The 62,186-nt window shown below is 35.4% G+C and overlaps 6 protein-coding genes, 1 long non-coding RNA gene and 1 pseudogene across 7 annotated transcripts; 4 read left to right on the plus strand and 4 right to left on the minus strand.

Moving 5' to 3' along the window:
• Nucleotides 1-14,353: 14,353 nt before the first annotated feature.
• LOC104790629 (patatin-like protein 2) lies at nt 14,354-16,337 on the minus strand. The gene is made up of 6 exons (XM_087455539.1): nt 16,119-16,337; nt 15,667-16,035; nt 15,411-15,572; nt 14,953-15,255; nt 14,696-14,868; nt 14,354-14,613 (listed from the first exon to the last, which is right to left on the minus strand). The coding sequence occupies exons 1-6, from the start codon at nt 16,260-16,262 to the stop codon at nt 14,535-14,537; spliced, it is 1,230 nt and encodes a 409-aa protein (XP_087311665.1). The 5' UTR covers nt 16,263-16,337; the 3' UTR covers nt 14,354-14,534.
• Nucleotides 16,338-23,755: 7,418 nt separating this feature from the next.
• Nucleotides 23,756-29,259, plus strand: LOC104790630 (kinesin-like protein KIN-7B). Its single transcript, XM_087452893.1, has 15 exons — nt 23,756-24,101; nt 24,412-24,658; nt 24,745-24,834; nt 24,945-25,045; nt 25,132-25,245; nt 25,333-25,414; nt 25,577-25,644; nt 25,791-25,850; nt 25,917-26,041; nt 26,258-26,456; nt 26,871-27,008; nt 27,142-27,228; nt 27,347-28,231; nt 28,352-28,659; nt 28,743-29,259. Exons 2-15 carry the CDS (start codon nt 24,424-24,426, stop codon nt 29,071-29,073), a joined length of 2,823 nt encoding a protein of 940 aa, XP_087309019.1. The 5' UTR covers nt 23,756-24,101; nt 24,412-24,423; the 3' UTR covers nt 29,074-29,259.
• Nucleotides 29,260-29,352: 93 nt separating this feature from the next.
• On the minus strand, nt 29,353-36,092 carry LOC104790632 (phosphoinositide phosphatase SAC3). The gene is made up of 16 exons (XM_010516414.3): nt 35,443-36,092; nt 35,093-35,294; nt 34,834-34,999; nt 34,403-34,625; nt 34,035-34,111; nt 33,446-33,633; nt 33,270-33,367; nt 33,042-33,175; nt 32,809-32,940; nt 32,127-32,487; nt 31,727-31,848; nt 31,518-31,628; nt 30,853-31,041; nt 30,343-30,519; nt 29,949-30,054; nt 29,353-29,772 (listed from the first exon to the last, which is right to left on the minus strand). The coding sequence occupies exons 1-16, from the start codon at nt 35,536-35,538 to the stop codon at nt 29,683-29,685; spliced, it is 2,472 nt and encodes an 823-aa protein (XP_010514716.2). The 5' UTR covers nt 35,539-36,092; the 3' UTR covers nt 29,353-29,682.
• Nucleotides 36,093-39,813: 3,721 nt separating this feature from the next.
• Nucleotides 39,814-40,508, minus strand: LOC147942441 (uncharacterized; annotated as a pseudogene).
• Nucleotides 40,509-43,080: 2,572 nt separating this feature from the next.
• On the plus strand, nt 43,081-45,158 carry LOC104790633 (uncharacterized). The gene is made up of 3 exons (XR_768719.3): nt 43,081-43,332; nt 43,508-43,573; nt 44,846-45,158. It is a non-coding gene; the product is annotated as an uncharacterized LOC104790633 (long non-coding RNA).
• Nucleotides 45,159-47,131: 1,973 nt separating this feature from the next.
• Nucleotides 47,132-49,498, plus strand: LOC104790634 (uncharacterized). Its single transcript, XM_087452896.1, has 5 exons — nt 47,132-47,334; nt 47,534-48,358; nt 48,477-48,677; nt 48,773-48,968; nt 49,136-49,498. The coding sequence occupies exons 2-5, from the start codon at nt 47,537-47,539 to the stop codon at nt 49,318-49,320; spliced, it is 1,404 nt and encodes a 467-aa protein (XP_087309022.1). The 5' UTR covers nt 47,132-47,334; nt 47,534-47,536; the 3' UTR covers nt 49,321-49,498.
• A 229-nt stretch (nt 49,499-49,727) lies between these two features.
• On the minus strand, nt 49,728-55,872 carry LOC104790635 (AT-rich interactive domain-containing protein 4). The gene is made up of 16 exons (XM_087452895.1): nt 54,249-55,872; nt 53,808-53,999; nt 53,484-53,537; nt 53,154-53,242; nt 52,744-53,020; nt 52,579-52,635; nt 52,456-52,487; nt 52,213-52,348; nt 51,950-52,123; nt 51,320-51,559; nt 50,835-51,137; nt 50,590-50,727; nt 50,409-50,507; nt 50,220-50,320; nt 50,052-50,142; nt 49,728-49,976 (listed from the first exon to the last, which is right to left on the minus strand). The coding sequence occupies exons 1-16, from the start codon at nt 54,402-54,404 to the stop codon at nt 49,869-49,871; spliced, it is 2,247 nt and encodes a 748-aa protein (XP_087309021.1). The 5' UTR covers nt 54,405-55,872; the 3' UTR covers nt 49,728-49,868.
• LOC147942442 (uncharacterized) lies at nt 55,506-55,961 on the plus strand. The gene has a single exon (XM_087456055.1). The coding sequence runs from the start codon at nt 55,506-55,508 to the stop codon at nt 55,959-55,961; it is 456 nt and encodes a 151-aa protein (XP_087312181.1).
• The last annotated feature ends 6,225 nt before the right edge of the window (nt 55,962-62,186 follow it).

The raw sequence follows: 62,186 nt of genomic DNA on the forward strand, positions 1-62,186 counted from the left end.
AAGAGGAAGAGAAAGCTTTGAAAGAAGAGGTTGTGATTGAGAAACAAGAAGAAGTGATGGCCATACAAGAGATCATCATTGCTTACCAAGAAGAAGAGAGAGGACCTGCCTTGGAACAGTATGATCCATATCCTCTCTATAAGGATTTTTTGCTTGATTTATCAAAGAAGAAGGCTCAAGCTCAAGATGAGAAGGATCTTGAAGACCTTGGAGGAGTTATCATCCCAATTAAGCTTAAAGATCCAGGTCCATTCTATCTGCCTTGCACACTTAGCTATCTTCACTACAACCAGTGTTTATGTGACTTGGGAGCATCTATCAGTGTGATGCCCTATTCTATAGCACAAAAGCTTGGGCACACTGACTTCAAGTCCACTAACCTTCACATTTTCCTAGCTGATGGTTCAAACAGAGATGTGGTTGGCAAGTTGGAGAATATTCCAGTCAAGATAGGAAGAGCAAGGGTTCATACAGATTTTGTGGTATTGGAGATGGACAAGGAACCTGAAGATCCTATCATCCTTGGGAGGCCATTATTAGCCACAGTTGGAGCTGTTCTTGATGTTAAGGAAGGTCTTGTGACCTTGAATATTTCTGAGGGTATAGCTATGAAGTTTAACATCTATAACCCAACCAACCTTCCTACCATTGATGATCAACCTTTTACTATCAAGGACAAAGGTGGTCATGAAGGTTTAAGTGAAGTGGCAACTCCAAAGGACAATCTCTCTCTTCAAGAAGATTATGTGGAAAAGCTTAAGAGGTCAGTTCAAGAGTTGACTGGTATGGTTGAAGATCTCCAAGTCAAGCTAAACAAGAGGTCTTTGAGGAAAGCAAGACCAAAGCTCAAAATCAAGAAGAAATATGGTTTGTGTGTTAAGGGTGAGGTGATCAAGGATCAGACTCACAGTGATCAAGAAGTGCCAGGGAGGATTTCATCACCTCCTTGGTATCTAAACAAAGCCTAAGAAGGCAACCAAAGTCAAGCTTAGTGACTCTAAACAAGCTCACTAGGGAGGAAGTCCCTAAGGTATCCTTTGTAAATATGCTTTATTTTCTTAGTAGTTTTGATGTGTTTTCTTTTATGTTTGTGTTGGACAGGCCTTTCAATGAAAGTGTAGATGGGTATGGAGAGATTTGGACTTGGGGAAGGAGATTCGCAAGCCCACTCGACCAGCCCACGAGAGGTACTCGACCGAGTTGGCAAAGAAGTAAGGCCCACTTGATTCTCATTTTTCTAGAATGCTCGAGTGGAGGAAAGAAAAAGAAGAAAAATTTTGAAATTTCAAACTTTGGTCAAGGAGCTCGACCACGTGCTGGTCGAGTGTGGGATCGAGTGGCAGCAAAAAGCAGGTCAAAGATTCCCATTTCAAATTTGAATGGTATGGACGCTCCACCCTTGTCTCCTTGTCCCCTTAGCTTCTTTAAATAGAGCCTTACACGATCCTATATCTCTCACACTCTCTCATTTGCTCAAAACAACTAAAATCAAGTTTTAAAATCTCTCTCAAAGTTCATCATTTGCTCAAGCTTAGCTCTTTTAAGTTTTTGGGTCACTAACCTATTAACCTTAAGCTTTGAGTCTATTCCCTTCAGTTCTATTCGAAAATGTCTTCAAGGATTACTAGGAAGTCTCACCAAGCGGCTGCAAGCTCCATGGAACGTTGTGATGATCGCCTACAGTCAAGAAGAGAAGCTGGAAGAACCACTCGACGCCCCACTCGAGCATGCACTCGACCGAGTGGTGGTCCGAGTGGTCGATCGAGTCAGATGCCATGTTCAAGAACTCAGTCAGTTGAGGAAGATCCTGAGAGAACCGAAAGTGAAGAAGAAAGGGAGCCAACTCTTAGTGAGTTCATGAGGAGAAACAAGGCCAAGGGGAAGAGGCCAGCAGTTGAGATTGAACAAGAGGAGATTGAAAGTGAAAGTGAGGAAGAAAGTGAAGAAGAAGAGTTAGAGGATGATGGAGAGGCGGAATCTTGTGGATTGACAAAGAGGCAACTTTATGAAGCCTTCATGAGAATGGAGTTCCTGGGAACTAGGTATCCACACAAGGAAACCATGGAGAAGCTAGCCATTGATGAAGATGTGGAGTATCTTTTTGAGAAAAGCAACCTAACCAAGTTCATGGGGCTTTGCATGGAGGGGTATAAAGAAGAAAGTTGTTAGTTTCTAGCCACAGTCAAGCTGCACACATATGCAAGAAAGGATGATGAGTTTGGAGCTGGTCATATTGCTTTCAAAATCAAGGGGAAGAACTATGAGCTTTCATTGAAGAAGATAGCAAATGTGTTTGGTTTTGAAGTTGGTAGTAATAGGAGCTTGATGATACCAAGAGAGGAGCTCTATGCCATTTGGGAAACCATTGGAGACAACATCACCTATTCATCCTCCAAGACCAAGAGTTCAAAGATAAGAAGCCCAGTCCTAAGGTACTTCCACAAGGCCTTAGCAAATACATTCTTTGCTAGGAAGGAGACTGGAAATCTCAATGAGGGTGAGCTCAAGATAATTGACATGGCTCTCAATGGAATCATCCTTGAGGCAAGAAATGGAACCATCATTCTTGGGACCACTGTGGAGACTGACCTTGCAATGGTGCTCATTGACCACATGATATATTTGAGTAGTTGGGTAGGCAAGCTACAAAACAAAGGGTCAAGAGGAGCCTTAGCCATTGGAGGCATCATCACTCCAATACTACAAGCTGCCAAGGTCCCACTTAGATGAGAGAAGGTTTTGCCAAGATGGATTGACTCAAGCTACCTCACCTCTACTCTCATATTGGCCAAGGAAATGCATCAAGGAAATCACATCTTCAACTTTGAGCTTCCAACAGTTGGGAAAAAACAGTTGATCTTACCTAACCAAGAGCTCACCACCATTCAAGAAGGAGCAAACATTGACTTTTGGCCAGCTGATGAGTTCTTGTTTGATGGGATAGTTCAACCTAGAGTTGATGAAACTGGAGATGTACAAATGGCTGATGGGGAGGAGCAATTTTACTTTGAAGATTATGAGCACAACCCAAGGGATAATAGAGGAGTGAGAGAGACTAGCAAGAGGTTGACTCTCCTACAAAAGTGGAGCAAGTGGCATGGGAAGAGGTTTGATAAGCTTAAGAAGAAGGTGACCAATATGGCTAAGTCCATCAAGGGCCTAAAAAAGGAGATTGCTGAGCTGAAGAGTGCAAACTCATCTCCAAGCCATTCAAGCCCTTTGAGGAGGAGTAGCTCAACTAGAGCACTCTCAAGAGTTGCAAACCCTGTGGAACCAGCTAGAGCTTCAATGTACGAGCTAAATCAGAGGAAGAGGAGTTCAAGTAGCCGAGAACAAAAAATTTCGAGGCACTCGACCGGGTCACTCGAGCACCCACTCGACCGAGCACCCCAGATGCACTCGGCCGAGTTCCAGCCCAGATCACCTTACGGTTTCCCACCTCCAGCTGCTTATCCAGGATATCCAGGTTACCCTCCCATCCCACCACAGTACTTCATGGATCCAGCACTCTACCAGCAGTTCTACCAGCAGCAAGGACAGAATTTTGACACTCGCGATCCAGCTCGACCCCCCCACTCGAGCACGTACTCGACCGAGTTCGGGTCGATTCCCATCGTCGAGCTGCCCCAATCTCCACCTCCAAGTCATCAACAAGACCCCAACTACACTTTTGACAGCATGCAAGAGGATGTGGACAGTTTCTTCTCCAATCCTTGAGGTACCACCATCACCTTCCCTTGTTTTTGATCTTGAATCCTCTTACAAATTTCTTTCACACAGAGGACTGTGTGATTTAAGTTTGGGGGAGGGTTTGAGATAGCATTTGATATTGTGTTTTGTTTTCTTATTTCAAATTTTTAGCATCATCATGTTAGTATTTGCATAGCATCTAAGGCATAGAAAAAACCCTAAAAATTTGAAATTTTTTGCAAAAATCTTTATAAAAAAAAGAGTGTTCATGTAGTTTGGATTGCATAATAGCATCTTGTTTAGAATGTTTCATGTAGGATTGTATAATATTTGATTTAGGGATCTATGATGAGTTTTGCCTTGTTAGCTTGTTTTATTCACTAGACTAGGATCAATACCCAAGTTAATAGTACTTTGATGCTAGTTGAGTGGTTAGAAGCATAAGATTGAACCAAGCCTTGAATTCCTGCATTGCATTTGGTCTAAATTGAAGCATGTTGTGATTTGATGTCATTTCCTACTTATAAGAACTTAATATTGACTGTTAAATATCAATGTGTGCATTGCTTTAAACTCATGGATATCATATACATATTTGGATCATCTTTCTCCTTTTTACCACTCTTGTTGATCCAAGTAGCTGACTGAATCATTAAAATCAGTTTCCAAAACCCTTAACCAACCCTTCTTTCAAGCCATGTTTATTCTTGAGTGTGTGAGGCCTTTTTGGGATTGAGCTTGGTAGAAAGTGTTAGTTTTGAACTGACAAGAATAATGCCTTGTGTAGTTCTAGTTTGCATTTTCCAAACTAGATAGGACTAGGTGATTTCATTGTTGGGTTTGGGATTTGGTTGTTTGAAAAAGAAAGAAAAGAAAAGAGGAAAAGAGAAAGAAAAGGTTAGAGTCTTTAGGAGGGGAATGTGTTTAAGTAAAATCAAATTCTAGTGAAAGAATGGGAAGTATGATATTGTTTAAAGATGATTTCAGTCAAAGAAAAGAAAGAAAGAAAAAGAAGAGTATAGCAAAATGCTTTTATGTCTTAAGAATAAGAAGTAAAGAAAACCATAGCAAATAAGTAAGAATCTCCCATTCCACAAGAAAGATCAAATAAGAAACCTCTCCTAAGACTTTAAAATCAAAAGAAAAAAAGGTGAAAGAGAAGAGAAGAAGTTAAAGGGTAGCACTAGGATCAATTGGGTTTAGATTGATAGGATAAACACTTTGGGTGCCTTTGGGTAGACAAGGTTTTGTTCTTGTATGTGTCTAAGTGTTCTTACCTTTAGCATTCTTCTAAAGCTCAATCCATTTTTATGAGAGAACCTTGATATTGATAAGCCCCACTCTAAAGAGAGACCATCATTGTCTCTAAACCTTTTACTACCAAGCCAAATGAGTTTAAGCATGGCATAGAATTGATTCATGTTATTGATTAATGAATGTTAAAGGAAATGGTTGATTTGAATGAATGTGGACATCTAAGGCTCAAATCAGTAAAGGTTGTGATATGCTTGTCTAAAATCTTTAAGTACAGCTCATTCAACTTGCATCATAGTACTAGTAACTTGGGCATTGATCCTAGTCTAGTGAATAAAACAAGCTAACAAGGCAAAACTCATCATAGATCCCTAATGCAAATATTATACAATCCTACATGAAACATGCTAAACAAGATGCTATTATGCAATGCAAACTACATGAACACTCTTTTTTTATAAAGATTTTTGCAAAAAATTTCAAATTTTTAGGGTTTTTTCTATGCCTTAGATGCTATGCAAATACTAACATGATGATGCTAAAAATTTGAAATAAGAAAACAAAACACAATATCAAATGCTATCTCAAACCGACCTCTTCTCCACAGCCAAAGCGAGCGACGCATACGAAACGACGGCGTTTGTTAAATCTCTGTTTAGTCTTAACTTATCGCACCACTTCACAAAAACACCATCCGAACACGAGGGTTGAGAAGCTAAGAGGTAAGATGAGATTCTTGAAGAGCATAGGGTTCGAACACGACGAAGCAGCTAGAGTTTGTGGGAGAATCCCCGCGATATTTGGATACAGCGTTGAAGATAACTTGAGACCCAAGTAACTTTGTAGCTCTTGAAATTGCTTAACTGTTTTTTCTTTGTAGGGGATTAGAAAATTAAGAAAATTTTGGATTTAAGTCGTGCTAATGGTTTGCGATTTTAACAACCTTTGAGGTTTGATGTTTGAGATTTTACATACATTTAAATGTTCAGAGATTCTAGCCTTTAGAGGTTTTGTATTCTTTTCTTTTGTTTTGGTTGTTTCTTGGTAGGTGATTCATTAACTCCTTTCTTCCTCTTCTTGTCTACCTTTTCATCGTCCGGCCTTGGTGATGGATACACACTCTCACCTCCAGTGCAAAGCCAATAACGTGGACCTCTTTGTGGAACAATCCCTTCAGTGTAATTCTCCTTCCACTTAAACGTTCGGAACCATTCACAAGCACATTAAGCGTCGCAGAGGGAGGGATATTGTTAGCCGGAAAAGGATTCCTCCCTTGCAAGGAAACTTCCGTGGTGAGATTCGCGTATCTCCTAATGGCAACTCTTTCGTAAGTATCGATCTGTTGGAAACGGTAGACATGACTGTGTTCTTATGTTTCTCATGTCTATGACACTGTTCCTATCTAATAATATACGCCATTAACTAGCTCCAAGATTCTAGCTGTGATGCATTGATTTACCAAGAACAAGAAAAATGGTAACTACACATTCTTACGTACCTTCAAAATATCATCCTCCAACTTTTGTATCAGTCTTTGTTGTTCATTAACCTTAGCTGTCAGTTCTTCTCCCTTGGCTTCAGCCTTTTCAAGCAAGGAAGTTTTCTCAGAAAGTTGACAGCAAGAAAGGACAAAGTTGTCCATGAAATGGTTAAGCTCAGCTGTATACAGTTCTGGGTTACTCCGGAAATGATCTACAAATCAGTTTTTCAAATTTTTAAAGAACAATACCTTTTCACTCACCACAAAACCGTTTTCAACAAGACTTGTCTAGTTGGTGTGTAGATAATGTCGACTGTGATAAGTTCTCCTCTTGGAGGACTTGGCAAAGCATTCGACTAAAGGAGGAGGAGAAAAATTGGGCACCTTTAGTTTGGTTCAAAGGTGCAACACCATGTCACGCTTTCAACATGTGGGTCGTCTAGCACTAGGATCAATTGGGTTCAGATTGATAGGATAAACACTTTGGGTGCCTTTGGGTAGACAAGGTTTTGTTCTTGTATGTGACTAAGTGTTCTTACCTTTAGCATTATTCTAAAACTCAATCCATTTTTATGAGTGAACCTTGATATTGATAAGCCCCACTCTAAAGAGAGACCATCATTGTCTCTAAACCTTTTACTACCAAGCCAAATGAGTTTAAGCATTGCATAGAATTGATTCATGTTCTTGATTAATGAATGTTAAAGGAAATGGTTGATTTGAATGCATGTGGACATCTAAGGCTCAAATCAGTAAAAGTTGCGATATGCTTGTCTAAAATCTTTAAGTACAGCTCATTCAACTTGCATCATAGTACTAGTAACCTGGACATTGATTCTAGATGGTCTATTTGCAAGCTTTAGGAGTTGAGATCCCACTTTCAAACCTCACCTACCTTCTTATGTCTTGTTCATTTGCTTTAGGGCAAGCAAAGACTAAGTTTGGGGGTGTTGATGTTCATATATTTTACCCTGTTTTCCCTTAATATATTCACATCTTTTGCATCTTTTGCTATCCATTTTGACCATTATTGCATAGCTTTAGGATTGTTCTTGCATTAGAGTTTAGTTGCATTGCATTTGCATATTCTCATGCATAAACAAGTGATTTTGGAGCTTAAGTAGCATGGAGGCAATGCTGAGGAGAAGTGAAGCAATCATGAGGAGAAAGCAAGAGAGCTAAGGCTGAAGAACCAAGGTCCGGAGTCCAACTCGACTGCCCACTCGACCAGACACTCGACCGTGTGCTGAGAGGGACTCGACCGAGTGGGAGGAGCACAAGAGGAGCCAACTCGACCGGTCACTCGACCGAGCACCAGGTCGAGTTGGTCGAGCCGCCTGGCTATTTTGTCTTTTAGCGTTTTTAGGGCTTCCACTACTTTTTCTATATAAGGGCTTGTACCTGCAGCCACCAAAGAACCCAGCTTTTTAGAGAGTCAAAAACCTAGTTTTTACCTTTTTTGGGAATTATTCCTTTTGCACTTTTATTTTCTTAAGATCTTGTACTTCTTTTAAAAGGAGAAAAAAGACTAAATTCTTCAATATTGTTGGTTTCATAACTTTCAGAATATTGAGAATTTGAGTTTGATTCTTTCTTCAATATTGTAGATCTTTGCTTTATCTATCTAATCATGCAAGTTTCATCATTTTCTGGGTTTATGATTTTGATGTTCATCGTGTATGCTTGTGAGTAGTTGCTTAGGATCTTGAGGATAGGTTAGGTTGGGTTGTGTTTGAGGTTTGTTTGATTTGGTCAAGCTTGATTGTTGTAGATCTCTTCTAGGCTAGATGTTCTTAATGCTGATCCTATATCTGAGAGGGTAGGATCTGATTTCAAGCCTCTTAGCATCACACCCATGTCTAAGGAGCATAGATAAGGCTAGATCTAGAGACTATCATTAGGCTTGCTAAGAGATTAGAAGTCTTGTTTGATTTTTGACATATTGCTTAATGCCTGCTTGTGTAGATTCTTTACTTTGTGAGAACAAGTCTAGAGATGCATGAGTTTGATTGTTTCTTGCCATGAGAGTGGATTAAACATGTCTTAGAAATATATGTCTAGAGATTAGCTCAAGTTGTTTGAGATTTGTTGACCAAGTTAGATGACCTCAATCATTAGTCCAGCCCATGAATCCCTCCTCAAGACCTTTCTTGTTTATTGATTTCTTAGCTTAAATCCTGTTGTTTGATTCGTTTTGGTATTGCTCTGTTTTTCTTGTGTTGCTCTGTTTTGCGTATTTGTCCAGCTCGACCCTGCACTCGATCTACACTCGATCGAGTGCTTGCTCGTGTTCCAACCCAGAACTTGTGTTTATGATTTATGTTTGTCCTGTTTCACTCTAGTTGCATTTCTGTTGCATTCATTTAGTATCATGTTCATTACTTACCTTGCATTAGTTCAATACTTGCATTATCATAGTTTCTATTTCTGTTTTAGCTTCATAATTGTCATAATCATTATGTTCCATTTGCATTTAGCTCCTAGTTCTTGTAGTTTTACTTTCTGCACTTTACATTTCATCATAGGATTGTTAGTGACAAACAACCTTTACATCTGGCTTGACTTAGACTCATATGCACATCTTGATTGTTCACAAACACTAAGTTTGGATTGACACCTCTTATACTACAACTGCATAAGGGGAATTGAAACACCCTGTCATCCATTCATTCATAAGTCATCATTCCATACATCATTCATCACCACCACAAAAAATATCTGTTTCACAAAGCGGCGAGAAGAAAGAGTAATAGAGTTTTCAATTAGGGTTACAATTTAAGGATTAGGTATATTCTTTATATATATAATAGGTGAAGTTTTTAGGTATACTAATAAATAGTTTAAGAGGGAAACTCCAAAAATTAGTAAATATTTCGGAAATCTTTAGGCGCTTAAAATTCTAATTATTAATAAAAATAAAATCTTTTCCAAAAATTAAAAATCTAGTATATGGTATCTTAAACTACTTTGTTAAATTTAATTAAAATATAATATAATTATTTAATCATAAATTCAAACTGCTTTAAAATAACAACTTTTTGTCATAAATTAATCTGTAACCGTAATATTATATGACCAAACAATTATGAACTTGTTACAATTTTTTTCTTCTCAATAAAGTATCTAAAAGGTCACAAATGTGTGACAAATAATTTTGTCTCAAATGAACGTCACTATTTGTGACTACATAATTGTAGTGAAACCGTCATACTTGTTACGATTAATAATATTGACACCATTTAGTAACTAATAGTGACAATTTTCAGTGACGACTTAATTCGTAATAATATTGTGACGAAATAATTACGAATTTATGACTAAGAAAACATATGACAACATAGTATCTAAAAAGTCACAAATTTATGACAAAAACAATTCGTCTCAATCTAACGTCACAATGTCCCATTTTTCTTGTAGTGGTGGGACACAAATGGGTTTTGTAAGGAAGAGAAATGAGAATAATTAAATTGTGAGATGTAAGGCACGGCTTGTGGAGACATACTCCCCTGTGATGGATGCAACGACTTTTAGATTTTTAATAAGTCTGGCTATAAGAGAAAAACTTGATTTGCGGCTAATGGATGTAGTGACCGCATATTTATATGGTCCACTGGATAATGAAATTTATATGAGATTACCAGAGGGTATTGAGCTCAAAGATAAGAAAGGTTCTCGAGAACAATACTGCATAAGGCTAAACAAATCCCTTTATGGACTGAAACAAAGTGGGCGAATGTGGTACAATAGACTAAGTGAGTACCTAGCTAAAGAAGGCTATAAGAATAATCCCATCAGTCCATGTATTTTTATAAAGAAGTTTGCAAACAAAGGGTTTGTAATCATAGCAGTATATGTGGATGATTTGAATATCCTAGGAACCTGTGGGGAAATCGCCCAAACAGTTGAATATCTAAAGAAAGAGTTTGAAATGAAAGACCTAGGTAAAACTAAGTTCTGTTTGGGATTGCAGCTTGAGTACATAGATAATGGAATCCTTGTGCATCAAATGGCATATACTGAAAATGTACTCAAGAGGTTTAATATGGACCAAGCTCACCCATTGCCTAGCCCAATGGTTGTGAGAAGTTTAAATTTGGATAGTGATCCATTTGGTCCAAAGAAGGACGATGAAGAGATTCTCGGTCCTGAAGTGTCATACCTCAGTGTTATAGGAGCGTTAATGTTCTTGGCTAGCCACACTAGACCAGACATTTGTTTTGCCATGAACCTCCTAGCAAGATTTAGTTCTTGTCCGACCCAAAGGCATTGGAACGTTGGTTTTGCTGATGCAGGTTATTTATCGGATCCACATAATGCTAGATCTCAAACCGGTTATGTGTTTATGCACAATGGTACAGCAATTTCATGGCGTTCTATGAAGCAGACCAATGCGGCCACTTCATTTAATCATGCAGAGATTTTGGCTATGCATGAAGCCATTCGTGAGTGTGTTTGGTTGAGATCGATGATTCAACATATCAGGACAGATTGTGGCATGCCCGACGACAAGGAACCGACCATCCTGTATGAGGACAATACAGCTTGCATCGCACAGCTCAAGGAAGGACATATCAAGGGAGATCGGACGAAGCACATTTTACCGAAGTTCTTCTTCACACATGAACTACAAAAGGCAGGAGAAGTTCAAGTGGTACAAGTTCCGTCTTGCGACCATTCAGCCGGTCTCTTCACCAAGTCATTACCGACATCAACATTCAAGAAGCTCATGCACCAGATTGGGATGCGGAGACTTTAGGACTTTTAGTGATGCTTGGAACAGGGGGAGTAATATGTGATGCACTCTTTTTCCTTCACCATGGTTTTGTCTCAATGGGTTTTCCTGGTAAGGTTTTAATGAGGCAGCGTCCCCAAGGGGGAGTGTTGTAAATCACTTAGGATGGATCTCCATAACCATCCCATATATTATCTAAGTCCATAAGGCTCATCGGCCATCTTCTCTTAGTCTTAGTTGGTTTTGTACTTAGGGTTATCTATCCCTATATATATATAACACTTTCGATTGAATCAATAATAAGAAGAAGATAATACAAACACTAGTTTCTCTACTTTCACAACAAATTCAACTTTTAACAGAAAAATGATCATACTTCAAATTTTTGAATTTATTAATTAATTTTAGAATGAATGTAAAACATAGATTTCAAAATAATATGTCATAATTGTAGAATACAAATAGTATAAACTGTAATACAATTTAAATTTCAATAAAACAAACATCAATAATATAATAGTATTTAAACTAGTAAAGGGTTTTAAAATTGTTCATAATTTAGAAAAGGATAAGCTGATCATTTAAAATTAACTTTATGGTTAATAAATATAAATAAAATAATTCCTAATTCCTAATGATTTTTAACCAAAAATGTAATATCCGCAAACCAAATAATGTGATTTGGGGGTGGGTGTCGATCGACACCAGGGGGAGTGTCGATCGACACCAGCAATTTTGGGTTCGACCATATTGTTTTAAATCGTCGATTTGGTTTGGGTTGGTTCAATTAAGTCCCTAACCGACATATTAAAAGGAGAGGGTCGACTTGAGGGTTTAGAAAACTTGTTTTGTCGCCGTTTGAGAGTGGAAAAGAGAGAAAAGAGAGAGCTTGTGAGTTTGGAGGTTTTTGGGGTTTTTCTTGACTGTTTTGGTAAGATCTGCTGTCGGGGAAGGGAGTATTGTTGCTGGGAACGAAGGAGAAGCTTCTTAAGGTATTAGATTCATCGTTTTTGAGCGAGATCTTCCTGCAAAAGAGGTGAGTGCATGACCATGGCTGATCTAAGCCTGAGATCTCTTTTGTTTTCCTTGTTCTATGTTGTTTGTGGTGTTTTTCTTGCTTGGGTTGGTTGTTTTATGGTTTTCATAGGTTCCTGAAGCTTTTGAGTGAGTTTAGGACGGATTGGAGATGGTTAGAAACGGAGGTTCGACGTTTGGTTTCGAGCAGATCGCGTCTGTGGAGTCAGTGTCAATTGACACCAATATGGCATCGGTCGACACCAAGGAGTAGCGTCGATCGACACCAATATGGCATCGGTCGACACCATTAGTCAGTGTCGGTCGACACCATCAGTTAGTGTCGGTCGACACCAGTTTTATCCGACACTTGTTTTCCTGGTTTGATGTGCATGTTTGTGTTGTTTTTGTGGCTTAACATTGAAATCTCAGTTGCTTGTGTGTATAACCCAGTAGATGGGAGGATCGTCTTACTGAGTGTTTATGACAATACTCATGCATCTCAATTTATGTTTGTGGTGCAGGTAAAGGCAAAGTGTGATCGTGGAATCAAGACGATTGCCTCACTGACAGTTGGGCGATTGCCGGTATGACCTAGAGTTAAAATTCTGGTTCAACTCTAGGACGTGACTGTCATATTCTTATTGAGCCTAATTACCATGTTTTTGTTCTCAGTTTAAGTTTAAACTTTCCTCAAAATTTATTTTCTACTTTATAATGCACTAGTTATAAAAACACTATTTTATTTTTTAATATAATTTAACATTACATTCAAAACAAAAAAATGATGAGGTCAGCAGCATCAAACATTGATATAAGTTGTCCTGGTAAGAATTCACTCGGACCATTTCACATAAAAGTATAAGGAGAATGGTTGAGCCAAACTATGATTTAAAAATGGTCAATAGAGTTTAGCCATACTCGAAATCAAACCACCAAAATTACTCCTAGGAGAGAATTCTGCGTAAATTTAACTTGGGTTTCGAAACTGACCAAAACAATCCATCACATTAAGGAAAGTGATCAAGAGAAATTAATCTTATTTCGGACAGAAATAAGAAATGATGTAGAACCACTCATATGGCCCAACCATAAGAAGAGATATATAAGCCTTTCCAAACGAGATCAATTCCAGAACCGACTTGTTTCGTAACCTTGATCCATCAAGAAATCCAACCCAATGGAGAGCCACCTATCGATGGATCCGACCTGACCTCAACTTCACTCATATTCTCGTAAATTATATCAGAGCCATTTAAGAATACAAGTTAGGCGGGTATCAAAGCAATATATGAAGTTGTTTTTTGATATGGATGTCATAAATATCGTCAAGAATGAAGTCTTTTTGGTGTTACTACTGTTTGATGACTGGTCTAAGAAATTCATGGCCATATTGCATCTAACAAACACTACAGCAATTGGACGTAGCCTGCGTAAGGAGAATCTCCTAATTAATTTCATGAATAGCCACATTGATATTAATTAATAATCGAATTTTACTAAACTTTTTGATCGTACGTCCTCGTGCATGATCGATCTATAATACAAGCAATTTTTGTTTACTATCAAGCAGTTTTTACATTTTTAAATATTTTTCAAGACTTCATGTATACATGTATTTAACAAGAATACGCAAAAGTTTTTATAATTATAATTAAGATTTCTAAGATCACGACAGTGGGATATACGGTATGATAAATTCTTCACATAATTTTTATTATGTCTTAAAGATATGGAAACTTTTGTTTTGTTAGTCCGTGGAAACGAAGATAGATTAATTGTATGTCATTTCTCATTAATACTATTATCTAATTTTTTTTTCTAAAAAACCACACTTGAATAATTTTTGAATAATTTTTCAAAGCATATTACTAAAATATATTATTTTTTTCAAAAATACCACAAATTGGACTAAAATTTAATATTAAAATATAATTTCTAAATCCTAAACACTAAACTCTACCCTTAAAAACTATATCCGAAAGCAAAATTTGTCAATCCAAACCTCAAAATAACAAATACGTTATCCTTAAAAATCAATTTTTGTGTTTGTGGAAAAAAACTTTTGTGATATTTTTAGGAAAAATAAAAATAAAGAGTGATAAAATGAAAACTAAAATATTGGTATTTTGAAGAATTCCTCTTAATAGTATCCTTTAGGTAGCTAAAAAAGAAAAAAAAATGGATAACTGATGTTTATCTGAAATATTATTCTAACTGATGTTGGAGGAAGACCAAAATTTTTTGCAATTCCCATTTGTCATAATGAGACTCAAAGTTTTATTAATTAATATGTAAATCAAATGTATATTAGTGAAAGAATACAAATCATCAACAATAGATATACATTAGATATAATTTTTTTTATTTCAAATTTGGTATTTTCCCCTGAGGTGATCGCATGTCTCGGATCTTCTTTTCTTTTGAAAGTATTCCTGCTAACCTTCATGAGCAAAAAAAAATATATATTTATATACATACGAGTGGATATATAAAGCTAACAAATGCAATAATGATGAACGTACTTTATAAGAGCCTTTTCATTGGTCATTTGATAAGCATTTTCGTTACAACCCGAGTCTAGATTGACTCTTGAAACAGGTTTCTTTAGTAGTTCATCTCCTATCTTGGCGAGATTGTCCAAATTCTCGATGGTTGCGATATCAACAGAAGCAGCATCCCCAGTTAATGTGTCATCCTATATATAATTGAAACGCATAACTATATCTTAGAAGTTATATGACGACAGAAAGAAAAAAGTTTAGTGAGTTGATTTTGATACCAGGATGCGAATATAGTTGGCTCCAGAATGAAGAGCTCGAAAAACACAAGAGAGATGAAAATCAACCATATCAGAGCTAGCGTGCGTGAAAACATCAATGAGAGGTGTAGAGTTGTCGTGTGTTAACCAACTCAGCATTCCCCAACCAGCTGCTTCTTTTGCATTGAATTTTTCTTCGGCTTTACGGTTTCCGGTTCCAAGCGAAAGCACAAGAAACCTTCCGTAATCATTTGGCCTTAATGGGAAAAAATCACTGCTCCCTCTTGTAATCTCCTTTGTTACCTCCCCAATGGCCACCAAAGCCTATATACGTACGTACGTAACAAATAACAATTATGTGATATATTATTCGAGGCCCCCTCTATATTTTATGTTGATATATATCAAATACTAATTGATAAAAAAAACCCTACTACGACTGTGCAACAATAATATATAATCTATGGTACGTATATTACCGGGTTATTAGCTGCAACTCCGCCATCAATAAGATTGTATTCTTTAATGTTTCCGGTTGAATCCTGAGTTGTGAAGAAATGGGCTGGCAAGTATGTAGGGGCTGCTGAAGTTGAGATGGCAATGTCGGCAAGGGTTGCGTTCTTGAGTGGATTGGTTTTCACCTATGAGATACATATATAGTTACGTATATTATAACAAAGTTTTGTAAATTTGGTATACCATAACTTCACAAAAAACAAAAGAACCTAAACAAACCTCGTAACTACTGAATATAGTAGGTTGAAGATGTTTGATATCGAACGTTGGAATGACGACGTTGGTAAGTGTTTGGTGCAACCTTGTATCACCCAACTTCGCATGGATAAGCTGATGAAGGTATTCACCGTCATATTTAGGACCACTCAAGGACTTGACGAGGTTTTTGGCGGCCGATAATGGGAAATGATCTTGAGGGAAGATCTTTGGACAGTTCTCAAGATAGAATTCTTTAATTTCAAAGGCTGCAAACAAGGGTCGGCCTTCCTTGTTAGGAGCGGTGAGCATGGCTGTCACTAGACCACCTGTGCTTGTTCCTGCCATTACATCAAAGTAGTCTGCAAGCCTGGCTTCTTGTCCATCCAATTTCTGTGCATCCAAATATGTTAAAAATTTACACACAAAAAATAATATTATATAGATATGATACATAGTTAGGTAGCAGTTAGCACATGTATATATATCTGAAGTTCGGACTCGAGAAAACCAAGGATAACGGCAGGGATGATCCCTCGAATTCCACCACCGTCGATGCTGAGGATTGTGACTAAGTTTCCATACGTCGGGGGTTGAATAGGTGACTTCGGACTCTCCATTTATGTATATCTTATAGAAAAAGAAAGCAACGTATCGTTGCTTGACGGGATACGACTTTGATTGTGAGATATTATGAGGTTTTAGTAAACTCTTATGTATTTATAGACATAGTGGCTGCTATTTCAAAGTTTAAGTTCTTAGGATATGCATTCGTCAAATTAACTTTGTAGCTTCATCCCTCTGTGTTGTAACTCCAATCTTATTGGTTCTTGATTTCTTGCTTTGTCGACAATAATATGGACTTTCGTAAGCCTCTTTTCTTCCTCCACCTTAGTTATGACCACGTCAACCATTTGATAATCAAACTTCTTTTCTTCTTTTTTAATTAATTAAAGAGAATAAATAAGTGACATGTGTAAGATGAAATTTGTTTACCAAGAGCTCATGCATGAGTTATTATATAAGAATTTTTCTCATATTTTGTTCTTTTTATTATTATTATTTTAACGGTATGTTTAATTTCTATAGTTGAAAAATGGAAATGATCTTATATTAGTGTTTTCGTTATTCCGTATCACTTGAATACACTTGTCATATAAAATATGTTGTTTACACAGTGCAATGGTTGGTGGCTGCAACTCTCCACGCGCTAATCCAATATACAATATGTCTCAAATTCTATGTCAAAAATACTAAAGCTTCCTTAAAACCTACGTTAGGAGCTAAATCCAGCATTTTAAACGTGTCAAAAACTCAGGAGTCAGCAATAAACATCATCAAAATGCAATATAGTGGATCTGTGGATGGGATAGTGGAGCGTACGTGTATGCTCGACGAAACTCTTGTAGTTACTTTTTAGACTATGTATGTATACCTTGATTTCTACTACTTTTTCTTTTGTTTTCTTGATTTCTATTACATGATGTAAATATAATGTTCTGTAACGATTCAGGATCTACGTACCAAGCTAAATATAATTTGTACAAGGTTTGGAGTGACATGTATTTCTCATGCTGTATTATGCATACTAAGTGTAATTTTTGATATATACATTTACTAGGGAATGAAGACGGCTGAGTCACGAAAGTTTCGATAAGATCAACGAAGCGACAATTAGAAGACTACAAGATATATCTTTGTATGGTAATACGGTAATACTAGAAGTCTTTAAGGTTTTAGCAGCCAGTCAACAATACATTCTCATTTTTCCAACTTTCCTACATATTGACCCAATGAACTAGATATACTGCATCTTACATGACTACTTGTATGTATATACGATAATAATATCGTAAAAGAAGGAAAAAGCTCATGAAAAGAAAAACACAAGGAAGTTTCTTTTAAGAATGATGTATGAATTTGTTAAAAAAAGTCAGATAAAGAAGCACCAACATATTAAAAATATGGGAAAATATGATCGGTAAAATAATATTTGTTGAATTCACCACCGTTATAGTGTCTCAACTCTCAACTAAAATATGACCCATGAATACCGTTGAAATTTCTTTTATATATTTTGTAATTTTTATTTGAAACATCTCGTGATTATTTTATTTATTTTTAAAGTTTTTTTGGATGGAACACTATGCCATGAAATATATGTTGAATAAGAATTATAAAAATAACATCTATTTTATTTTGTAAAATATATTCTAATAGATCTAGATTTTTAATCATGGTATACCGCAAATTAAGTTGTGTGATAAAAAAATAATTTTTATTTATTAGTTTTATTTGATTTGTTTAGTGTTTAAAATTATAGATTATATTTTGATTGTTAATTCTATGACTTAAACCATAGTATACCGCATATTAATTTTAGGACTAAATATGTAGCGTATGTTTGTCAAAATCATCTTGACCGAGAGAACCTACCAAACAACATTATTCCAAACTTTAATTTAATCCAAAAAAATATATTTCTTGAAATTTCAACCTTTGCTCTAGCAAAAAGTCATATTTCTTGGAATTCTTTCATATTATAGTGACATATTATTTATATGTGCTATAACAAATCAAATTAGAGTGTTCATAAATTTTAACTTTTTGATCTATCATATATTTATGATATTTTTTAAAATATCAAATTAAACTATTTTAAAATATTTCAAATTAAATTATTTTAAAAGTTTAGTATAGTATATAAAATTATACAATTTAACAAAAGAAATATATGAAATTAAATTTAAATATTCAAATTTTGACCCGTTACTCTGTCAAAATTTTAGTTGAATGGATATTTTTTAAAGAATAATATTACTAAAGCTTGAATATTTTATAGATTGAAAAACTTTTTTTTGGGTATGAATATGGTGTATTTCAGTGAATGGAAATGTCAATGATTTATACTAAAATTTTGGAAGGCTATTAGCTAAGATCTTATTTTGTTTGCTTAATCAGAAATCACGCTTAAGAGTGATTAATTTCCAAGATTTTATTATATTTCTTTTCTTTAATTGCGTAACAGTATATATGGCATATGAGTATATGATTGTTAAAAATTTTATTTCTTTAAGTTGTATTATTCTTTGGGATATTCTCTTTAAGTGTATCTGGGTATAACTAAGGAAGCTAATCTATATAACCTATTTTGTAACCTACTAATGAATCAAATAATAAATATAACTTTATAATCTATAACTATTATATAGTCTACCAAAAATAAGTTGTGTACTTCCAAAATATTAAATAGGGGATGGATTAGATGACTTAATTAGCTACAAATAAAGTAATTACGCTTGGTCTCGCTGAAATTTCACCAATCATAATAAAATAGAAAATACAATTATTACTATTCTTTTTTCTTACATCAAAATTTTTACTATTCTCATTTTGGTCCAAAATTTAAGGAAAAGAAGTTCATATTTAATTTACAAATAATAAGAATAAATAGTTACCATAGATACTCTTTTCAGCTCTTTAAAAAAAAAACAAATCCATTCCTTTACTTTAATTTATATCAATCATATTTATGGTGCTTTTTTTTGTAGTGTATGCGTGTATAAGTCATATATATCAGGTTTACCTTTGTATACAGAATTGTACATATTGTATATTCTTACACAATTCACTAAATCTCTTTTGGTTCCATTCTATATTTTAAGTATCCCGTTCATTTCGAAAATATTATTTTTTTAATTTTTTGATATTTCTTTTGTATATAATAAACCATCTTTTTACTATATTATTAAATCAGCATAATTATTTTATTTAATCAATAATATATAACTATATTTATTGCGACATTGTATCGTGATTGAATATCTTTTCTATAGTAATTTTCACTTGTTATATAGTATTTCCAATTTTATAGTACATATGATGTAATGCACCACATTATTGTATATTTATAATTGGTGGTCTGTCATCTTAATATTAATTTACTAGTTTTTTTGTATATTTCATCGAACGGAAAGTAAGTACAAATTGTAAAATATCAGACCAAACAATTGACCAAGTGAATACATAACCCTGGGTTAGCTAACAATATTCAATAAATAAAAAAATTTCTTCCCCTCATCAGTGAAGAAAATGAGAATATTAAACATGAGTAATTTGCTTTGAACAATGTAAAGAAGAAGGAAAAAATGTCCAATGGATCAATTCTTTAACTATTCTTTACGGACATTAATTCACTAAAGTTTTATGTTAAATACTCGAACAAAATTTTCAAAAATTCAACGTTAAATTAAAAAGAAATAAAAAAAATGTATAAGTTCTTAATTTCTTTAGATTTTATGGTATACTAGAATTTGTACCCGCGCACGCATGAGATTTTACTTTAAAATATTTTCTATCAATATAAATTCTTGAGCTCAAATATAATCATTCAAACTTTTGAGTATAAATCTATATAAACACTAATCTTACTTTACTAAATGATATACAACATATTTTGACCTAATTATAAATATCATTTAAATATATCGATATCACACATTAAATGCAAATATACAAAGTTTCATGAACAGGTTTAGTGTTATGTCGCCACAACAGGGTTGTCCAAGTGTATGACCTGCCATAATAAAATTTCCGACCAAGTCAAGAATGCTTATATGGTGAAACGGTTAAACCCGCCAATAAATATCATTCACTAACCCAATTTAAATATTTTTCTAAAACCTCATATGTTATTTTCAGATGTTAATTTTGTGATGCAACCTCAACTTCGTCTTCTCATAAAAACATAGTATACTTTAAATGTATGTTCTTTTAGCCAATGTTTTGCATTAAAAATATTTGATAATATTGATGAAATTTCAAGGTTGTTTTATATTTTATTTTTTTTATCATGTTATAGAATTGTAGCTCCAATTGATAATATGTCTTCTGAAATATGATACACAAATCACATGTCACTTTTTGTAATGGCATACATATCATTTTTTAATATATTTTGTGACCATTGATTTTAGATTAAAACTTTTACCTTGAGTTGAGTAATTAATCTTTAATTTTCTAAGTGAAATTTAATAATAAATCTTTGTAGTATATGTTTCTTAGAAACTAATATTTCACTTCAATTTTATTTTATGTTTATATTTTTAGAAATAAAATTACATAAATTGTTTTTTTTTACTCCACCATGAATTAAAATCTTACTTTCATTCTAAACTCATTAACCCATTCTAATTTTGGGATATGATCATTTTTTTGGTTAAACTTTGAATAATAACATTATTACTAAAACAAATTCATAGTATTATTTTTATTATTTACAATTTATTATTTATTTTACTTAATTCATTTCTATATAGTTATTTTTTATTATTTACTAAAACAAATTTCTATTATTGTTTTTACTTGAAAAAACAATTAATTTTACTTAATTTTTTTATTATTTATTTTTATTATTATTAATTATAAGTAGTAAATATGCAAAGAATGAATATTTAAAATAGTATTTTTTATGCAAAAAAATAGATAATATTACTTAGGTGGATGATTATGTGGAGAAAGGAGAAAAGAGAAAAGTTAACTTTATATATATAGATTTGAAAGACTAGAAATGATAGACTATTTCAGGATGTGAATTCTAACGAGGTTTTAAGGGTGGTGGAGGCAGAGGCCAATGCCTGGCAGCAGGCCTAACTAGAGGTGGATAAAGGAGAAAACGGCTAAAATCAACCCCAACTATTTGTGAAACGTTTATTTATACCTGAATTTTAGTATCCGGCATAAATCAACCTAAATCATCCAAAAATTTAAAAGATTTGGTCAAATTCAGTATATAGTTAACAATGTTAATTAGCCAGTTAACGGCGTTTGAGTCAGACGACACCGTGGCATACATGTGGCAAGACATTTCAATACGGCGTCTTGCAAAATAATGAAAAACTGTTGTAAGCAAGACTCAAACCTGCAGAGCAAAGACTACCAAAATGAATCCCAAACCACTCAGCCATATTGATTTATTATCCTGTAATGCAAAATGGTTTTATATATTCTATTTTATTTTATCTGTTCTTTTTATCTTTCCCTATTTTGTTTCCCATGGGAACGGAGACGACTTGGGAAAAAAAACTATAAAATCCAAAAATCAAATCGGAAAAGAAAACAAAGTTGAACATATCGATTTGATTTGTGTTTTGCCATTAAAGGTATTCGTATCAATTTGAATCATAAATTGGCAAATCATAATCCAAATTAAAAAAAGTCTTCTCTGAATTTGAAGAAGACATGAGGTCCATTGCTTCGACGGAGAGAAACCAACGCTTCTCGTCAGAGTCCACAGAACCCGAGGTTCATCGACGTAGTAAAAGACAGAACATTGTTGGTTAAAGATTGGGAGATCTGCCGAGAGGAGAGACAGAGATGACAAGTCTAAATTTTCGCTTTATAGCTAGATATATTTAATATGTTATCTAATAAAACAATATAAGTTGATGTGTCCGAGTGGTTAGAGTGAAAAAATGAAATAGTTGTCCATCCGAGTTCAAACACTACTAATAGTGATGTTTTCATTATTTTGTACGACTGACTCAGCGTCGTTAACTGGCTAATAAACATTGTTTAAATAGATGTTGAAATTGGCCCAATTTTACATAGTTCAGGTATAAAATTTGAATTTTTAGATGACTTAGATTGATAAAACAAAATAAGTCGATGTGTCTGAGTGGCTAGAGTGAAAAAAACTAAATAGCGGTCCACCCGAGTTCAAAATCTATTAGTAGTGATTTTTTCATTATTTTGCAAACAATATGACATCGTATTGATCTGTCTTGCCACGTGTACGTCATGGTGTAGTCTGACTCAGCACCATTAACTGGCTAATTAACACCGTTTAAATAGATGTCGAAATTTGCCTAATTTTACATAGTTCAGGTATAGAATTTGAATTTTTGGATGATTTAGGTTGATTTATGTCGGGTATTAAAATTCAGGTATAAATAAGCGTTTCACAACTAGTTAGGGTTGATTTTCGCCGTTTATGACCATTATTGTGCTGTGACTAGTGATTTTCAGCTAGGTTAGAGCGGTGGGCTTGATGAACTCGACGGGGCAATCACTAACTGTTTTGTGGATGGCTCATGGAAAGATGGGGACAGATTCTCCATGTTAGGCTGGTATTGTTCCCGAGTGACAAAAAGACTTCAATGGGCGCTACTAATCGTCGGCAAAGTTTGTCTCCCCTTCACGCATAGGTGGAAGTTTTAGTATGGGTTATGCAATAGATGATTGGAGTTGATATTGTTGACGTTGCCTTTCTCACATATTGCTTTGACTTGGTGAAGATGGTATATTTCCTTTTTGAGTGGTCGGCTTTCATTAACTACATGAACGATATTGCGAGTGATAAGGAGGAGTTTGATTCTTTTTCTATTATTTTTGTTTCTTGGCGTGTAAATGTTAAAGTGGATTTCCTGGTACGAAAATTTGGTGTGGAACCTCTTAGTATCACATTTGTAGACAATCTCTCTTTCAGTTCGATAATTTGAGCTGATGTAGTTTTTTTTTTTTTTACCTCAGCTGATGTAGTTAAAGTTGTTGAAAATAAAAAAAAATAAATAAATGTATAAGTTAACGATGAATTAATGTGTGCATGCATGCCCACAATAATTGTATTAATCGATGAAATCAAAGAATAAGTATACTTAATTAATTCTTTTTAAAAAATAAAGTAGTGGTGGTGATAATAATGTTATGGTATGATTCTATTTACATATTAATTATGAGTATATTATTAATATAGAATTTTGGGTAAAACTAGAAATAATACATATAATACAACAATGTCATAATCGTCTTATGGTAAAAATAGCTAGTTATTAATATAGAATAGGGTTAAACTGGAAATAATACATATAATACAACAATATTGCAACCTTTTTCATCTTTAATTTCATCTATATATATATATTAAAATAGAGCTAAATTTTCATGACGTAGTTTACAATATCATAGTCTTATTTTTTGTAACTTTTTCATCTATTTTATAGCAATGAAAATTACATATGAAAAAAGGTAACGACTAAAACAATTCTCCTTCCAATGTAAAAACCACGTCGTTTTAAGGTGAGAAGTACTATTCCGATGTGAAAATTACAGTCGTACACGTGAGACATTTAGAACCCTCGATCTTCGGCCGTTTAAATGTTCAAAATATTTCTTTCAGGTGTGCGAAGAAAAAAAAAAAAAAAAAAAAAATTTAAAAAAGAAAGTAAAAGAGGGAGAAAGCTTTGAAAGCATCAGCAAGAAAGGAGATAAGTTTCCGTTCCACATTCATTATCTTGGTTTCTCGATTTCGCCTCTGCGAAAGCCTAATCATCATCTTCCCAATCTCCCCGTCGATTTGAATTTTGATTCTGTCCGGCTCAAAGATTTACGCCGTCCGTCGCCGACCGCCGCGTTTTCATCCTCCGACGGCGTTTCCCGCTGTTCAACCCCTTCTCGTCTCTGTAAGTGATTCTTTCTAATTTCTTTCTTCTTTCCTATTCTGGATTTGATTTCAGGTGACTATTATGTTGGATTTCTCAAGTATGCGCGTTGTTCCAGTTTCCATAGATGGATTCTGAATAATCTAACAGTTACGATTACTGATTTTTTGAAAGAAGATCTTGGGCTCGGTGATTAGGCTTACTGGATTGTGTGTTCGTTCATATGGAGTATTACGATCTATAGTTAGGTTTAATCTTGTGATCACTGTATATAGTTAGGTTTTGTAACATTTAAAGGCCTAGCTAATTCAGTTTCTAATTTTGGTTTCAGTTTTAGAAGAAGATGATGGGACCTCCGAGAACACCGTTAAGTAAGATTGACAGGGTTAATAATAATCCTTATACTCCTGGTGGTTCCAAAGTTACAGAGGAGAAGATTCTTGTCACTATCCGGATGAGACCACTAAATTCGAGGGAACAAGCCAAATATGATCTCATTGCATTGGAATGTCCCGATGATCAGACCATCGTCTTTAAGAATCCCAACCCTGAGAGGCCTGCAACGAAATACTCGTTTGGTATTCTCATTTGCTTATCTGTCTTTTTCTTCTTTCCATTTTTTTTTTTTGTTATATTAGCTCATTTGCCTTCTTTGTACTTGTAGATAAAGTTTTTGAGCCAACCTGTGCAACACAAGAGGTCTATGAAGGTGGTTCTAGGGACGTTGCACTATCTGCATTAGCAGGAACCAACGGTAAATTGAACAGATATCTCTCAAAATCCCATCATCTAAAGATATCTTTCGTTTTTATTAAGCTTTAGCTATCATCTGGATACGTGAACTCTTGTCTTTATTCGTTGCAGCAACTATTTTTGCTTATGGTCAGACCAGCAGTGGCAAGACGTTTACAATGAGGGGGGTTACTGAAAGTGTTGTTAAGGATATATACGAGCATATAAGAAACGTGAGTGACCAAATTTTGATGGTTCCTAGTTATTGTTTAAGTTACGAGGTGATATGTTATATATGGATCTATTGAAATCTATGCAGACTCAAGAAAGGAGGTTCGTCTTGAAAGTATCTGCCTTGGAGATCTATAACGAGAACGTGGTTGACCTTTTAAATCGTGATTCTGGGTACCTTCGGCTGTTAGATGATCCAGAGGTATGTAAAGGGTCAGAAACGCTAAGTCAAACGCTCAAAGAGGCATATACTGTCTCGGCTAGTATAAGAATGTTGTCTATATTGCAGAAAGGAACCATTGTGGAAAATCTGGTGGAGAAAGTGGTAGAAAGCAGGCAACATTTACAGCATTTAATTCGCACTTGTGAAGGTAATTCTTCCTGTCACCTGTTCAGATGCTCTGTATCTTTTTATGCATTTGATGATGATAGTACTCTAGGTAGATATGTTGAGCAAAGCCTCAGAATTATGTAGACATATCTAAAATATGTCTGATTAATGATATTATGTGATTTTCTATTTGCTGTTACAGATCATCGGCAAGTAGGTGAAACTGCTTTGAACGACCAAAGTTCAAGATCGCATCAGATTATCCGGCTGGTATGATCTATGCTAATGTGATATGCTGCATGATTGAATTAATACTCTAGTTCTCTAATTTCTTAAACACAGACAAGTGGTACCTATTAGACAGTGAAAGTAACCACGTTCCACAATTTCTCATGTTCTGTGCTTTTGATATTCAGACCATCCAGAGCAGTCTCAGGGAAATAGCAGGCTGTGTGCAGTCTTTCATGGCAACTCTGGTAAGTCAATTTTTTATCTTTGGGCTGAAGCTTCACTTGGTATTTAAGACAATTTCATTGGTGCAGAATCTTGTTGATCTTGCTGGAAGCGAACGTGCTTGTCAAACAAACGCAGATGGTCTAAGATTGAAGGAAGGAAGCCATATTAACCGTAGTTTATTGACACTTACTACAGTGATCAGAAAACTGAGGTCAGAAAGCACAATACTTTGAACACTATGGTTGTCTTTGGGCATGTCTAAATTACCTTTTAGCTTGATGAACATTTATACCGGTACGGCATTTTAAGATATTAGCAAAACATTAATACTTTATATTGCTTAAAACCTTGCTTTCCAGTGGCAGCATAGATTGGAAATGCAAAAGTTAAGGTTCTGTATTATTTAATTTTGTTATTTTGGTTGTAGTTCTGGTCGAAGAAGTGATCATGTGCCTTATAGAGACTCAAAGCTGACAAGGATTTTGCAAAATTCACTTGGCGGGAATGCTAGAACAGCAATTATATGTACGATTAGCCCAGCACTGAGCCACGTTGAACAGACCAAAAAGACACTCTCTTTTGCCATGAGTGCGAAGGAAGTCACCAACTGCGCTAAAGTCAACATGGTATGCCACTTAGTTAGATACTTATAGGGGTCTTTCGTTTTGTAGAAACAGGATGATTAAATAAAACTTTGCGTTTGTCAACCTATAGCTTTTCTTTGGCCTTTCATTGCAAACATAGTTTCGTTCGTGTGTAGCAATCATCATCTTATAGAGAACATATGCAATTATCTACAATTAGATTGAAAGAATTCTAGAAACTGAGCAATCTTTGAAGGTTAATCTGACTGTACAGAAAATCTTCTCTTTCCATGAATTAAGATACATATATTTTCAAAGCCTTCTTTTGTCGCTCTACCACTAACATTACTTCTTTTGCTTCAAACTTCTTTGTGTTTGATGAAAAACAAAATGGTGTTGACAGAATATATACCCTTCTGCTGGTACTCATTCTAGGGATGTGATTTTCTGTTGTAGGTTGTCTCAGACAAAAAGTTGCTGAAACATCTGCAGCAAAAAGTAGCCAAACTCGAGTCAGAGTTAAGAAGCCCGGAGTCCAGTTCATCTACCTGCTTAAAGTCTCTGTTAATTGAGAAAGAGATGAAAATCCAACAGGTATGGACCTAGACTTTCAGAACCACATCTACATCTTGAATTATCTCTTCTGCATATTCGAAAATGTGGACCTCACAGACTAAAAACAGGTAAACAATATGGGACGTGAACTTAATTTTTAAACTAATGGCAGATGGAATCCGAAATGAAAGAGCTAAAGCGTCAGAGAGACATTGCGCAATCTGAACTTGATCTAGAAAGAAAAGCAAAGGAACTGAAGGTATGTGCTTTATGAATTAGCTCCAGTGCTTGTGCTCATTCATGTGCTAATATGAGATTCCAATATTTTCTGGGATAAAGTCAACCTTATGCACACATGCTTATATAATTGGTTACAGGGGTCAAATGAGTGTGAAACTATTTCTCAAGTGGCAAGGTGTCTCTCCTACCATACTGAGGAGGAGTCCATTCCAAGTAATTCTGCTCGGAAAAGCCGCAGAACAACTCGTGGTAGGAGAAAGGATAATGTGAGGCAGTCTTTAACTTCAGCAGATCCAACAGCGCTAGTCCAAGAAATTCGTTTGCTTGAAAAGCATCAAAAGAAGTTGGGTGAGGAAGCAAACCAAGCACTGGAGCTAATTCATAAAGAAGTGACATCCCATAAACTGGGTGATCAACAAGCTGCAGAAAAAGTTGCAAAAATGCTGTCAGAAATCCGGGACATGCAGAAGAGCAACCTTATAACCGAGGAAATTGTAGTTGGTGATAAAGCTAACCTGAAGGAAGAAATAACCAGGCTGAATTCTCAAGAAATTGGAGCTTTGGAGAAGAAGCTTGAGACTGTTCAGAACACTATTGACATGCTTGTCTCGTCTTTTCAGACAGATGAACAGACTCCAGATTTCAGGACCCAGATGAAAAAGAAGAGAACTCTTCCCTTCGGCTTAAGTAATAGTCCTAACATACATCATATGATCCGGGCACCATGTTCACCTCTTTCTGGGACAGAAAATAAGGCTCCTGAGAGCAATGTTGTGTCTGCTAATTCAGCCCCATTGTCTTTTGGAGTTACTCCACCAAAGAGGGATGATAACCGTAGTCGAACACCGTCAAGGGAAGGAACGCCTGTATCACGACAAGCAAATTCAGTCGATGTTAAGAGAATGAAGCGCATGTTTAAGAATGCTGCCGAAGAGAATATACAAAACATCAAAGCTTATGTTACTGGATTGAAAGAACGTGTGGCAAAGCTTCAATACCAGAAGCAGCTTCTTGTTTGCCAGGTCAGTTTAAACTTGTGACTTGTGCTCATTCATGTTTTAATTTGTCATATTCGCCTTATGGAAAATTTGTCCAGTGCTTTTAGATGCAGGAAGCAGTAACTTAAAATCTGTCAATGTTAGGTGTTAGAACTGGAGGCAAACGAGACAGGTCCTGCTTCAGAGTCCGATGCAACGGATGAATCTCAGATGGATTGGCCCTTGTGTTTTGAAGAGCAGAGAAAGCAAATCATAATGTTATGGCATCTGTGCCACATCTCAATCATTCACAGGACACAGTTCTACATGTTATTCAAAGGAGATCCAGCTGATCAAATATACATGGAAGTTGAGCTCCGCAGGCTGACATGGCTCGAACAGCACTTGGCCGAGCTTGGGAATGCGAGTCCTGCATTGCTTGGGGATGAACCAGCAAGCTACGTAGCATCGAGGTAGTACAAGTGCTTTCCTATTTCTTCCTTTTCTTTGACTCTATGAGGGTTTTCACAAGCATATGTCTGTCTATGGTGTACAGTGTTAGGGCATTGAAGCAGGAGAGAGAGTATTTGGCGAAACGGGTAAACACAAAGCTAGGAGCAGAGGAAAGGGAGATGCTGTACCTGAAATGGGATGTGCCGCCGGTGGGAAAACAAAGGAGGCATCAGTTCATTAACAAACTCTGGACAGATCCTCACAACATGCACCACGTGAGAGAGAGTGCGGAGATCGTGGCTAAGCTTGTCGGATTCTGTGACTCGGGTGAGAACATACGAAAGGAAATGTTTGAACTCAACTTTGCGTCTCCTTCAGATAAGAAGACATGGATGATGGGATGGAACTTCATATCCAACTTGTTGCATCTCTAGTTGTTGTAGCTGATATATTATCCAACACGGCTACATTTCTCTTTTTGTAAATCGTTCAACTTCAAAGTCTCTTGATGCTAAATAGAGAGGGTTATTCACACGATCTGTGAAACTCTCTTTATAAAATCCTAACACTAGGGATCCATGTTAATCTTCAAATTGTGAAATGTTTTCTGTATCACTCGATATAACGGGCCACTTCAGGTATCGACGTAGCAACACAAAATTTTGCATTCCCGTATATAAATGGCGTTAGTAATTACCACACTTGTGTAACCATTAATCAAGCAAGTCACTCACGTTGACTACTTCTGAAAACACAAACGCAATATAGAACCGCAGGTGTTTGTGTTTCAGACGATTACAGATAGACTAAGAAAGCGGTAAAGAAAGGGATTACCTACAAATAATTTTCACACGAATCGTACAAAGATTTATATATATATATATAACATTACACTATTTACAAACGGCTTCAAAACAAATTAAGGGGGGGGGGGGGGGGGGGGGGGGGGGGGGGGGGGGTGAGTGAGTCTCAAAAGAACGTTTCAGCTATTTTCAGTATTACACTACTCTTTTGTACCATTCCGTGTTCCTAAGATTTTGGACTCAGTGACAGAGTGCTTCACCGTATGCTACCCATTCTTTGAAGCTATCTGCAAAGTCCTCCCGAATCTTTGTTCCCATCGGTTCCTTCCCCTGCCGAAAAATACAGTTTCTCACATAAGCAAAAACAATTTCTAAACCAATCAAAGTGCGGTTGTGAAACTAACATCATCAACACATTCGTGGATGAAACAAAACCAACCAAGTTCATTGTGAGCGAAACCAATAATAGACAAAGAAACGCTAAGTTAAATTTGGAGGCCACTGACCTTACTGCTGCTTGACCCACTTTTACTTGTAGTTGGTGCCGATTGTCCTACATTGATAATATTCTCTGTTGAAGACGTTGTCAAATTCCTTGTAAGTGCTGACGACCTGCCAAAAGTAACATGATTTATCACGACAACCATATTTGACAGCTAAGAGTAAAGTGGATCTTGGTATTATGTATTTGGAAAAACCACAAGTTACTATCGGCTTCTACCTCATAATCAAATTAACTATGAGTTTAGTACTCAATTTGGTCATGCTCTTTCAATTTGGGGTTAAGAGCAGTTGACTGACTTTTTTCTACTGGCTAACAATTTCATGCTCTTGCGTTACAAGCTTTAGTAGTATTTACCACTTCTGTATCTATGCTCTTTAAAGCATGATATTTGTTACCTGTCAAATAGAGCATTCACGCATGAATTTTCTGATGATGAAAGCCACTCAATATCAACAAAATTGGAGACACTAGACATGTCTTCTTCCCCGCCAAAGTAAACTTGGTCGCTACCAAAACGATGAACCTTTTGCGCATCTCCAAAAAGCTGTTTCCTAGGCATAGAAGGAGTACACCTACATAGAAATTATGGCTGGAAAAGTCAGTTTAACCTACTACGGCTCACTGAATAAAATAAATGCGTTAAGGTTAATTCTTTGATTCCATGAAGAGCCAAGACAACAACCTCAGACCACATGAGCTCCCTCCAATTAATAAAAATGATATAAACAATAGATCTTTTCCCAACAAAAGTATAACGCCCACAACATGCATGGACACTTCAAAAGAAATTACAGCATGCCTATCCAAATAGGTTCAACTATCATAACCAAGACAATTCCTAACACTGGAAAAATGTATAATCTTAACTCCACTCAGAATAAGATGTAAGAGTTATAGAAACAAACCTTGATAATGCTACATCATTAGAAACTGGTATATCAGATGATGACTCTGAATGAATATGGCTCACATGCTGTAATGGCGCAGAGAAACCTTTTTGTGGCATTCTTTCATGATTGATACTCATGGCTGACAGCGGAGTGCAGCTTTCATGGAGAAAATTCCCATCTGATAAGCACCTTTTCACAAGAAACCTGAATGCATTATACGATGAGCTCAAATTACTGAAGGAAAATGACAGTCAAGGTATCTCATTTTAAGAGAAAAAAAAAAGACATAAACATCATACGAAACAGATAGCTGTCATTTAAGATTCTATCAGCAGCTAAAAGTTCTAAAATAGCATTTAGCTTAATGCAGTGACCAAACCAATCCTCGTTTCTCATGAATCCATTTTCTCAACTAAGAAAATGGTTTGGTCGTCCCATAAAATTAGGAAAAATTGGGTGTCAGCAAGAAAAATGGAAGCTACATTAGAGAATGAGATTCTATCAAAAGATGTTGAACCTATCCATCTAAAATATCCTGTAGCAGACACCTCGATTAGGTCTACAATATATTAGAAACAATAGGACTCCTTAATCACTGAAGTGTGTCTAAAGGAGCAAATTAAGGATGAGATGTATAAAAAAGCTAGCACCAGATTTATGTTTGCACTGTCAGAAGCTACCTTTCATCTTCCCCTATGCTCATCTCTCCATTTCGTCTATTGGAGAGGGAATTTGACCGGAACTCCCAGATTGTCGGCATTCCCTGTTCAGGCTGAAACGTGCCAAGAAATCTGCATGTAGAAAAGTTACAAACCTGAAAACACTTTCAACACGAATATGTTTCCACAGAAAGAGAGAGAGAGAGAGAGAGAGAGAGAGAGTAACTTACATATTAATGGCGTCTTGTTTATCTGCATCCATATAGGCGTTATTATAATATCGTTGCAGAGTTCTCAAGAACTCCTGTGACTGAGTTGCTGCTCTCCACTGGCCTCTTCTCTCGCTGAAAACCTATTGCCCACAAGAAATTCTAGAAATCAACATTATGCATCCACATAATAATGTTCAATATGTTAACTTAAGACGTTTATTTTGGTCTTGACATTACTTAACCAGGAATCACAGATGATTCTAAATATTATTCACTGATTATGGAAAATAATCAAATAACAAAATTAAGAACCATATCACCCATTGTTTCAAGCAAGAGATATTTTACAAAACTTTATGAACAAGACAAACCAAATCGATGTTTCCGTGAATTTCAGAGTAAAATAAATTAGCATTACCTTGTTGTGGGCTGCGGATCCGCCATACTGATGAGCTAGTGTGTCGCCCATTCTCTCATACAACCCCATTAACGAAATAGCCAAAGGATCATCAAGTTCTATGGCTGGTACATCTCTAATTCCTAATACATGAATCTGCTGCCCAAGAGCAGCCCAACCGTATGCATATTGTGCTACATTTGTTCGGTCAAGGCAATCAATGCAATTGGTCCTAAGAACGCCACTCTGAAGCCTGGGTGGCTTGACATCACATTTTTCATTAGCAATATTCTTACTCCTACTAGATTTCTTCTCAAGGCTATCATGATCCTCATTATCATCATCCGAACTAGTGTGTGGAGATATATCTCCAGTGTCAGCACTGCAATTTTTAAACAGCAGAACTGTATCATTTTCTGCTTACAAAATTATTTTGTAAAATCTATTTTTATTACACCATCTCTGCCAGCCTGTCGTTCATGCTATTACAGTATTACTCATTTAAAATAAATTTTACAAACTAATGATAATCAATGACCATAGCCGAGATATCATCACTAAGAGGAAAATACAATAATTTACATAAAAAAGGTTCATCATAAATTAAATGAAGAAGAGGAAATTGAGCAGACACCACAAAATATAAGTTGGACGACAAAATGATATAAACAAGTGATTGAAGAATTCAAGCTAGAGGACTTACTCAGAAGAAGAAGACAAGCTCATGTAACCCTCGATCTTCATGGCTGGTGTGACTTGATAATAAAATAAACCTGTTAACATCAATGCACAGGCAGCTACTTTGCCGAGGAGTGCCAAGACATTTGTTGTTTTGCTGGAAGAAGGAGATAAAACAGAAAACTGCTTTTTATCTACAAATATATTGAAAGGCTTTCACACGATTCTAGCAGCTGGAAGGGTGTATACGACAGATACCTCCGAAAATGTTTGTGCAGGTCCCAGTGGAGAAATCGCAAACGACTTTCCTCAGGTAAATCTTTGTTTATGAAGTCAATTGCATTAACAAATTCTTCTCGGAGGATTGACTCTCTAGGTCTCTTCTCTTTTGTCTATTGAATGTGAAAACGAAGGAACGATGAGGTGTGGATGCATAAGAAAAAATGATGACAGCAAGTGAGATACTAGGTGGATTAGACAACTCACCTTGATCAAGTTCAGAATAATGATAGGGTTTCCATATCGTTCTACAAGGTTATCAAAGTGAAGTCTAGTCGCCTCATAGTTTGGTTCCTTTTTTGACACTGCATTTGATAGAAAGCAGTCAAACAGAGAAGAGAGGAGGGGGAGCAGTGCAGAAATTTTAGTGTCACAAAACTTACAGACTATGTCCGGCTTTAGATTCAGTCGTGATGTCTCTTGTGACCAGAAAAGAGGGATTGAGCCACGATTCTGCACAACAGAACTCACTTGCATAGGGTGGTCTTCAGGAACATCTTCGGACACTATCTGCTCGGTCTCGACATCATTGGCAACATTGCCATTTCTGTTTACTCCTCGCTTCAAGTACCTAATGTGAAGAGATAATTACGAGAGGGTAATAAGATGTATAGTTTACAACTCTTATTGTTGGGTATTGTGCAATGCTCTAGTGAGATATATCCAGATATGACTACCTATGCAGTCTTTATTTGGAAAATTTTACATTTAGTCTCTGGAGGCACGCCTTGCAATGTCAATACATGCTTACCACAGAGCCTAAACTGCCTAACTAGGGAGTGAAAGAAATTGTTTACGGGGCTTCAGGCGTGGTTCCAAACAAGAATATGACACTGGTTTTATCACTTTCTCTGTAATCTTAACCTTCTAAGTTTTTTCGAACACGCCCAGCACAAGTTGTAACAACGTTATTTTTTCTTTGAATATAATTTAACATTACATTCAAAAAAAAAAAAAAAAAAAATTGTTTACCTGGTTCCAGCATTATGACGGGAACGCCTAGCAATAAGAGTGATCTTAAAATTCCGCCCAGATTCAGAAAGAGAGGCCTACATGCAAAATGAGGCATGGTTCTTGAGTATCCAGGTGTTGAAGATCAAGATGCCAGTATACCATAACTACATATAACAGAAGTAACACGACAATAGTGCCATAACTGATATAATATGATAGAAATCTGTATGTGAAACAGAAAGCTTCTGACTAAGCCTTTGGTGCAATAAAAAATGATAAAACAAGATATTACAGGACTCTGGGTATTGGGTGTAAGACAAAAAAGATGACATGCATTTTGAAATTTTCTTCTAGCAGTGAGCTGTCATTAAACATACAATTCTCACCTGCTTAAAGAAACCATAAACCAATGCTACAGTCCACAGGGTATTTTGAAGATGATGTCGGATTCTCCGAGTCAAGAACTCATTCCAGACAAACATTTTCTCATAGAGAATATGTCCGGTCTCGTAATTGCATACATTCTTCTGGTAACTTCTCATTATATTGTAAGAATAGCTGAAAAAGAAGTCTTTAGTAAGGTCCACCATAGACAAGAGTCTCTTGTATCTGGTCATCAACAAATTGGAAACACAACATAAGAAAAGGTGTAAGGGTTAGATGACTTCAGCTCATTAAAACGTTGAAAGGATGGAACGTCTACAGAACTGTGCTTTCTTTTTTGAGGGAACAGAGAGAAGAATAGTGAAGAAAAAAATATGTTTAGACACATTCCAAACATAAACAAACAAAATATAACACAAGAAATCTCAACAACCTGTTTTCATCTCTTGAATTAGAAACGTTGCACTGCAAAGTAGAATTTTGCAACGCAACTATCTCGCTCTTCGATACAGCGTAGACGCTGTGACCAAATATTTCGCCTATTTTTCTTCTTTCAGTTATAAGCAGCATGTAGTATGGTCCCAAGAATCTAATGAAGCCTGAGAGAATATAGTAGTGTGAGAAGAAGCTCAAAAATAAACACAACAATTGATGGACCTGTAAAAAAAAAAACTTGAGAAAAACACACATACCAATGATACCATAACAAAGAGTCACAAGTTTTAGCCCACCCGTAGCCTTGTTCCCTTCGTGTATCCGTTTTAACAACTCATAGCACTCTTTCTTGGTATAAGGAGTCGAATCTTGACTAATGTTAAGCTCAGACGGATCAAGGCGATCGATCTTTAGTACTCTGTAAACCCCATTTCCATCCCAACCAATCATGTAAAAGTTCTGCAAATAGTATCGTCAAAAGAGTCCTTAGAGAGAAGCACATTTTATACGAAGAGACACACACCATAAGACTTAACAAGTCAACACAAATTGAAACTACCGTAGCTCCTGATCCCAAAATTGAAAAAAGTGGAAGTTGTAAATTTACCGATTGAGTCTCGAAGAGTTTGAATTCCTCCTGAATAGAAGCGTAAAGAGAATGTGGTCCAGATGAGCCTAAACCAGCATCTTCAGTTGAAGACATAGCTGGAAAAGAAATATAAAAAAATCCACAATGCTCGTCGACAATTCTTTTTTGACTTTTAACAGATCTCCCCCGAGCCGCTGGCTCAGGGAAATATTATTATCGCCGGAGCATTCACCAGATCAAAAGTTGCGGAATCAAACGTAACCAAATCAAACCTCAACGAAACGAAACACAGCAATAGCCAAAAGTTTCGTATCTCTCAGCTACAAACAAACAACACAGAAGATGCTTCCCTCTCGGAATTGCGTAAAAGCAAAATCCAAGAAATCCCCGAAAATATAAATTAAAAAAAATAAAAATAAAAATAAAAATAGAGAGTGCGATGGCGAAAACTGATCACAGAATCATCATCATCACTCAGGAAGTGGAAACAAATGATGAAAGAACCGGGAAGAATGATCAATTCGTTACGAGAGAGAGAAGCTTTTTTATCTGACGGAGACGAAGAGAGAAAATGGAAAGAGGTGGTTGTTTGATTTTGATTTTGATTTTGATTTTGATTTTCTCCAGACCAGATTGGTAAACCGGGAAGAAGGGTGCTAATGAAAACCACAATTTCTGGTTTTTTTTCATTTATTTATATTGGTTTGATGATCAATTAATTAATTTATTAATATGTACCCTGTTACTTATGTATTTTTCGGTTTATGAATTTTCTCGTGACCTAAAGCGAGCTCAAGCTACAGCTGTATGGACACCAATGGAAGAGCTGCACTTTTGAGTTTTGACAACACAGTTGTTACTATTTTTATTTTATTTTATTTTCCTAAGTTCACGTTTACTTTCTTATTTCACTGAATTACGTTCATCCTTTTTTTTTTTTTTTTTTATCTAAGATGATTTAGTTTTTTCTCATTTAAAGAAAACTAAAATAATATTGTGGGAATTTCTGTTCTTTGATTCACTAGATCTTCCAAAATTTCAGTTTTTAGATATTTGGATCTAAAAAAATATTTTTTGAACTAAACAAATATTGAACCAAAGACATTAAATCAAATGACATTTTTCTTGTACAATTTTGGACGTTTAGATATTTGGTTCCGTTCATGTCTGATTTTCTAGGTTATATGATTTGGAAAGCATAAAAGTACAAAAAAGAAATTTGGTTCAAAAATTTTTTTTTAAGTATTTGTTTTGGATAGTTTATTATATTTCGTGTATTTTGATTATCAGATCTAAAAGTAGCTATTATTTTTAGGTATAAAAATTGTATTTCGGTTACTTTGAATACCCAAAGTATTTTGACTTTGACTCTAGTTCTTTCAGTTCATGAATTTACGAGCTATTCAGATAATCTATAATTTTGGTTTTTTTTGAATTAGTTCGATTAATTCACCCAAGACAATACTAAACCACTATCATCTATATATACATTTTTGCAGACATTTATGAAATAAATTTTGAAGTTCAAATCTATTTACAAACATATCATTGATATTAAATATTGATTTGTTTTTCATCTAATTATTTATTCTGAATTCAAATTTTTGGAAACAAGATTTTCTATCCTAAGAAATTTTCCAAAACAATGGGAATAACTCCTTTTAACATTAAGTATTAAGTTTATAATTAATTTAACTAGATTTGGACTCGTGCTAAAACATGGGTTGAAATACATTTCACTATTTCTAAAATGTTGTATATGTAATTGTTTATAATATTATTTGTAATTGTCTAAAAATGATGCAACTCATGCAAACAAATTTTATTGTAAATATCATTCATGGAAATGTAAATCTATTATGTAAGTCTTATATTGTTAATTTTATATAATTTTAACCCGTGCTAGAGTATATAAATTATTAACCCGTGCTAAAGTATATAAAAATTTAACATGTGCTAGAGTATGTAAGTCTTAAGATTATAATATAAATAAAAGAAATTTATTTAAACGTTGTGATTTATCAATAAAATCTATGGAAAATAAAATTGTAATATTGTGTTTAAAGATCTTTGAAAACAACTTGATATAGAACTAAAATCTTCCGAAAATACAGTTTGAAATATCCATGATTTTATTTGTTACCATTAATATATCAATTATCAGTTTGGAATATATCCCCAATTAAGATTGCACCCAATATTTAGGTGTAACCGATTAATATATGAATTAATCAATAACCTATCTATAACCTATTTGTAACCATTTATTAAAAATATAAAGTTACAAAAAACTATGTTGTGTACTTCTGTTTTATTAAAAAAGAGATTCCCTTAATATTAAGTTTCCAATTTTACAAAACAATATTTTCTTCATACAAACATTTCTTAAACAATCGGTCTAATCAATAAACGAATTGATTTTCAATCTTGGAGGAGGATCCGTGGCCAAGATTTTCGATCTCAACGCATTGATATCCAATTATTTTTCCCGAATATATATGTTCAAAACAAATAAAATTTAAATGCTAAGATATATCATATCCCAAGAATATTGTAAAAATATAACAGATTACACCTCATTTTCCCCAATAAGTTGCTTAATCGAATATTTTTTGCGTGCACATGGTTGTTTAGTCAACCTAAATGATCAGTATATAAATACTCTATACCTAAACTCTGATTATACATCAGCACACAATTACACAAAGCTTACTAGAAAACTTAAACACTCTTTCGTGTTCTAGATATGCCAAAAATCGAAAATTAATAATGATGTCTCCTATTTTCATTAGAAAACTTAAACACTCTTTCGTATACGAATTATGACAAATAAAGATGATGAAATCGATTGACTAAAAATCAAGATGGGCGGAGATGTCGCAATGGACGGGATAAAACAAAGACGGAGAAGATGATAGTTTTGTTTTGTCAGATAAAACAAGAACAATTGTGTTGGTCTAGAAAAAACAAAAAAAAATCCAATATTAGTTTACTTTAAAACAAAAGTCAATTACTTAAGATATATGTATATATATATATATATATATAAGTAATTAGTATACTGAATTAGTATTTTTGTCAAATAGCTATTTTCCCATTTCTGATAAATTACATACACACATCTTGGGTCCATTTGCAAAAACCAAATTTTATTTTAAAAAATGTGGAATTTATGTCAAACAAATAACTGTTAACAAATTTTATTTGCATTTCACAACAAATCTATATATACGAATGTTAACTGATTCTTTATATATTATACATACAAAACTAAATACAAAATTATCATGTATATATATTTAAAAAAATTTAAATAATAAAAATACAACTCTCTGTAAATAAAAAAAAAACAATATATTCCTTCTATAAATCACTATTTATTTAATTGTATGTTATACTATAATATAAAACACTAAACTTCAAACAAAATACTTTCTAATTTCCATACTAACTAAGGGCATCTGCATTGGGAGAACTGTTTAGGGTGTTCTTAGAGTAAAAATATTATTAAAATAATGTAAGATCATTAGTTTAGATCTTTTGTTTAAGAAGTTGGTTATTGGGAGAACATGTTTAAGAACATAAGATTTAAAAATATAATAATCTAAAACATATTAAAATTTTAAAAACTTTAAAAAATAACATTTAAATTGCAAACTTAAAAAACTATACTAAAATTCAAAATACAATACCAAATTTTTATGAAACAAAAAAAACATTAAAGATATAAATAAATAAAAACAAACAAACATATTACTTAATTAAAGCACACAAACATTTTATTTAATTAATACATAGTTTAATGTCCAGATTTATTCCATATATTCTCAATCAAATCCTCTTTTAATTTGTGATGGCTTGTCTATCACGAATTCTTGTATGACCATCACCTAAACCCTCAAGATTTGAAGCCATATTTACTGAAAACGTAAGATCCGGAGTAGATCTGGTTCCATCTTCTTGTTGGAATTCTTGTTCGTCATAGAGTGTGTATGAATCTCGTTCATCTTCGACAATCATATTATGGAGTATGAGACATGCTCTCATAATATATGCAATTTTACCATTCGCCCATAAAAGAGATGGATTTTTAATCATGGCGAATCTAGATTGCAGGACTCCAAATGCACGCTCAACATCTTTTCGTGCACCTTCTCGACGTTCTGCAAACAAACGATGTTTCGGGTGTTGTGGTTGTGGGATGGAATTAACAAATGTCGCCCATTCGGGGTAAATACCATCTGTCAGATTGTAAGCCAAATTATACTCCCTTCCGTTGACATAGTACGTAATTTCGGGAGCTCGACCGTAAATAATATCATTAAATACTAGTGATTGATCAAGAACATTTAAATCGTTACAAGTACCTGGAGCTCCAAAAAATGCGTGTCATATCCAAAGATCTTGTGAAGCTACCGCCTCCAAAACAATTGTTGGTTTACTGGTGCCTCGTGAATACATTCCTTTCCAAGCGGTTGGGCAATTTTCCACTTCCAATGCATACAGTCGATGCTTCCAACCATCCCTGGAAAACCGCGCTGTTCTCCATAAAAGAGTAGCCTTTGAAGATCCTCTGGTGTGGGTCGGCGTAGGTATTCAGTGCCAAACAAGTCAACTATTCCGACGACGAAATGTTCCAAACATTTACGAGCAGTCGATTCACCAAGACGTATATATTCGTCAACCGAGTCTGACCCAGTCCCATATGCTAATAGTCGAATTGCTGCAGTACATTGGTGTAGCGGTGATAAACCATTCCGGAAGGTTGCATCCTTTTTTGGTTGAAAATATGGAACTTCTTCACTAAGACGATTCACAATACGCAAGAACAATGACTTGTTCATTCGGAACCGTCTGCGAAATTGCCTCTCCGCGTAAGTAGGATTATCACTAAAATAATCGTTCCACAAACGTTCGTGCCCTTCTTCCCGTTTTCTATCGATATATGTATGTTTATTCCTTTCGGCTGGAATTTCGTCTTCAGCAGCTTCAAATTGATTATTAAATTGCTCTTAGAAAAATTGGTTAAAACTATCACTATTCGGATCATAATGGTAGTGAAAATTGTTGGAAGAAGATGCCATAAAAGCTATTTATTAATAAGATGAACAAAAGAAAACAATACAAGAGAATAAACTTGCAATTTGTAGATAGAGAGAGAAGAGAATTTTATGTTTTTGGTGAGAAAAGGAAATGTTTTCTTGGTTTGGTTTATGAGAGAAGTGTATGTTTGATTTTGATGAAATAAACTCTTATGCTCTTCTGATATATATAGAGGGTAAAAAACTCTTGTGCAAACAAAGGTCTGTGATACATCAAGTGAACTTTTTTCAAAACGACAAGTTAATTTACGGACAAACACATGTGAACTTTGGTCTTTGTTACAAACAAAAGCATGTGACTCTGTCAATTTTTGTCTTCCAAAACAAACAAAACAAATTCATGTGACTCTGTCTTTAAAACTACAATCCAAATACCAAACTGTGCCTACAATCATACATTAGCTGATCCACTTGACCACTACTAGTTTCCTTCTCATAAGCCTAATCTAATTTACTTAGTAAACATGATAAGTGCCACTACCAAAACACTCATACTGAAGCAAACAACAACTACCAATTCAGGGGCCATTTGAAACAATGGTTTCTTCTCACCTAACTCAGTAACAAGCCTCTCCAAGTTCACCAACCTCTGATCTGAATGGTTTTGCTGGTCCTTGAGCTGGATCAGTTGTGTTTCATAATCAGGAATTGGTTCAGCTCCACAGACTGGTGAATCCAATCTCAGTCTCTGGTTGCGGAGGATAGTAACCGCTATCAGCCTCCTCTTCAAAACTATAGGCTAATGGGATGTTTATTCCATAGTCGTAGATATAGTCAAGTCCCATGTCTTCTTTCACCCTGAAACTGGTTCAATTACTATTAAGATTATTGCAGTAGCTATATAGTGAGTGTGGAAACAGGGATCATTATCCAATATAGGATTTTACAAAAACCAAAACCACTCAAACATATTATACAAGACATAAACCAACCAAACATCTGCAACCAAACAACACTTTACAAGCAACTACAGTCACATAAAATCTGTGAATAACCACTTATACACTACTACACAAACCACAACACCACTCAAATCAGGAAACCAAGCTGGTCCAACCTTGCATTACATATAGTGAGTGTGACTTACCTTTTAGTTTCGAGTAAATGCAGGTTTGTTGATGGTTATCCGATTTAATTTGCCCTATTTAACCTCACCTACAAGCCTCAGAAACAAAGCAAAAATCGATTAATGTTCATCAGTGTAAGGTTGATTTCAAATACAACATATGACACTCAAAATTCAGTCATACATCCTAGAAGCTCACTAAAATCCTATATTGATTAATCAAAACCTTTAATTGACAGATGAGACGAAACCCTATAACATGATACTAAACCCAAACCTAATTCACAAATTTCAAGACCCTAAATCGATGAAACATCAATGAAACAATAACTGACAGAGGACACGACGGGACTACCTTGTCTATATCGCCGGAGATGAGATTTGCGAGACAGAGGAGACGAGGAAACAAAGGCTCAAGTAAAGGATTTCGACTTCGCCTTCAAATCGCCGGACATATGAATCGACAAAAGAAGAGATATTTAACGGATTGGTAGAAAAACTATGTACAGATCGATTTCTACATGGAGGAGATCTCGATTTTGGTGTTTTAATGGCCAGAAAACACAGCTTAATCGGAGAAGATGGTGACCAGGAAGCTATCGCCGCTTTGGAGAGAAAGAAGGAAAACCCTAGCAACGATTTCGAACAAATGGAGAAATGAAATGTTTTCTCCTTTGCAAAAAATCATATCCATTCACGGATTGCCACATCAGGCTGGAACTGGCCCAAAATCAGTTCTACATGAAGACCCAACAACATGTTCTTCGGCCACTTTTCCCTATATTTTCGATTTTAAAAAGGTTAATCACACCCAAGGTGTTGACCCAATACAGATGGCCTAATATATCTATATTTGTAAGGCTATACATTTTATAAAATAAAAATTAAACATTAATTATATAGTCAATCTATAAAAAAATATTATTTTTATAGAAAAAATGGCACCGCGGATGAATATTTAGTTAGTTACATTATGTATTAACAGTAAAATTTTGCTAAACTTATATTAATTAGCGAAATAAAAACAGTAAAATGTTTTTCATTGCAAAAATAACAAAAAAAACTTGATATATAGTGTTCCCGCTTATATTTATCTGTTATCAGAATGGTACAATCAAACGGTATACATTTAGTTTTAATCGTCATGATCATAAAAGCTTACTAATCAAATTATACATTTTATGAGACCATCACCAACGACAGCAACGCTACAGGGTTGGTTTTAAAAAAAAATATTTAATCATATTTATATATTTATTATTGTTTATTAATTAAAACCATAAAAAAATGACAGCTGTCAAATTTTTGAGAGAAACATTTTTTGTTAGAGCAATTTAAAGAATAATTCTTCTCTTCTTTTCTTAGACCATGTTTATCGGGGGTTCATAGAGGGGTTCATAGTATTTTGAAGGAAAAAAATAATTCAGAAGAAAAGAAAAAATCTAGGGGAGGCTGTTATATAGTATACCGGATTTTGTTGTAAGAGACGATACGTGTTTGTTTTTGGTTGGCCGATAGAATAATACAAAAGGAAAAAAAAATTTGGGAAGCTAGATTTTGTTTCTTTTCCTCTCTCTCTCTTTCTCTAGCGATCGAATTCCCGAAACAACAAAGGAAGGAATTTGGAATCGAAGGATCTGGAATCAGAGGAAGGGGTTTGGAATCGAATCGGCTAAAAACCTAAATAGCTTCACCGCCGTTTGTTATTCTTTCTCCGCGCCGTGTTCTCTATAATCTCAGGTGAAGGCTTCTTCGATTTGAACTTTGTTTCATTCCTAAAAAATGTTTTAAGAGTTATCTCTATCTTCCGCTGTTTCCGTTCTATCGTGAACCATAAATGAGGCAGGGGCTGACCAGAATTAGTCAGGATTTAATGGGTTTTCTTAATTGTAATTGAGTTGTTTGATTTGTTTAGGTGATAAGGATCAAAATGGAGCTCAGTTCAGAGGATAACAATCTTGTTTTGCCTCCTGTTGAGCAGGTACTACCTTTGTTGTGTTTCAATTTCTAACAGTTCATTAGTTCTGGGTTTTAGCAAAGTTGGAGACTTTGATTCAAATTTGTATGCATGAAAAACGATGTTACTAAAGTTAAGAAATATCTTAGAGGAGAAGTGCTGATCTTGAGGTATATAATTTGCATATATAACTTTGAATTTATGATTGTGGCTTTTGGTGTTGTGAAAAATGAAAGAAGTTGTTGTGTCTCTCTGTTTTGACGCTGAGCAACTGTTTTAAATCTTCTATTCTTGAATCAAGAATCTTGATAGGTCGCTCGTCGTTTTGAATTTTTAGTTATTGTGTTGTGATGTGGTTGTGTTTTTTGTGTTGTGGCTCTTGCCTACTGAGGCAGGTAATTGCATTCAAACATAGGGTAGATTCAGAAAAAGTGTTGGTTATGCTACAATGTTAATGCAGTTCGATATTGTTGATTTTGTTTATGCTACATTGTCTAGTTTGATTGAATGCAAATTCTATTTTTTTATCCTCCAATCTCACGAAACCCACACCGCTTTCCCTCACCGGCTCATTGAACCGGTGTGTAAGCCAGAAGGTCTTCTCTTTGGTATATGTGTACACATAAAAAAGCCTATGGTGTTAATAAAAACTTCTTTGAGTTTACTTCTTGTCTTTTGATGCAAAATCTCAAGATTTTAACATTATATACATTATATCAATCTTGTAAATGATTGCCAAATACTTATATCTAACAATTTGTTAAGCTTGGTCCAACAATCACACCATCATTAAAGCTTGCAAGATGATTTGGTTGAGAATATTTAAGCAAAATTTGAAGCAAATCAGTATTAAAATTAATTATTTTCTCCATTTATGAATTGCACTTCTATTGTAATATGTATTAATGTTTTTATTATGTTTTGTATATTCTAAAATTAGTTAAATGCAATATTTTCTAATTTTATAAAATCTTAAATGTTTACACATTTATACCACTTCTATTCTATTTAAAATTTTAAAATTTTTAAAAACAATAATTTAAAAAATAAGAGACCCAAAATAAGAACCTACCAATAAAAAAGAAAATTTTATCTAAGAAATCATGGTTCTTATATTTCAAACAGTACACAATTAATTCAAAAAAAATTTAAGAACTCCCTTATATGAACCTCCCAATAAATATGCTCTTATCTCTCATCAATATATTAATTTTTTGTTAACAAGTCATTTGATTAGTATTGTCCACTGGACATACCCTGGTATGCCATTCATGTCTCTTTTACCAATACATTTAGGGGTGAGTTTTAAGGAATAGAGCAATAGAAGATCAAGAGAAGGTTTCAATAACTTGGGAGACTTGCGTCCAAACACGCTTTGACTTTGTGGATAGGTTCTATCGCACTTTTTCTCTGTAAAATCGGAATCTCAAAATCTCATCAAATTTATTACGACAGAGGGAGGGAATGGAATCTTCCAGCACATTCGTTGTTCATTATAACTTTTCATACATTTGTCAACATATCGAGTGATCCACTTGTGTTAAACTCTTTCTAGCAGATTTACTTCTCCTAGCTTACAAATACATTTTTATTTGCTAATCATTGTCTATAAGCCTTAACAAGAAACCAAGGATTACGTAACAACAATTAAAATGTTGCACCAAATTTTTTTGTTAGTAGTCTAATGTCTTTTGGTCATCAGACCAGTAAACCACAAGTTATTTTATACTGTATATCAAAGGAAAACCACACTACTTATTAGGGCCGAGGAAACTTAAGTTGTAGTAGGACTTGCCCATTAAACATTCGAACTTTTCTAGGATCATAATTAAATAATCTTATAACCGGTCTGGAAAACCAAAAATCATGATAAACAATAACGCTAGCTAAGTCGTTATGTTAAGTAAAACACACATAAACAACGTACAATACCACTTTTACGTAATATTTAAACTATGATGATGCCAAAGTGTTTCGTTCAAAAACTAGTGAAAATTTTATATTTGTAATTCATTAGTCAAACCCATTCCATGCATCATGCATGTTGCTTGATTTTTTCTTTCATATGCATATGGCCTATGGCCTATGGGTTCTCTGTATTGTCTCTTAAAACATTGTGTCATACGTACTTTACTTTACTTTAATTTAACAATATAATTAACTACAAAAAGTTCTATTTCCAATGTGGTGATTATAGCAGGATGTAGCTAGAAATATTGCTTTTAATTAGAATTATGTTTAAGAATAATATTCAACATAAAAAAATTGAAACTGTTTCATATATGTGAAATCTTTTAAAAAATTGAAGGAAAAGTACATATAATCGTCTGGTGATTTTGCTTTTGGTTACAAACAAAATATTTGCCCAATCTTAACTACATTACAAATTTACAACCAATCAAGAAGGAAATTTAAGCATTTAGAAAGGCACAAAAAATGATTTTAACTGAAAAAAAAAAATTATTAGAGGATGATTTCTGCAGATGATGTATGAGTTTACTTAAATACAAAAATTTTAGAAGAAAAAAACTTAAAATAAATATCTTTCCCTTTTTTTTTTTATCCTCTTCCATTTCTTATAATAATAAAAAACATGTTAAGATGTCATGGTTACCTAATTTCCTAATTTCAAATTTGATTTTCCTAAAGATTTTCTCCGTTGACGTTATCTATTGCCGACCTGCCAATTCATTCACGATTGATAGCCTGATTCCGTCTTAGATCTTACACATAAAGTTAATTGTTTAACCCGAACAGAAATAATTTAAACTTCAAGCGTGAAGAAACTTGAAACATGATTTCGTATTTTGCAAGCTATCCATTGCTTGCTTGACTCTTTTGTTTTTCATTATCTCAAACATCATCTAAGAAGCATAATACTATTAAACAATGTTCCTGTCAACTATAGATAAGTTTAGATTTGGTATTTTAAAATTCCCATCTATATATCTATTTGATATAAATTTATCGAATCATGCTATGCATATTGTTGAACCAAATATTAAAGGACTTAATTTATTATTTTATAAAAAAAATTTGGTGATCCATTTTTTTAAGATGTATAATAATCGTTTCGATCCAAAAAAAAAATTAAATAAGTTTTAAATGTGGTCAATCTTTACATTAGCGAAATAACTAGAAAATACCTGGAAAAAAACACTTGCATGATTGACTCGGCTCCAAAAATTCGAATTCTCATCATTGTTGCCACGGTATCGGGCTATCGGGTGTGGGAAGTGAGGATTCATATACTCCATCGAGACTCCGACGATCCTTGTTAGAGGTGGTGGTGTTACTCATGGTTTTTAAAAATCGTTTAGTCAAGTACATTTCATAAAACTTTTAAGAAATATCTACAAAGTTTACAAATTATTATATGGGACATTCGTGGGATTAGTAGTTTACCAAATAAAATTTATTCAAGAAAGTTACGAAATAAAACCAAACATTTTTGTACTTTTTTATTTTTCAGACAACATTTTTTTTTCTTTTCAAACAACAACATTTGTTTACCTAAAATAACAAACAGGCCTATGGCCCATCAAGCCCAATTAAACAAGAAGTATTCGATAATGATGACTTGATTACCAATCCGAAATATATGGTTTCGTATATTTATTGTTAAATGAAAAATAATAATATATTCTCCTCAAAACCGAGGCGCCGTGTTCTTGCTTGCTACCTTTTTTTTTTTATCTTTTCTTCTTCTTCTTCAAATCAAATCCCATAAATCGAAATTGCTAATTCTCTGCACCAAATTTGTTACTTCGCGATCGAAAACACAGGTTTGTTTCTCATACGATTCTTTTGATTTTACAATTCCGTTCGATGATTCTCGTGATTTTGAATAACCTTAGAATTCAAATCAAAAGCTTTATTAGGGTTTGCTTTAATTAGCCAGGGTTTCAATAGTTATGGAGTTTGTAGGAAACTTTTGATCTGGGTTTTTGAAAGATATATTTGTTTCAATTTTTCAATTTTAAGGGGATGGCTACTGTCAATGAACAAGAGACCATCAAATTCAAGTACGATGATTATGATGATGATGATGATGATAATGAAGATGGACCTAAATGGCCTGTTGTTGAATCAATCCCTACCAAGAAAGTGTCTGACTACCCGATCGTCGACTCTGGAGATTATGTTGATGATGGATATGATTCAGCTGACGAGCTCTCTACCACTCCGATTCAGAGAAATGTGACACCACCTGAAGTGAACTTGAAAAACGTGTTAACTGGTTTGATTGCTATTGTTACCGGGCGGAACAAGGACTCCTCTGATGAGAATATCCCTTCTTCGAATGTTTCCTTCCTTGGCTCTGGCAAGAACGGAGATACTTACCTTCATTCCTCTGTTTACATACCGAGTGCTCCCCCTCTTCTTGAACCCAGTGGGATCAATTATAGTGTTTACAAGGAGTTGCTTGAAGCCGAACCTCCTGAGTGGCTCCCTGATAGTTCGACTACTACTTGTATGCACTGTTCTTCTCCTTTTACTGCAATCACCTGCGGTAGACATCACTGTCGGTTCTGCGGAGGGATATTTTGTAGGAACTGTTCCAAAGGGAGGTGTTTAATGCCTAGTCGCTTTCGGGAAAGGAATCCTCAGAGGGTCTGTGATTCCTGCTACGAGAGGCTTGATCCTTTGCAAGGTGTCCTCATTAACTCCATTAGTAATGCTGTGCAAGTTGCAAAGCATGATGTTGTGGATTGGACTTGCTCAAGAGGATGGTTGAATCTTCCCCTTGGTCTTTCCATGGAAGATGAGATATACAAGGCATCTATTACCCTCAGAGGTTACTGTCAGGTTTGATTTTTTTTTTTTTTTTATCCAATTTTTATTTAGACTGACTAAGATATTCCAGTAGAGAAATGAACCATTGGTGATTGTAAATGTTTGTTTAACCAGTTAACGAAATACACAGGTAGCAACACTAGACCCTGAGAAATCCATACCACATGCTGTTCTTAGTCGAGCTAAAGGTTTGGCGATTATAACAGTTGCTAAGGTTGGGGCTTTACTGTCGTACAAACTCGGGACTGGTCTGGTAATATCTCGGAGATCAGACGGGTCATGGTCTGCTCCATCCGCGATACTGTCAGTAGGTCTAGGATGGGGTGCTCAGGTAAACTTCATCTTTTCCATTCAGCACGTGCCTGTGAGTTACACTTGTTAAAGAAACCACTGGTGATAAGGTTTTTTGTACTCTTTTTCTTTCAGATTGGCGGTGAGTTGATGGACTTCATAATAGTGCTGCATGATGTGAAAGCGGTGAAGACGTTCTGCAGCAGAATGCACTTCTCTCTAGGTGCGGGATGCAGTGCAGCAGCAGGACCTATTGGGAGAGTGTTGGAGGCTGACCTTCGAGCTGGTGACAGAGGCTCTGGCGTCTGCTATACTTACAGCCGCAGCAAAGGTTTTCACCATCTCAACTTCATGCCTCAGTTTTCACTTTTCTCATATCTATAATTTGGCTAGTAGACTCGTAGCTCCTTAGGGGCTCAATATTACTGAGGAAATTGAATATAGTCTAGGTAGGTCCTGAAAATATAGAACCTGAGGAAAGTTGTGTGGTATGAACAGGGGCGTTTGTGGGAGTATCTCTAGAAGGAAATGTGGTGGTAACAAGAAGGGACATGAATGTAAAGTTCTATGGCGATCCATACCTATCCACATCAGACATTCTACTTGGGATGGTTGATCAACCCAAGGCAGCCGAACCATTGTACACTGCCCTCAGGGATCTCTACGCAGGTTTACGCCCGTAGCCTCCATTCACATCACAAACTACTCTTTGTATATAAACGTTTCTCATTGGTTTCATAAGTTCGAAACTATTCAAGTGTACATGTACATAAATTGTTTCCCTCAAGAACCAAACATTTGCTGCCTATGAACGTTTTAGGATTATACTTATTTTATCAAAGCTTGTTTACCTTTTTAAAATCTTCTCTTTGCGGTTCTATTTGTCTAGGGTAGAAACGCTGTCATAAGCTTAAAAGAGGTTTAGCGAGACTTCATGTGTAAATCAGCTTGAATTGTTCGAATTTGTTAAATTTGTTTCTTACAGTTGAAAACAGATTCATTTCAACTTTTAAGTTCTGTCCACGATTGTTTCTTTTCATTTCTCCATATTCCTTTTGTGGGGGTAATCTATCATTTAAAACTTTTAGAGTTTCATCAATTATCATTACGATTATGGAAAGAAAAAAATACTAGCATTGCGAAAAACTCGTGAAAGATCAGAGGAGGAATCAATCAATCATTGGTTTTCAAAGCAAAAGTAAAAACAAAAGAAGAAACGTAAGAAAGCTAATTAAGGGACAAGCAAGCCACCATTAGAGGTCTTCTGAGTCTTCTTCCTATAATTAGAGACGCTACAATTTGGGCAGACATATTCCAACCCATCCGTTTTCGCATAATCCTGTCATATCATATGTTTAAATCAGTCACTACACAGAGGCAGTTGATGATATTACGAGTTTGTGTTTGCTTTTACCTTGAAGGCCCCGAGGCCGGGTCTTCTGTCACATCCGAAATGAGCCCACTCTCCACACGATCCACAGTTGACCCAGTCACCAGCCGTGCTACTGTTTCAACCAAAAAAAAATATCAACATGCATGTATCCTTCTCAAGCGAGAGAGAAAGAAGGTTCTTATAATGTACCTGCGACATATTAGGCAACACTCTCCATCTACATCATCATGAGCATATTCATACTCCAGTAGATACGTCTCATAGTGTCTCTTAAGTGTATTGCCCACTCCCTGCCATAATAACCCCAGAGTTAGACAGAACTGAATTTCAAGAATAAATCAAGTAATGAGCTAGATTAGAAATCAATCAATCATTTACAGTCATTCTGTTCGTGAGTGTGTGGTTCCGCATCTTTGAGAAAACTTGTCCCTTCCAGTTGATCCCATTCCCTACATGGAAACCTCCCCTTGATACAACCTGCAATAACTCTCATTTTTAGGCCACCAAATGTAATGCTGGCTGCCCTGGGTTGATCAAATTCAAATCATTGCTTAACTACCTCTCTATACAAGTTGAACAGATCAAGCCGTTTTGAGTTGAGAACAGCGTCTGGAAACTCTGCTAGCCCCCCTGGAGGAACAAGCCGGCTATGTCCTCGAATTAGCAAAAACTGCATCACATCCCTCAGAAACTCCTCCTACATATAGAGACAGCATCAGTATGATAATCCCCGAAGAAAAAAAAAACCATCTTAAAAGTGGGTTTTAAGTTCAAACTATTCATCACAAGGAAAGTAAGGTAAACCTCTGAGCAAATCTGAATATGCGCTCTTCCACAGTCGTGTTTCTTGAGAGGCAGAGGGTTTAGTGAGATAATTTGCTTTCTCTGGTATGAACCAGAAAAAGCTTTACGTTGAGTTACCGGAGTACCACCTGATGCACCATGCTTTGGAGGCATAGGTAAGCTTCCTTTGGTGTTGTCACCATCAAATCTTCCAATTTCAGAGTAACCAGAGAAAGGTATCATCTTATGTCGACGGGTGTGAGGTATCGGTCTCAGAGCAGCCACATTGATTTTCCTCGATGTAGGTCCTCCGTTTTCAATTTCCTGAATGTAGATATTTCCACAGCGTCATATCAGTGTAAATACATGGAGACGATGATAATTTGGCACAAGTATGGCCACCAATTTAGAGTTGAAATCAAAGAGTCTAGCTTGTAAACAAAGAGTACTTCCAAATTAATATTCTATATAAAGGAAGTTTTAACCTGTGGCATTCGAAACAGTACCTTACTTTCTCTGCATGGTTCGGATCTTTTTCTGGTTGGTAAGGGTGGCGTTAACCAGTGAGGAAATTTAGACAGAAGAGCATCATGATTTGAAGTATCATTGATCTCTTGTCCAGAGAAGAAAAGTAAACGTTCTGCATCATCTTTTTCAAAGGAAGCAACAGACAACCCCTGAATGCTTGCTACTCCAAGGATAACCAAACTGCGGTATGACACATCAGGTGCCAGCTGCCTAAAGACCTACATAAAAGCAGAATTAAAAAAATTCTTAGCTACATATTACGCAAGAGAAAGAAAGATCATGAAACGCGAAAAATATCCAGAAAGCCGCAAAGAATGTGGATCACACATGGCTATCTGGATGTTACCACCTTAAATGTCATGTCAAAGCATCATATGTAGAGAGTGGGAGCAATAAAGCACGGAAAATGGTCATGGTGCATCCTATTCCTAAACGTTGAGTCAAGCGTTCAGGAACTTGAAACGCCTTCATTAATGTTCGTTGCATTTTTATAACAAACTTTTTCATCTTAACATTATCAGGACTACTCTTAACTGACTAAATTGTTGAGAAACTTGGCAACAAGGTGTTTGAGATAAACGATTGGACAAGAGAAAGAGATAATTAACCTGCAGAGCCCATGTCGGGACTTGCATCGAAACTTCACACACACATGCCCCACAAGCTATTGAAGCAGATCTCCGAGGCTCAGAGAAAACCCGCTCTGTTTCTTCTGAGTTGACCACTGAATGGACTAGTTGGATCTTCTCAATCACCTCATGTTTTATGTGATTTTCCAAAAGCTGTTATTTACAAAGGAGACTAATGATAAACCCCCATTGCACATGTATGCAGAGTAAAGCTCATATTTAGAAAGGTTAAAATCCCTTGCCTGGTCACTGAAACAAGTCTGCGCATTTCCAGACACCAGCATTGATATGTGTGCTGAAGAACAGGTCGAGATATCACACCGCATGGTCACTACACCACGAGTAAATGTTCCTGCTTGAAGAGGAGGTGCTGGAGCACTGCATTATGAAAGTAACAGTAAGTCTTAAAACTAACTCCATAGGCACAAAATCAAAGATTATTCGAGGGATGCACAACATATCATTTGGCCATATAAACTACATACCTAGAACGGTTATGGAGCCTACTTCCTCGCATCTGGAACAACGAAATGATAAAGTTATTTTGATAGGACTAAAATGCCCACTAATAAAGAAAAAGCTAAACTGAAAACTAACAAGCTACTCACTTCTACTCTCAAGAGAGCATTAAGTCCTTCCACCAAAGATCCCAGTACAGATGTATCCTGAAATAGAGAACCAGCTTTAGAAGTGAAAATATCATAGAGAAATACTAACATTTGCGCAAACAAGCCAAGCATCATAAAATGTGCAAGAAGGTCAGCAACACCCACCAGTGTGCATGGTGGTCCACACAAAAGGAATCTCACGGTAACATCTTCGTCATATATCTTTATTGACGGGAGGCTCTCTAATGAATTTTCGTCTTCTAGTTCATCAGCTTCTGGCGAAACCACGTCAATCTTTGGAGGGTCTCCAAGCAAGCAGGGTCCCATCTCATAATTCATTTTACGGTTGCTGTTCGAAGGAAGGACGGTATTGTCACTCGTACAATAGAGTCGGAAAGATGCCTCTGCAACATGGAACACATCCCATGTATCACTGCACGAACTGCATTGCCAAAGAACATAGCATAGTCAACTAAATTTGTAGACTAGGTGAAAAAGAGTATATAATGTAGATGTAAATCAGACTAAAATTAAGGCTTTTCGCAATTTCAGATGCTCGGGTTAACAAATATTACCTCTGTATGACTGAAAACAGAGCATGGCGAAAATGGCAGGCTGCATATTTCGTGAAAGCATTTTTCCAATATATAACATATTGAACACCCTGCCAAACCAAAGCACCAATAGAAAGAAAAGAACAAAACTGATTTAGAAGGACTAACACTAATGTACTATCAATTTAAGCAATTTATTCGAAGGGCTTTTATATATTAACTATTTCTTTCAACTACTCTTAACCTAAACCATATATAGGTGAAATAGAGCAACAAAGAGGTAACAAGAAGAAAACGAACTAAACAGTAAAGGAACAGAAAAGTGCAAGGTGGTTATCAAGAATGGTGTACCTTAGAGTAGAGTGCTTGAGCTAATTCTTCACCATTTGGGAGCTCAAGGTAAACCTGAGAAATCAATATGAAACCAAAGCATATTAATATCTCACTAGGGACAATTATAAACAGAAACTTAACCAGTGAAGAATATTTGGGTTCTTGTTATGAAAAATGTTTTAACACTAATGTAGAGGAAACTCTATAGATCATTTTAAGCGAATCATCAAGAGACTAACAACAATCTATAAAGAAAATATCTTAGTGACACCAAACCAACTTCAGATGGTAAAAGGGAATCCTAAACTAAAAAGAGTAACGTAAAACAACGAATGCACCCACCGTTGTCGGTAATGTGGAACCAAACAGAGCAACCAAGGCATCAGGAGTAGAAAAATCAGCAAATCCCAACACAAAGGGACCAACTTCATCACTATCTCCACTCTGCTCCCCTTGCAAGTAGACAAAATCCGTAGCAGAAGAGTTAACAGAAACCTGGAACTCCTCTGTCGTAGGATTACTCAGTACCTGAATCTACAACATGACAAAAAAAGCATACACACAAATGCTTAAACATCTCCATAAAATTCTAAGTCTAGTAATATCTGAAGCCATTGAAGATTCTCACCAGCTAACAAATTCCCTACATACATAACTAGAACCAACTTAGTTCAACATTGTCCAATTTTACTAAAGATTCCCAATTTCAACCAACAATCTAGCAAATCATTTATGAAAGAACTAAAAAGAGAATTAAAGAAGAAGAATTCAAAGTCATAATACCTTGAGTCGCCCTGAAGAAGAGAGATCTGGAAAAGGGTATTTGGGTTGAAGAGGAGGAGGAGGAGGAGCTCCATCTATCTGGTTATCATTCACTCCAGAAACAACTGCCACAACATTACAACGGTTTCTCGAAAAACCTTGACCATGAAACATCATTCAAAGCATAACCAAACTTTCTCTAACTCTCTACGAAACTGGCAGCCAAACAAAGAAGAGAACAATTCGACAAAAGAAACAAAAAAAAAAAAAAAACCCTAAAGAATAAGTTCGTCAAGAACCCACTAGTGTGTCGTGTCAAAGGCACGAAATAAATCTGAGTCAAAAGCAAAAAAAAAAAAAAAGATTACTCTCGCGACCTCGAATCAGCCCTAACTGAAAGAAAAAAAAAAAAAAAACCCCTAATTTCGAACTCTTAGAGGTGAAATCGACGAAACCCAGAAAAGAAGAAGACGGATTTTATTGGAATAAGGGGGGAAACTAAGAAGGAGAAGAGGCCCATTCCCAAAACTTGTTGTTGATTAGAAGACCGTGAAAAAGGAAGCAACTTTGATGATGAGATAGTAGTAGTAAAGATCTCACACACACACACAACACAAAAATATTAAAATTAGAAAAAAAAATCTCAAGAACAATAATTGTTGATTTTTTTGGAAATTTTTAAGAACTATAATAATAATAATAGTCTACAGTGTTTGTGTTTGTTACCCCATTCAGAACACACAAAAAGAAAAATCAAAGCAGAAAAAATAAAAATCAAACATGCGTAGGTGATTTTTTGTAATTAAAATTAAGAGTTAACAACAAACAACAACTCAGATTAATTCCTCAGACAAAGAGAGATGTTTTGTTATGTTTTTTTTTTTTTTTGTTACATCTTTTTAACTAAAACGATTCGTCTTTCAACACTTCTTCACACAAAAAGAGCAAAACCGAGAGAACGATCGTCATGTGATGATGTTATGTTACTGTCTTTAAGAGATTTTTTAAGATCTCTTTGATCAAAAGCTATAGTATCAGGTGAATATAGACACATTATCAGGGTTAAAAAATCAAAGCTATTTACTGTTTTACTCTTGCTGTTTTCAATCCATATATGAAAAACACAAGCACACAAATTATATACTATATTGGAAAAGTTAAATAATACTGTTGCAATCAGTCGTCTTTTTTCTTCTTTCCAACTAAATCGTAGCAATCAATCTATTCAATTATTTTCTGTATTTGATAAACTATACAAACTGCATTACATGTCTATACATGTGTTGCCTGTATAATGGAGTCGAGGAGAAGGAGAAGAAGCGTGAGGTAACTGAAAACGCATTGGAGTCCTTACAGAGGAGAACTGTGGTATCTAAAAAAGAGATTGAAGTTATGGCTGCACTTGATGAGGTTAAGTCTATGAAGTCTAGACGAGCCTCCGTGAGCGTAGACTTCATGCTTGAGGCTTTGAGTAGAAGAAAAAAGCAAGAAGAAGAGAACGTGGAGGAAGAATTGCCCATCAAGTCGATAAAATTTGGTAAGCGGACTAGAAGGATTGATGAAAAGAGAACACAAATCTATGAGATGTTGGATGAGAAGAAGAAGGCTAATAATATGAGACGTGATTACGGTAATTATCCCAGTCAAATCTCTTCTGTTTGCATAATGTCGAAGAAGACTGTAAAGGAGGGACTCGAATCTCTGTGTCACACCTATGGCACCGACAGCGATTAGGAGAAGTAAATCCTTTATTATAATTTTTTTTTTAGTTGGAATCAGTAATGTTAATTAGATTTTGATCAAATTATCATTCACTGAAGATCAATGTTGGAATCTTTGTTTATAATTTGTTTTTGTTATACACTGAAATTACATACACTTCTAAATCCTTGAGTGGATTCAGTTTTGAGCTTTAAGATCTAATTATGGAGAGCTTTTAATGTGATGCTTTCTATCAAACCTTTCATGCCTCTAGGCATTCTATAACAGCAAGGCATTAGTGTCCTTTAAAACTTGTAAACGTACTAAGTTTGGTGTATGTCCTTTAAAACTTGTAAACGTACTAAGTTTGGTGTATGTCCTTTAAAACTTGTAATGTACTAAGTTTTGTGTTTCTCTATCTTTGTCTTGCACATCTCATGGTGTCATTCTTCAGGTTTTCTTTCCCATCTTTTGGAATCCTGAAATAACACAACATTAGCATGACAATGTAACATCACAATCAATCAATAACTTGGATCTTTTTGTTGAAATCTATCTAACTCACACGGTATAGGAACCAAACTGTGAAAGTAAACACAGCTGTTAGAAGAAGGGGCAAAACTCTTTATGGTTATACCTTTGTACATATGTTTGTTCCACCCTAGTTTGTGAGAGTTTCATCAATTTGATCTGAGCAACATCACCTGCTGTTACCTCTTCACAAAAGATTGTGATATTGTTTAGGTTGTGATACACGCTTTGGCATTACATATCATAGGAGAAGAGGAAGGATTGAGAAGTTTCTAGTTCTTTAAGTATTATGTTTCCTTTTCTATTTAGAACTTGGTTTTTGAATTTTTACTTTTAGTTCAGGTGTTAAGTAGGTTGTAAAGGGATCTATAAATAGGTCCATAAAATATCAATAATATTCATCTTCCAGACAATTAACCTAATTCTCTAAACAAAGAGACTTGGGTTAGAGGAACCTCATCTCCGACTCTGTTAGTAACCCACAGTTCAGTGAATTATTTGTTTTCTTTGATAAAGGAGAGAGATTCTATGTCCCTGGAAACATGATAAACCTGTTGTAGTCGCACCCAATGACCTGACTACAAAAGGAAGTCTAACTGGTATAAACGATTCTGTATGTGGAAAAGTTAAATGGCTGCACAAAGACTTCATTGCTCTCATACCAGCAAGCCAACCAAAACGAATTTCCTGGCAGAGATAGCACGACAACCCTATCCTTATACAGAGTCCAAGTTTCAGCCATGGACATTACATATTTCTGCTTCACGTGTATAATCCACACAATCATCATCATAATAGCTACCAAAGAAATTGAGTCTTAAAACCTTGTATATCATGTCTCTTATGTGTCCAAGGCAGTAACATTCATAGATGGACAGATGATCTCTATCGGCTAGTCTAGGCATGGGAATTCGGGTTTGGGTTTTCGGGTTTTCGGGTTCACCCCTATAGTACCCGATCAGGTTTTATATACTATCGAGTCGGGTTCGGATCGGGTTCCTTCGGGTTCGGGTTTTGTTCGGGTATACCCGAAGAACCCGATTGGGTTGTCCAAAACCCGATCAAAACCCGATTATGTTCAAAGCAATGCAATGTCAAATGTTCAAAGCAATACAATGTCAAATGCTTACAAAGGTGACTTAAATGCAATGTCAAATGTTCAAAGCAAAAGAAAAAAGAAATTCAAGTCTTAGTCAAACATTCTACAAAGTACAAACCATTGAGAAAATCAACTTGAAATCTTCCAAAACAGCTTCTTTCATTCTTTGGTTCACTTCTCTTGTGCATTTTCCCTTTGGCATGTGAATAACTTAAGGTCCTTCTGAATCACTTCCATACTCTGAAAAAAAATTAATTACAAGCATTGAGAGATAAGTTTATATTAACACCAAAACCTTAAGATAGTAAGCATTAAGCAAGATTAGAAACAAACCTCTTTCAAGTCCATCCTCATACTCAAACTCAGCAAGAATTTGTGCATTTGTAAGCACAATATCTTCAAACTTAAGGTCTTGCTTGAGCCACTGTTCTGTACACATCAGAATCTCCACCATATAGTGTGTGAGACAACTTCTATATGGGTTTATTATCCTTCCACTAGTGCTAAAAGCACTTTCAGAAGCAATTGAAGACACCTGCATAGCAAATAAATCCCTAGCCATCTGAGATAAAATAGGATACTTGCCACTATTGACTTTCCACCAAGAGAGTACATCATACTTCCCATCATCAATTCAGGATTCTCAACTTCTTCCCTGAGATAAGTATCCAGCTCATTTGTGTTTCTAACTCCAATCTTTCTAAGCAATGTATCCTACGTATGGTCCACTGGGTTGTATCCATCAAACTCATCCTCCATGGAGTCAAATACTCGGTCTGTTTGTCTATCTTGAGTACTCTGAGTTGAAGACTGAGAATGAGAAAGTTCCTCATTTGCTCCTGCATCGTATCTTGTAGTATATTCGTTATACATATCACGAAGGATGCTCAAAACTGAATCATACAACATCGTAGTTGTTATACTCTTTTCCCCATATAGCTCCTCAAAACACAAATTTGCATACTGCCTCTTCTTTCTCGGATCGAAAACACTAACAAGTACCAACATCTTGTTGATGTTCTTCATGCCATCCCAATACTTGTCGAACTTGTCAAACATCTTTTGTGCATTTACATTCACGTCATTATCAGAACTATGACAAAGCAACTGAAGCTTGACTGCTATGTTAACTATCTCACCATAACACTTGTATGCATTCATAGTCGTAGATGCAGATACAACCAATGTCGCATGGTGGAAAACTTGGAGAAACTTCACTAACCTTTCAACCTTACGCCTATCATCTCTCTGAGGAGGTCCAATCCTTTTCACTCCATTCTCAGTCTCTAAGAAATGATCATAATACAACTTATCTTCAAACTCCATCCTATCAAATGCTCCATTGAACTTTAACGCCCTATTCAACATCAAAAATGTCGAATTCTATCTAGTGCAGACATCTAGTGGCAAACTACCTTTTGAAAACTTACCAGAATCTACTCTCAGCTGAAATGACTTCCTCCTATTTGGTCCTCCTCTAACATATGAGATTGCATTGCGGATTGTAGTCACACTTGAATCAATCTCAGTCAGTCCATCCTTCACTATTAAGTTAATGATATGTCCAGCGCATCTCATATGCATAAAATCTCCACCCAAAACCAGAGAATCCTCACTAACTATAGAGAAAGCAGACTGAAACTGACTCAAAGCACTAGTATTAGCTGTTGCATTATCAACAGTAATAGTAAACAACCTTTCTATCCCCCATTCAGCTAGACATTTCAGCAGTGTATTGGCGATTGTTTTACCTCTGTGATCTTCGACATGCTTGAATCCTATAATAAGCTTCTTTAGACGCCAATTCTTATCAATGTAGTGGGCAGTTATAACCATATAACTTGAACCTGTAAAAAAAAAACATTGATAAGAATCTTCACTAATTGAGTAGAAACATTAATCATAATATATTGCAATTTGATTTTAAAAAACCGTACCAGTTACAGAGGAAACCCATATATCAGTTGTGAGTGAGACTCTTTGCTTGGTTGTGAGAAACCATTTTTTTAGAGTAGCTTTCCTCTCAACAAAAATCTTTACTATGTCTCTTCCTGCTGTCCTTCTTGAATGCGGCTTGTACAGGTTCACCTAAGTGGATTACATAAGAAAAAACATTGATTAGAATCATGTATTAAAATCATGTATTAGAAACATAAAAAAAACAGTGATAGAAGATAGAAGTGGCACCTTGTTGCAAAAATGTTTCATTGCCGCACATTCTACAAACGACAATGGTAACTCTCCTATCACCACCATTTCATTCAATGCTTCTCTAAAAATATGCTCAGGCACTTTTCCATATTGTAAACTCCCATCTTTACTAATAACTTGTTGACCTTCGGATGGATTTTGACAGTCTTCCCATGCCAAATATGCCTTACATATTTTTAGATGATTCCACAAGGTTTTTGTCCCTGACTTTGTTGGACAGCTGAATTCTTTTCCACAATAGTTTCAGTTACATTTGTCACGATTGTCCTTCATTCTTGTGAAATGTTGCCATACATTTGATCTTGGGTTGAGAGTCTATTGGGTCTTAGACTCAGGCTGCTCAGACTCTGATCCGTCATTACGAGTTTGTTTCTTTTTGCTCCTTCGATTAGACTCGGGTGTTAGAACCTCTTCTTCTTCGTGTATATCTCTCTCGTCATCATCAAAATTTGGAGAGGATGAATCCATCTGCAAATCATAAGTCACATGCTAACAAAACAATAGACAAAGAGAGAAGAGGGCTAATGCATCATCAACAAAACACAAAACAAAAGACAAAGAGATATATATATATACATATGTAACGAATGGAAGCTGTGAGTCTCAACTTTTGTGTGCTATTTATCTATTAAGATGCCAATACAAAAACTGATGATGTTTTTTTTTTTAAAAGGCTGATGCGGACGGTAATGGAACAATAGACTATGGGGAATTTATAGCAGCTACAATGCATATCAATAGACTCGACAGAGAATAGCATCTCTACTCAACCTTCCAACACTTTGACAAAGACAACAGTGGGTAAGTATTTATAAAGCATTATCATCGGCCATGGAAAGTTGGAATATTCATGATTTAGCATCATTGTAACTAGATCCTAATTGTAGATTACAAAAGAAAAAAACTGAAACAAGCGAAACAGTCAGACAAAGAGGAAGTGAAATGGGCAACACTAAACACATCTCAAAGCACAAACATGGAAAATCAAAACAGGAACTCAACGATGGAACTCTAAAACAAGGAAATGGGAAGCCAATCAGCCCTAATTTCAGTCTCTAGCAGGAATCGTTAAAATCTAAAACAAGGAAATGGGAAGCCAATCAACCCTAATTTCAATCAATCATTCTACTAAGGACTCAAACAAATTCACTCAGAACGATTGTAGAAGCAAATTCCCATCTCTAAACCAAGAACAAGAAATCATGGCAACAAGACACGAAGATGAAGAGCCCAGTTTCAGTTTCAGTTTTACAAAATCCCAATTTTGAAGAAGACAAACCTTTGATTTCCTCCGTGAAGTTTCAGAAGGAGGAGAAGATGCGACAACCCTTTGATTTGGTGTATCCAGTTTGACGATTTGGTGTATAATTTTTAAGAGAGAAACCGTACTTTCTATCTGCGAGTGCGAAGAGAAAGAGTAAAGTAAAACTAGGGATTTAGGGATTTAGGGATTTAAGGATTTAGGGATCAAGTGTTATATTTTTGGGTTATTCGGGTTTTACTTCGGGTTTCGGGTAATACCCGAACCCGATCGGGTATCCGAACTTTAGAAACACTACACCCGATTGGGTTTTACATACTTACCAAACCCGAACCGAACCCCCTACTTCGGGTCGGGTTCGGGTTCGGGTTTCGGGTTTGGTTAATATGCCCAGGGCTAGGCTAGACATCCATATACTTGTAAGTTGCAATTTCCAGATTGCAATTTTGCGAGAATCGGTTTAGAACAAAATTAATCCATCACAGGTTGACATACCTCAGATATGTTCACCGAAATCACACAGTTTGAAGTATAAAGGAGATTGATCGAAGTTCTTTAATATCCATATATGAGAATAGTCTCTTGAGTGAAGGAAGGATGAGTACTTGTGGCTGATTTGCAGATGGGCGTAGATGAATCTGTTTTGGCTTAAGAGAGTTCTCTGGTCTTTACAAGTGACTTGAAACCTCACAAGTGGTTTCACTACAAGCCGACTGAGAATGTTCTCCACTAGATCTGCTGAGAGAACAAACTAACTAATTTTTTTACAAAAGCAACAACATCATGAGATTTGTGGATTTTCTCGCCCCGCTTCTCTGGTTTCTTCGCATAATAAGATTGATTGTCAAATAACCAAACTAGTACAGCAGCATATTTTTCAGCAGCTAGTAGACGGAAATGGGCTATACCAGACTCTGAAATAGGACCTTGACCATATGCTAACTGCTCTTTGAACTGTTTTCTAAGACTGTCTTTTACTTTTTGAATGAGAAAACAACTTCCAATCGATAATCTGTTTCACCCTCGTACAGTTTCAGCACAAGGTTTTTCTTTCCAAGGCTCTTCTCCTCCTTTTTTCTTAAGATCATTGGACTGTTTATCATTAATCTGCAGGATTGTTTGTGTAGATACCAAGAAACCAAGAAAAGATGGACAA

This window comes from Camelina sativa, chromosome 6 (genome assembly GCF_030686135.1).
Source record: "Camelina sativa cultivar CO46 ecotype springtype chromosome 6, ASM3068613v1".
Lineage (NCBI taxonomy): Eukaryota > Viridiplantae > Streptophyta > Magnoliopsida > Brassicales > Brassicaceae > Camelina > Camelina sativa.

Coding starts and splice junctions, on each gene's coding strand:
- LOC104790629 (XM_087455539.1), bottom strand. CDS start 16,262: ATGGAGAGTCCGAAGTCACCTATTCAACCCCCGACGTATGGAAACTTA. Junction 15,256..15,410: donor GAGTTGCAGCTAATAACCCG/GTAATATACGTA, acceptor GTACGTATATAG/GCTTTGGTGGCCATTGGGGA. Junction 14,614..14,695: donor AATGAAAAGGCTCTTATAAA/GTACGTTCATCA, acceptor TTGCTCATGAAG/GTTAGCAGGAATACTTTCAA.
- LOC104790630 (XM_087452893.1), top strand. CDS start 24,424: ATGATGGGACCTCCGAGAACACCGTTAAGTAAGATTGACAGGGTTAAT. Junction 25,246..25,332: donor GGCTGTTAGATGATCCAGAG/GTATGTAAAGGG, acceptor TCTATATTGCAG/AAAGGAACCATTGTGGAAAA. Junction 25,645..25,790: donor CGCATCAGATTATCCGGCTG/GTATGATCTATG, acceptor TTTGATATTCAG/ACCATCCAGAGCAGTCTCAG.
- LOC104790632 (XM_010516414.3), bottom strand. CDS start 35,538: ATGTCTTCAACTGAAGATGCTGGTTTAGGCTCATCTGGACCACATTCT. Junction 34,626..34,833: donor AATTCAAGAGATGAAAACAG/GTTGTTGAGATT, acceptor GTTGATGACCAG/ATACAAGAGACTCTTGTCTA. Junction 33,634..34,034: donor CGTCATAATGCTGGAACCAG/GTAAACAATTTT, acceptor TCTTCACATTAG/GTACTTGAAGCGAGGAGTAA.
- LOC104790634 (XM_087452896.1), top strand. CDS start 47,537: ATGGCTACTGTCAATGAACAAGAGACCATCAAATTCAAGTACGATGAT. Junction 48,678..48,772: donor GTCTAGGATGGGGTGCTCAG/GTAAACTTCATC, acceptor TTTTTCTTTCAG/ATTGGCGGTGAGTTGATGGA. Junction 48,969..49,135: donor TACTTACAGCCGCAGCAAAG/GTTTTCACCATC, acceptor TGGTATGAACAG/GGGCGTTTGTGGGAGTATCT.
- LOC104790635 (XM_087452895.1), bottom strand. CDS start 54,404: ATGATGTTTCATGGTCAAGGTTTTTCGAGAAACCGTTGTAATGTTGTG. Junction 52,349..52,455: donor AGGCTCCATAACCGTTCTAG/GTATGTAGTTTA, acceptor TTCATAATGCAG/TGCTCCAGCACCTCCTCTTC. Junction 50,728..50,834: donor ATATTCAGATTTGCTCAGAG/GTTTACCTTACT, acceptor CTCTATATGTAG/GAGGAGTTTCTGAGGGATGT.
- LOC147942442 (XM_087456055.1), top strand. CDS start 55,506: ATGTGTTGCCTGTATAATGGAGTCGAGGAGAAGGAGAAGAAGCGTGAG.